General features: G+C 38.1%; 3 protein-coding genes across 3 annotated transcripts; 1 reads left to right on the forward strand and 2 right to left on the reverse strand.

Moving 5' to 3' along the window:
• Positions 1 to 11,042: 11,042 nt before the first annotated feature.
• abcc10 (ATP-binding cassette, sub-family C (CFTR/MRP), member 10) lies at positions 11,043 to 44,772 on the reverse strand. Its single transcript, XM_072463029.1, has 25 exons — positions 44,658 to 44,772; positions 35,307 to 35,492; positions 32,860 to 33,347; positions 31,687 to 32,192; positions 30,431 to 30,652; positions 29,833 to 29,958; positions 29,344 to 29,571; positions 28,543 to 28,699; positions 28,137 to 28,315; positions 27,917 to 27,996; positions 27,503 to 27,674; positions 26,615 to 26,713; positions 26,103 to 26,292; positions 25,033 to 25,110; positions 24,153 to 24,344; positions 22,900 to 23,038; positions 22,030 to 22,216; positions 20,489 to 20,832; positions 19,263 to 19,432; positions 18,166 to 18,326; positions 17,120 to 17,373; positions 16,459 to 16,604; positions 14,851 to 14,948; positions 13,526 to 13,638; positions 11,043 to 11,868 (listed from the first exon to the last, which is right to left on the reverse strand). Exons 2-25 carry the CDS (start codon positions 35,480 to 35,482, stop codon positions 11,721 to 11,723), a joined length of 4,653 nt encoding a protein of 1,550 aa, XP_072319130.1. The 5' UTR covers positions 35,483 to 35,492; positions 44,658 to 44,772; the 3' UTR covers positions 11,043 to 11,720.
• On the forward strand, positions 38,161 to 39,881 carry LOC140377581 (uncharacterized). Its single transcript, XM_072463041.1, has one exon. It carries the CDS (start codon positions 38,200 to 38,202, stop codon positions 39,574 to 39,576), a length of 1,377 nt encoding a protein of 458 aa, XP_072319142.1. The 5' UTR covers positions 38,161 to 38,199; the 3' UTR covers positions 39,577 to 39,881.
• On the reverse strand, positions 42,047 to 58,286 carry LOC140377579 (ectonucleoside triphosphate diphosphohydrolase 7-like). Its single transcript, XM_072463039.1, has 14 exons — positions 58,199 to 58,286; positions 57,835 to 57,922; positions 55,029 to 55,196; positions 53,656 to 53,861; positions 52,490 to 52,640; positions 51,560 to 51,663; positions 51,397 to 51,456; positions 50,307 to 50,455; positions 49,882 to 50,045; positions 49,147 to 49,351; positions 48,813 to 48,932; positions 48,653 to 48,738; positions 47,190 to 47,351; positions 42,047 to 45,008 (listed from the first exon to the last, which is right to left on the reverse strand). Exons 2-14 carry the CDS (start codon positions 57,840 to 57,842, stop codon positions 44,789 to 44,791), a joined length of 1,803 nt encoding a protein of 600 aa, XP_072319140.1. The 5' UTR covers positions 57,843 to 57,922; positions 58,199 to 58,286; the 3' UTR covers positions 42,047 to 44,788.
• Positions 58,287 to 72,089: the final 13,803 nt, after the last annotated feature.

A 72,089-nucleotide genomic window follows, 5' to 3' on the forward strand; every position in this document is an offset into this window, starting at 1 on the left:
TGAAGTAACACGTTTATGGTTTACTAGTGTCAAAGTTCACATGTTTTAAAGTGAAACAAAGCAATTGAAAGTTACATACCGTATGCTTGTCCTTTTAAAGTTTGACTACAGATATGGTGTATAATGCAGTACAGCATACTTTAAAAAGTATCTTACATGCATCGTAAAACCATCATTTTGGTTAAATGTCTTTGTAACTGCAGTTGAATACGTTTCAGAAATACATTATATCTGATTAGCCCCTAGCAAAACTTCACACTTGACTTTTGTGTATTTTTTCTTTCATGGGAAAATTAAATTAACTTCCAAAACCTCGTGGTGGTTTCATGTTTCTTTATTACTTGGAAATGAGAGATTTGAACTGGAGCAGGATTCAGCAAAATAAACAAGACATGACACTGATGATCTCTATTACTGCAACTACTACTGTTACTACTACTACAAGGGTTGACCCCCCCACTACCTTTAACAAATACATTCATTTGCACAGACAAGATATTTGACTTGGTGGTAATTTTAGAATGATATGAACAGGAAAAGTAATTATCCAAGTTAAACAACGTTGGAGAACTGCATTTTGAATCAGAAAAAGCAACACAATTTTATTCTTTGGAGTCTTAATTTTATGATATCATTCACCCACAAACTTTCACAGCACTTCTTTTGGCACTTCTTATTGCACCTCTTATTGCACGTCCTTTTGCTCGTCTTTGCAAACACACATGACCTTCTCGCCTTCACCACAACAAAACTCAATCTAATTAGTGTTCGGTTACAATCGGCTTCAGGCTGTGAATGGATGAATATAAGGCGTGTTTAAACTAAATATCTTCTGCATCACAGAAACCTGGTCCTGGTGTTGAATGTTTGGTGGAGATAAAGAAAACTGTGATATGGAGCGGAACGTGAGCCGTTTGGCCCAGCGATAGGAAATGAGGACAAGTGCGAGTGTCACAAATGTTCACTCAAATATCAAGTGCTGTTTTTCTTTGATAATCTAACTTTGTCATCGTGATCTTCTTCTCTCACATCATCCAAAACCCAGGTCCAAACTATGGCCCGGGGACAAATGCGGCCAACATTAACACAAGTACTTCTTTTCACAGCAAATTTATGAATCACTCTAACATTATGACCTCAAGCACAAAGACTGAGGTGCGAGAAAGACCTGATATCAAGGTCCCGAACAGAATAAACAGAGACGTTACGTATTACTCAAGTAGAAGTAAAAATGTGTGGTTCAAATATTGGTAAGAGTAAAAAAGTGTCTGGAGAGACAGTTAATAATAGTGATATTTCCAAAGAATACAAAAAAAGAACACAAAAAACAAATAAATCATATCCTAAGGTAAGATCCTGATGATTTCCTGATTTTTAAGCAATGTTTGGATTTTCATTGCACTTTTATGGCAGAGTCGTTTGAATTAGGGCTGTGCAATTAATCACATTTTAATCAAGATTGAGAGGTAATTTCTAGTCGTTAATGATCAGCTTGAGTCCTTTTAATAAAGAGAACCACAGTCGATCCTCTTTGACTGACAAAGTTCAGGTTTTGGAGAAAGAAACGGGGCTATTTGTGTTGTTATTGGACACTGATTAAGAGTCGGACTTGTTCATGTTTAAGAAATCAATACCGAAAGCGATTTTATTTTGTTTTTGAAAAGAAAATGTCAATAACAATTTGAAAATATAGCCGCAAGCGGCAATGATCGGCCCTCGCCACGCCGCCGCTGCCACGCCGCAAGAGGAGGGGGTGCTAACGCGCCCCAATTGTCCTTTTATTACGCCTACTGCTGAATCTGTGACGCTGTCACATCTTCTCCCCTTTGTTTTACCATCAAAAAGCAATTTTATTTTGAATTCTTGGCAAAATGTGCGGCTTTGCCGCACAGACACCGTGACTCTTTGAATAAAAATGTGGATAACTTTTGATGGTCCACCCCTGAAGATGAGTCTCACCAAATTTCAGGTTAATAGGGCTGACGCCCTAAGAGGAGTTTGTGAAAGTCTAAAGTGTAAACATGTTCTGGCGATTTCCCCATTGGAATAACATGGAAGGTTTCGGTCATCGTTACGGCAACGCCATAACAATTATGACATGGGTCTCATTGACTTTTTTGATGGGGATGCCAAAATTGAGTTGTGTGTCAAATTTCATATAATTTCGCAAAACTAAATATTTAACCTCCATATAAAATCTGTAGGGGGCGCTGTGGCTCCAAATTAATTTATTTCACTTCAAGTAGGTTTAGGGCAAAGAGTTTAACAACTGATTCTAATTTGATGCAATTCGGACTTAATCTGCGCAAACGGCAGAAATGTTAAATTTGGGAGATTTCTGAAATTCTTGCTACAGTTTGCGGCTTTGCCGCACAGAGACCGTGACAGGTATCAATGTAATTTGGATAACTTTTGATGTCCCACTCCTCAGTAGCATTTTCACCAAATTTCAGCTTTTTAGGGCCAACGCCCTGGGAAGAGTTCGTAAAAGTACGACGTTTGGAAAAACTCCGAAGTCATGTTTAGCCATTTTTGAAGCAATATGGCCGACATTTGGTTGGGCGGACGGCGTTGCCGTAATAATATTTTTTACTTCTCTTGTCACCATCTACCTCTGCGCCAAATTTCATGATTCTACGATCAGATTTTTTTTGGGTCATTTCCCATCTCTCAATGCATTTTTGGTACATTTGGGGGCGCTGACGCGCCAATTTTTTTTATTTTAGAAAAGGGAAATAGCCAGAATGTAGAGAGGCACGATTTTTAGAGGTGTGCAAATTTTTGTGACTTTTCGTCAATGTTCACTGGGTGAAAAATAGGGGGGTTGGTCCCGAGAAGAAGAAGAAGAAGAAGAAGAAGAAGAAGAAGAAGAAGAAGAAGAAGAAGAAGAAGAAGAAGAAGAAGAAGAAGAAGAAGAAGAAGAAGAAGAAGAAGAAGAAGAAGAAGAAGAAGAAGAAGAAGAAGAAGAAGAAGAAGAAGAAGAAGAAGAAGAAGAAGAAGAAGAAGAAGAAGAAGAAGAAGAAGAAGAAGAAGAAGAAGAAGAAGAAGAAGAAGAAGAAGAAGAAGAAGAAGAAGAAGAAAGAATAATATTCCGATGCGAAAACAATGTTTCCCATTTTCCAAATATCATAAACTATACATTTTCGGAAAGCGCTCGCGCTTTCCTACCTCATGGTGTGGGTCCCTCGTCACTGACGGGTACTTTCGTTAATTTTGAGTGGGCTCCGCCCACTTTGTGTTTTTGGCCCTCTATACAGTAATAATGTTCATTTTTTGCATTAAATGCTTATATGCACGGAACATGCAAGAGATGGGGAACGTATTCGTGAGGTACTTAGCGCAAATGAGTGCTTTATATGGGGATGACGACCGCTTCGCGGTCGTCATCTCAATGTAAAGTGCTCGTTTAGTGCGCACTTTTGCACGGGCTTCGCCCGTTTACAACGGTAATGTTCCATTTTCCTACTACTAATTAGTATGCACGGGGCGTGCATGAGTGAAGGAGTGCGTTAGTGAGTGTTTGGAAGTGGGCGAGCGCTTCGCGCTCGATTTCGTGCGCACTACGTGCGCACTTTCGCAGCCGTGCTTCGCACGGCCTTACGAGATTAATAGGCCTCTCGCCAGCTTGTGGCGCTCGGGCCTAATAAAAATAATAATATTTTTAGCAAAAACAATATAGCCGTTTCCACTATAACAACAAATTATACATCGTTTGAAAGCTCTAAGCCTTCCCCATGCCGCCATGGGGTGGAATCATCATTACGAGCGCTTACGTGCTCGTCACTCCCCATTCCGTCGGGATGCCCCGCCCACTCCCCATAGACTTCCATTGATTTGAGCAGATACAAGCATGGCCCATGCCTGCGGCATGGATTCTCGCGTACAGGACAATGCCAGGAGGGTTTTTGGAGGAATGCAGCGCTTCGCGCTGCTGTTGTCAACAATTTGTGAATGGGCTACGCCCATTCACAAATTGTTGACTATTTCTGTCATAGCAGGAGTAAGTATGCATGATCCATGCCTTCGGCATGGGCTAGTTCACTGTACTTGCGCCCGCATGTTTGGTCAGACAGTTGCAATAGGCCCTCCGCCCTGCTGGGGCTCGGGCCTAAATATTCCGATGCGAAAACAATGTTTCCCATTTTTCAAATATCATAAACTATACATTTTCGGAAAGCGCTCGCGCTTTCCTACCTCATGGTGTGGGTCCCTGGTCACTGACGGGTACTTTCGTTAATTTTGAGTGGGCTCCGCCCACTTTGTGTTTTTGGCCCTCTAAACAGTAATAATGTTCAATTTTTGCATTACATGCTTATATGCACGGAACATGCAAGAGATGGGGAACGTATTCGTGAGCTACTTAGCGCAAATGAGTGCTTTATATGGGGATGACGACCGCGAAGTGGTCGTCATCTCAATGTAAAGTGTAAAGTGTAAAGTGTAAAATGGAACATTACCGTTTACAACGGTAATGTTCCATTTTCCTACTACTAATTAGTATGCACGGGGCGTGCATGAGTGGAGGAGTGCGTTAGTGAGTGTTTGGAAGTGGGCGAGCGCTTCGCGCTCGATTTCGTGTGCACTACGTGCGCACTTTCGCAGCCGTGCTTCGCACGGCCTTACGAGATTAATAGGCCTCTCGCCAGCTTGTGGCGCTCGGGCCTAAAAATGGAGACTGATCAACATAAGGAAAACAAATATTTTTTTAAAACATTTTTTTTACCAAATTGCGCCCAGGGATGCTATTACTTTGCTTGGAAAGTTCCTCGGTTTGGCATTAAATCTCCATGGAGCAGGTGACACCACAAGGCCAAGTTACAGGTCAGATCTGTGGAGATGCGATCCCACTTACAGTAAGAATATTAGTTTTTTTTTCTCAAGGGATTTTTCAGCAACAAAACACCTGTAATCAAATAATCAAAAAAACAGACGGTCGACAAACCAACGGAAAAGCTACACAGTGGAACTTTAAAAAAAAGAACGTGTAAGCTTGTATTGCCCTGGGGTCAGTTCGACTATCACAGTTTAAAAGCCACGCAGTAAAACGACTAAACCATTTTGTCACTGTTTCCACTGCGTCTTGTATTTAAGTATTTATAAAGTACAACAGAGCAGTGACCGTGTGAAACTATGTGACTGAAACTGGCATCTGCGCCCTCACAACAGAGACATCTTTGTTTTGAAACCCGGTGCAACACTTTTGTGGCGTAATGGCACATTGTTGTTTCACCTGCACCTGTTGTAGTATTTTAATCAATGCTACTGCTATTTTTATCATAACTTGTGTGTAATTTTCTTGCATTCGTCAAATTGAAAATCTCACTCCAAACTGGGACTAAAGCAGGACATAAACCTGGCCTTCAAGAGGACTAAAGCTAAACAAAAAGAACAGGACTAGAACAGGACAAATCCAAGTCTACATCAGGACTAAACTGGGACTAAACTGGGACTAAACCCAGACTGTAACCTAAATATACTGTATATTATTATTACATGCATTTATTAAAGTTAAGTTTTAATTCAAATCTATTTAATTATATTTCTTCATGAAGCTTCCTCCCCATCTACAAAATAGTTCCTTGCACAAATGTACCTCTTATTTAATTAGTTTATAATATTCAGCATTTTGATGAAAATGTTAACAAAATGTTGTTATAGTTTTAGATTTCATTAATACATGTATATAAAAAAAGAAATTTGCCGACTTTGTTTCGTCAGCAAAAACATAATGTTGACCATAACAAAGAATATAAGTCATGCCAGAAAGTGCGATTATATTAATTGGATTAATTTCAGATACAGCTGCTGTTTTGTCACGCTATTTTTATTGTATTTTGTATGAAGTTAAGTTTGGTAAAGTTACGTTGTTTTGTTATTTGAAAATATAACACATGTAAATCTTAGTGAATCTAGAAAAATGTAGGGAACTATTATGAAAAGGATGTTATTATTTGTAGTTTGAAAAGGAAAAGGGGTGAGATTCAAGATGTTTATATTCTCCAGTCCTCTTGTTGAAATGCACCAATGGAAGAACTGTTAAAAACACTCTAATACATTAATTCATTTAAATTTGGTTAAGTTGTAAAGTTAAGTTTAGTCATTTTAAGCGTGTTAAAGTTTTAAATAGTACCACTAGCACTTTTTTTTGTTCGTTGAATGCAGGAATAAAAAAATCTACCTGTCAAAGCAAACTTTTGTTGTGTCCTTGGGCAAGACACTTTACCACATTTCCTGCTGGAAACCATACAAACAAGAAACTAAACATGGACTTGAACCAGGCTTAAACATTGGCATTGAACTTTGATAACTTTAAATAGTTAGACTTCACTGACACAAATACAGAACAATAAAGTGCACTGACCTGGTTCATGTGTGTGTTTCTTGCAGCAGAAGTAGTAGTTCTTGTAGTAGTTTTACTCCATGCTGTCCCTCGTGCAGGACGCGGTGTGACAGATCAGCAGAAGTTCACAGGACAGATACTGGGCTGAAGTTGACCAACAGGTTAAGCTCCGCCCGCCTGAGCGGTCAAAAGAAACACGCCTTGAAACAAACACGCCCCAAACGAGCCGTGTTGTCCCACTCACTGCAGCAGCACAGGCCAGACAAATATGTACAGAATGTCAAGGCAAGGACAGTTTTATTATGGAATTAATTAGGGCTTCAAATAAATCTGAAGGGTGTTTTTTATTCAAACATTAACTTCTTCAATAGCACAGTGCAATGAAAACTGAGTGAAAGACGATGAATTATCTATAAATATATAAAATTTGGAAACCTGCAGTATTTTGTACTTTGTTTGCATTATTTGATTGGAATGTTTGTAATTCGTCACAGTAGTTGTAATACATTGTATATTGTGTATTTTAAGGAAGATCCCAGGAATAGTAGCTGCTGTTAAACTCAGCAAATGGGGATTCAAGAAATAAACCAACAAAACGGCTTATTTTTGATTGTTTACACTAAATATATAAAATATGCTTAATTAGTAGGCAACAGGTCTTGAATTGATTGATCTTACTGGCCTATCGAGTGAACTTTCCTCAACTCCATTTTTTGTCTTAATATGAAAAAGAAATGCATCTGAAAAATGACTTGTCAATGTTAACCAAAAGTCATAAAACTAGATAAATATTGCGCATTCAAGCCTTTTCATCCCATGTAGATATTCCATAATTCAATGTTTATTGTTATATTGTAAATTTAGAAATACATTTTGTCTTTTCCGATTGCTGAAGAGTTAATGATGCATTTTGTTAATCTGAGGCAATCACTCGCCAATAAACCCAATTTAATAGAAAACGTAGCATAAATGTTGACTTTGAATAACTGTATTACGTAGTCTTTTTCAGCGTTATTCATTGTTGATTGAATGTCCCGCAATACAGCATTAATGTGATCCAACTTAATCAAATCCAACTTGCATTTATTTAATTACAGATGTTTTTATTGGTCAAAACACCTTGTAAAACGTGTAGCATTCGCTTCTCCACAGATCTGACCTGTTACTTGGCCTGGCGCTGCTCCCAGCTCGTCTCCATGGAGACTGACACATTTTCTGGAGCGTTTCAGACAGAGCAATAACTCCAAGAAGGTACAGGCAGCGGACTCAAGGAAAGTGCCTTAATTCATCTTTAAGTAGATCTACTTAAAATATACAAGTCGACATTTCAGTGCATAAATGTTTGTCTAATTAAAAACTATCATTGACTAAATAACAAATGAAGCCTGCGTAAATTCAGCCTGGAAGACCTAACTCCATCCATCTACGTCAAGGCCACCATGGAAGGACCCCTCTCCCCAGCTCCATCATCGCACTCAAGCAGGCGTGGCCTGTCCGTCTGTGAGAGTCAGATCCCTCACTTCACCATGGACTCTCCCAGGTTTCTGCGCTTATCCCAAAGAGGTTATGCAGTTTTTCCTGGCCAAAGAAGGAGGGTGAAAGGTCAGGGGGCGTCTGCACCATGGCCCTCGCACCTGCTCCTCATCCCCAATCAACGCTCTCAAGTGACTCCTCCCCGCTCCAATCAGCGCTCAGGCGGTCACATTTAAGCGCTCAGGCAGATGGCTCGGCCGCTCAAACCGTACTGCGACCCACCACCTCCCCAGCTCCTCCTCTGCATTCCCCTCATCCTCTACCTCCTCTTAACATCTACCACCACCAGTCTCCAGGCCCCGGGGGGAGACATCTAATACAAATAGATCATGGAGTGCCCATGATTGCAACGTCTTCCGCCAGGGTCTGAGCGCCAAATAACTCTCGAATAAAGCTTGCTCAACAGTCCATTCTCGTGGTCTCTTTGTCTCTCCAGGGTGAAATGGATTAAACAATTACTCTACTCGGGATCCAATAATAATGCACATCTTAAGGTGCAATATTATCACAATATTAATGTCACTATACAATGTTTGTAGCAACAGTATCTTACAAAATTTCTGTCAAAATCCAAATAATTAAGATTAAAATAGCTTAAAAACTGTCATTTTTCATCGGTATTGGAAATGTTGCAAAGGATCATGTTTTTTTTAGCTGCTGCTGCAACAAACAATGAATGTAAACAAAATAAATTATAAATCAATAGACTGAATATTTTTGTGTTAACTAGAGAATCTTGTTGAACTTTTTTGCAACACCAACACATTTACAGTCACATTTGATCAAATTTATGATGAATTGCAATCATATTGTTGTATTAAATTGCATTGTTGTGCAGTCCACATCCTTTAACAGTGTAGTCAGGGCTACAGATCTATTGTGTACAAACAGTGTTCTCCTTGTTATTTCCTCATTCTTCCACATCCAAAGTCCTCGAATGCGTTTTCACAGCAGCAGAAGTCCCGCCCTTCTCTCCGTGAACTCAACCATGGAAAGGACAAAGACAACGCAGTGAGTTTAGAACGTGATGACAAAGAGAAAAGTTGCGTAATCTTACACCTGGAAAGGGCTCTGAGCATGACAATCAGCTTTGAGGTCTGTGTGGAAAGTCAAAACTCTCACAACATGCAGGCTTTCATGTGGAAATAACATGTCCAATCTGTTCAGAATTCAGTATTTGATTTAATCCACTTCGTCCAAGGGTTAATATGGGACATTGTCATTTCAGGGACCGTTTTCTGACAATCCAATCCTCTACATAACAAGAGTTTGACAGAACGTACAGAAGGATTTGTTTATTACTAATTCCATCTCGAGTTATTAAAGTTTTAAGTAAAAAAATTAGGCGGAATCAGATTTTTTACTCAAATTTTTAGTCTAGTTTACTCAAAAACTAAATAATAAATCCAAAATCTCCTCACCACATTTTTTGTATTTAATATGTCCACAAAATTAACAAAGAAATCTAAATGTGGCGCTGGGACATTATTCGTCCAGGAGTGTTTGATGGTAGAAAAATATCAGTTGTATTCATCTGGACACTGTTTTTTAGAAAAAACAAGAGTCATTCTCAATCTGCTGACCTAGTCTGAGAACTCGGATATTTGGCTTCAAAACACTATTGTAAACCTTTGGTAAGTTAAACCTCCATCTCTGTTTAAAGAGAGATTTTCTCACAAAATGGCCACTTTAACTCCTATTTCAAACCACTCACCGTTTTCAAAAGAGCAACACTTTAAGACAAAGACTGGTTCACCCCAAGGACAAGATGCCGACACAAAAACAGAGCAATGTAGTTTATTCTATCTAATGCAGACTAAACAGACAGTGAGATTACCCTCAGATGAAATTTAAAACTGGACAAGTTTGTTAAGACTTTTGGACCAAATGAGACAACTATGCCGAACTACAAGTTTAGGACTAATTATATTGTTTGTTATCTTTCAGTGTCTTGTTCTGTGTTGTGTGGGTTTTGTAATTAAAACAAGTTTTTAAAAAAGTAAAGCAATGTACCGGTAGTTCTCTGAAATGGTCCTTGGTCAGTTGGCAATGCAGATGTAGCCCTCTTGCCTCACTGCCAGAAGATTTCCAGTTTGATTCCCAGAATGAACATGGCCTTTCTGAGTGGGGTTCACATGTTCCTCCTCTACAACTTTTTCATAGTTTTGTTAGTACAAGTTAATGCATTTACAAGTAAACATAAAAATATGAGAGTAAAAATGAAAACTGTACAAAACAAAATGGTTTATTGACCCTGTTGATTGACACAAAATATTCAGGTAAAATAAAAATGGCTTTAACCAACACAAATATCCCTTTCCAACGAATACAGAGTGATTGTTCAAGTATCAACATTAGTTGGTAGAAATAAACCTAACAGAGACAGTAGAGAAATAAGGTGCGATTCAAACAATGTACATAAAGGCCGTGGCTGCAGAGCCGCGGCACGGTCAAATAGCCCAGCGGTTTCAGGAGCCGCGGCAAGGCCATATAGCCACATGGCTAACCCTAACCTAACCTTAACCCTAACCTTAACCCTAACCCTGACCCTAACCCTAACCCTAACCCTAACCCTAACCCTAACCCGGCGCGGTCTAACCCGGCGCGGTCAAATAGCGCAGCAGTTTCAGGAGCCGCTGCACAAAATAACATGGCAGTTTCGGCCCTGCGCCGCGGCTCTGTAGACACTCCCGCACATAAAAAAAAAAAAGTGTCGGCAGTTTGGTTTATAATGTAGTATTAACATATTTTGCATGGAATTTTGTAATGGTTACTAATGATTCAGGAAACACTTAATTTTATGTCTTAAAACACCCAAATGGATGTGTATATCTTTTGAAGTGCTTCACAAACGTCCATTCATCCTTTTCACACACTTGTACTGCTGCCCCGGGCATAAATAAAATCTGATAAAAAACATTTTCAAGGCAAATATTAGGATTCACAAACGTGTCAGAAATTGGTCTTCTGAATTTCATAGCGACCTTCATAAAAAGCTGCATTGGAGCAACTTGTGGTCATTGTTTCCCACGTTAGTGTTCCGACTTCAGAGCGCTCCAGCTGAATCAACTGGTATGTAAACATGGTTAAAGCCGTTTTGTAAGAGCAACTTTGAAAAGAAATCTGACCTCCACATGCTGTCTTCATCTAATAATTAAACATTTTATCATTTAAAAAATAGCCATGTGAGTCACTACAGTGCATTCGGTAATGTACAGCCTTATTTCAAAAAGGATTAAATTCCTTATTTGCCTCAAGGGACATCGCCTGCGTCACCTTTGTGTCTGAAAAATCTGATCTAAAGTTGGACAAAATGAACCGATCAATGGGAAAACTAGTGACGTGCTGGAGGATTTGTTAGAGCGAGAAATGAGTTAGAAAGGTTTAAATACTTCCTTATTTTACAGTTTGAGAATGCGATATCCCAGCTTTAAGGCAAAACTGTAGGCTAAAGGAATGTTAACATCAACCAAATGCAACAAATGTCCACATTGTTTATGTGGAGGTTCTATTGTTGTAAAACGTCACAGTTTCTCTCTGATGTGAAGTTGAAGTCTCTCGACCATCTGCCTGGAACACTACCCACTTTAGCCAGTTTATGCATGTATAGTGAGGAATTTAGCATGATGGAGGAGTCTGAAATTTTGGGGGTTGAAGATCTAGAGAAGATCTGTGCTGTCCGTGCTGCAGATGTGTGCAAACCTGGACAGGAACCCATTTCAGAAGAACCAGCCAGAGTGTCCAGTGAGAGTTGACCTCAAGCCCAAGTGTTTTTCAGTTTACCTTCACAGTTTTCCCCTGTTTATTTACTGTAAATCCTTTAAATCCTCGTAAAACACATTGAGGTTTAGTCCTGTCCCTGAGCCGCTCCTCCCATCACCAGTCTGTGAAACATTGAGCTCTCGTTTTGACAAAGAACTGAAGGAGAATCAAACTCCAGCACCTGACCTGCGCCCATCACCAGCACGCGGTCACAGTCCAAAATAGTGTTTATCCTGCAAGAGAAGGAAAAAAGTTCAACAAAAAAATCTATCAACTTTTCTATTGTCCTGATGAACACAAACTCGTTTTGCTGTGTGAGGATGCCCATCGTGTTTTTTAAACTTCCTATAAGTTATCTGTCCTTTTCCTCTGTATCTACCTGCGTTGCAACAATGATTTCCCCATGTGTGGACAATAAAGGAATATCTTATCTTATCTTATCTTATCTTGTCTGTAGGGGACACTCACTTGAGAGTGATAGCGTTACATTTTCATAATTGTATTTTTGTAATCACTTACATAAATCTACTTGTATTGTAAATATTCTGTTTAAAATGTTTTCATATGTCAAACTTTAGAGGTGAAGCCGCAGGTCTCTCACTATAAAAAGGAGGCTTACGCACAAGTCGGCCTGTTTGCAGCCTGAGGAGGCCACGTCGTCCGACTGAAACACATTGGTGGGTATTTTAAGCTAAAAGCCATGCTACAATAACGGCTTTTTAATTATCTTTTTTATCAATCAACAGAGTGCACTGGTTTTTCTTGTCTATGAAAATACTCAACATCCAAATGATATCCATATCTAAATGAGCACCTGTTTCAACATGACAAACATTAATAAACTGCAATTATCTGTGCAGTTTTAAACACCTCATCCATTTTTTGAACAAGAATGTTGCCCCAGACCTTGAAACAGTCTGATAAATATGGCAGAATAAGTGAAGTGATTCGATGAGTTGAGCATGTTTCATTTCTTGGCCCATAATCTTTATTTAACACAGGACAGTGTAGCGTGAAATGAGGGCGAGAGACGGAAGGACATTCAGCAACTGGCTGGAGTCGGAACCAAACTCGCAACGCTGCTGCCAGCACAACAAACTATATTTATTTTCTGACACATATAAATGTAATGACTGTTCTGGCACATGGATTACCACCAGAAAGCATCAAGAGTGTTTTGAGGAAAGGGATTGCAGCTAATTTACACATATTTTTGTGTATTTTTAGCAGCCCGCATGTATTTTGGATGCAGCCGGTCTCCTGTCTGTGCTTATTTGACCAAACAGAGCAGGTTCACACTCACGCAATGACACAGAGAAGTACTCGTCTAATTACCTAGAAACAGCTCAAGAATGAGTCAATGATTCAATCTTTCCACAGAAAACAATGTGTGATGATGATTTGGATTTATGCAGGTCCCAAACTGCCCTTGACTTGAGTTTAATGTACAGTAATTACGCCATAAAAATATTTATTTAAAAAAAACATAGTGTGGCATAATGTAGAAGCTTTAACCATTAATTATTCCATTGCCATTCTGAAAAAAAGAAACAACAAAACTGTAAACGTTTGAAAGCTTGTCACGTGGTAACTTGAGATGACCAACATTTATAATAAAAATAATGATGATCTCTTTCTGATATGCTCTGTTTTTTTATCATGGATTATGAATTGTTGTTACTTAATCTCTGTCATGCCTTTAAACTCTTAATATTTCAATGTTCTAAAAGTCTTTGGGGATAATGAATGGGACTTTTACTTCTGGGACCACAAGGGGCTTCGAAGTGTTGACCTCCAGTAGTTTGAGCCTCTACGGAAAAGGATGATGTACCAAATCTCTTCTTGTACGTTTGTCTGTTTGCTGTTTGCTTTTGAAACGATAATATTCACCTGTGTGCGATGGTGAGCACAGTTTTGTCTCTGAACGTCTCTCTAATCGTCTGCTGGAGAAGTTTGTCAGTTTTCTGGTCCACGCTGGCTGTAGCTTCATCTATACACAGCACCTACAAAAGAAAAGAAAACATTTAATCTAGGAAGTAGTAATAGCTTTGGACTGAGAGGCAGCTCAGATTTACTCCAGTAAGTTTTTGAAGAAATTGTATGTCTTGTAGTAGTTTCAGGACTGCATACTACCACTAACACTTGAGTAATATTTAGTTTGAGTAAAATGTTTTCGTTCCTCTTCCCACTGCGAGTAATTCCAAAGTAAGCTTTACGTTATGAGTCAGAATTTTCAAGGGGAATAATATCTCAATTATATAAATGCATTCATAATCTGGATAACTTTTCTACTATATACCGGTACTTTGAAAAATAGATAGGAAAGAGAAGGTCATTTTATTTTGATGGACAAAGAATGGGAAAATATATGTACTTCACAGTCGAGAACCACAAAATTACATGTTTGGAGGAAATTCTGTCATGTCATGTGTCAATGTGTCATGTTTTTCATAACACCATGTCAAAGTGCCCATAATTCACAAGGAAATGTTAACTATTTAAGAAACTGTGGCAGTCAGGAGGCAAATCACTATTATGTGTTTTAGGACTGTCCTGTTGCTGAGAAATATTGGACTGAGGTCAATAAAGTGCTATATCATCATCACACTGGAATTCAGAACTATGTATTTGGGCTTCAAAACTCCTGCCATGGACGCAGTAAATGGATACATTTGGAGCAGACTCAAACTGCACCGACGATGAAGAACTGGACCCATATTATAACTGACATTAGAAACACCTTTTGACAGACTCTGGACCGGATGTGTGGCTCTTTGTTTTGCATTGTCTGCATTTAAAATTGAAAAAAAAAATAGAAGATAACAAAATTTGAAAAGAAAGTGATGTTGACGATATGAAATAATTTGAACATCTGTGTTTCTTGCCCCGCTACTTCAGATTTAATTTAGTTTTTCAAATTTTTGTGTTTATTCTTTGAAAATACCAGATTTTTGGAGAACTACGTTTACTTGAAGGATCTTGAAGTAAAGTTATCCTTACTGTACAAGTTTAGGCTGCTCCAGCACCTCTGCTGAAGTAGTAAGTACCAGTAATGTGCTGTACAAAAGTGTAGTCATAATAATCGGATTGAGGTTTCTTGTCTAATGAAGTGAAGTGGTGATTCTAATGGTCATCCTTGAAAAAGAGGTTTCGATCTCAAAAGCTTTTGCCTGGTTCAATAAAGGTTAATAAATAAATAAAGACATGAATTATACCTTGGCCTGAGTGAGAAGCGCTCTGGCTAAACACAGCAGCTGCCTCTGTCCCACTGAGAAAGACTTTCCTCTCTCTCCCACCTCTGCATCCAGACCTCCTGAACACAACAAACACACACTTACTTCAATTCATTAATTCATTAAAATCTGCTTCATCAGCTTCAAAAGGTTAGGTGTTCAAATAAAATAAATTATCTGGTGGCACAATTCACTTAAGTTTCATGTATGTTTAATTTTTGTTTGAATCTTTCTCCGTTTGAGCAGGTTTAGTTTAAAGTCTCATCTAATCCTGATTTAGGCCTGTTAAAGCCCTAGACAAGTCCTTTTTATTTGCCTCTTTAGTCCTTGTTTTGTCCAGTTTGAGCCCTGCATTTACATGTCCTCATTTGGTTTGCGACAAATCAGAGATGCTTAGAACTAGGTTACAGTTTATTTTTCTATTTTCTTCATCTTCGTCTTTTCAGTCACAATAATTTAACAGGTAAAGTTAGTTTGTGGATTAGGCCCATCCCAGTGGCTTTAGGCGGTTATTAATTCATTTAGTTCACCTAAACATGTCTGAACAAGGCATGATTGAAGTTCTGTCGTAACATTTGATTTTTCCATTAAAGTGAAAGACATTGTGAACTTGTTTTGTGGAGGGTGGAACACTAAAACTATAAAACGCAGTGAGTCAGTTTGTGTTTGAAGACACAGACACGCCTCATTCAAGACAACAACATTAAATACTATTAGAGATTATTGAAGAGAGATGAGCAGCAGAAATGTGACAGGAACGAAGAACAACCCAAAGAAAACATTACTCACACAAGAATGAGTAAATTACTATTTGGGAATTAGCCTGTATTCAGATACTTGTTCAAATATTATTAAACCATTTTGACTTACCGGTATTCTAAATATATACTCTGGGGACTGCAAGATAAACCGTACAATATCAAAATCACAATATCACAATTCATATGGGGGGTGTGTGTGTGTGTGTGTGTGTGTGTGTGTGTGTGTATATAAATTACATTTGAACAGAATGTTACACCGTTCATCCCTCGGAGAATCTAATTGGAATTCCTACAGGTGACTCAAATTTAACTTTGCAGAGTAATCGTTTACCTCGAGGGCACTGTAGTACGTAGCTACGCACGTTTTTGATATTTTTTATTATAGCATATACAAATACAGAAAGAAGTTCCAAGCCCCAGGTCTTTCTTGGCGACGTCATAGGAACGTCATCACACACGTCGATATCTAGGTGGAGCCCCAGTCACCAACACAACCCCTGAAGAAGCTTCCTGGTTGGGTTGGGAGCGAAACTCTTGGCTGTTTAAAACAAAGTAGGTCCAGTTGTGTTTGAATCAACTGCTTTCATTCTAATGATATGCCTGTATGTCTCAAAACTGTCATAAGTTTATAGCATATAACATTTTTCTCTCTTTTCCCTTTTCTCTCTTTTAAATTGTCTTCGCTATGGTGCATGTGTCTGCACTAGTGTCTATAATATAAAATGAAATGAATGAATTAAATTTTACAGACGTGTGTTAAAGATCATTTGTTATACTGTACCAATGGTCTGGTACAGGGGGTTAATTTATAGTGTACAGTGTTTCTCACCAATCCTGTGCACGGTGGCGCTGAGGTGGCACTGCTCCAGAACGTCCTGCAGCTGCTGCTCTGAGTGTCTGTCACAGGGGTCCAGGTTCTGCCGCACAGAGCCACTGAACAGGAACGGGTCCTGAGGGATGATGGCCAGCCTCGACCTGCAGGGTGCACCAACACTGTGTTCAATCATAATTCTTTGTCCGAGTTGTATTGTTTATCTAAAAGAAAATAATTATCTGAACTCTTTTTAATCATTTAAATCATGTTCAAGTGATGCTACCGCAATTCTCCAATTGGATAAATATGAAACAATATTTGATCTGCTAATAACAATTATTTTGTAGCAATTATTTTTCAATTAGTCGCCTAGTTAAATTATTACTTTTATTGTACATTGAGATTTAAAAAAACAACAACTTATCAACCAAATAAAGGTTTAAATTTGGATACTGGAGGCTTCTAGATAGAGAATATTTTCAAATAAATTGTACTGATGACATTTTGACAATTTTTTGATTTAATAATGTATTTTGGTGTGCGTCTTGTCGATTATTCATTGAAGCCCAAGCCATAAACATGCATAAAGATCTGCATTTTCCCCCGTAGCAACAGAGCAGACTCCTTATGTCCAGTGCTTCTCAGGAGGCTCTCATGACATTATGCCATTTCCCACCTGAGTTGATGAAGTCCGACGGTGCTGATGTCGAGTCCGTCCAGTAAAATCTGTCCCTGGGTCAGCTCCACCATCCGAAACAGAGCCAGGAACAAAGAGGACTTTCCCGAGCCGGTCCGGCCCACGATGCCCACCTTCTCCCCGGGCCGGACCACCAGGCTCACTGCCTCCAGGGCGTTTGGAAGCCCCTCCCTGTAACACAGCACCACCGAGCGAAACTCCACCCAGCCTTGCTCCGGCCAACCAGGAGGCAGCTGTGGAGAAATGAGCAAAATGATACAGAATAAATGTATTGACTTTTCAAACAGAAGCGTAAACTGTGACAAATGAGTGAGTTGCTAAGGATAAGATTTGGCACTTTGGACCCTGGCAGGTAGAGGTGAAGGGAATTATATCCTCACAGGGTCTAGATCAGGGGTTCCCAAACATTCAGGCCAGGACCCCCAAGATAACCAGGACCCCCACCACAAACTGCAGTAAAAATCTTAAAGTCTATATGACAGGTTAAACTACACATTTCATTTAAACGTAGTGAACACAATTATATTTCAGAAACTTCTAAACATTTTGCCTATTTGTCCCCACTTTGACCAAAATCCATATAAATTACACAAACAGTTATGATTTGACAAACAGTAATACCACACCTTTATTTTGTTGAATGATTGTTTGTCAACTGGCAACAGGATAACCTTCATATAGACTAAGTGGCAAATTATCAGGTTTAATTGTATTTGTTTGAGTAGTAATTGTGTTATTTCACTAACATGTACCGTTTTCAATAAAAACAAACTTACTTACAAAAAATTAACCTTTTAGACAAAAATTAAAACTAAAGCATGTTGTTGTTTTTTCAAATGTTTTATGGTTTTAATGTACTAAAGAAATATTTTTCAAAAACATGGAAGTTTTGGAAATGTTCCTTTAACTATAATATTACAGTCTGGCATAAACATATCACGTGGAAGATGAGGTAAGAGTGAAGGCGACAGGCAGTGGAAATGGCTTGATGATGGAGAGAGAGAGAGAGTGTAAAATGGTCTCACGTCAGAGGTGTGGTCCTGGGGCTCCGTGGGCAGGTCAGTGCAGTATTCCTCTGTCCGCTCCACACTCACCATCTGCATCTCCGTCTGAGTGAAGCTGGAGATGAGATCAGCCAAGAGCAGCGTGATGGAGAGAGCGTAGGACAGCGATAGACCTACCAGACCTGCAGGGGGAGACAAACTACTACAAAATCACTGCTGGACAATGGGAGTGTCTGAATATGTACTGTGTATTTATTGTTTAGGATAAAAATACACTAGTCAGACACGTTACTTTGCTACTAAATGTTACTATAGTTATATGTTATCAATATTAACATAACTCTTTTCATGTGATGAACTCTCCACTCAAGACTCAAGTCCACTAAATCCCACAAGATTTTTTATGCATTTCCTTCATCGATTCATTTTTGCTTGTGTTTTTGTGAAGACAAAGCTTTTAGCATCTGATAAGAGACATCACACAATCAGGTCACATCAATAATAAGATGCAAGGCTTATAGAGTTATGCACAAGTGGCTTATTATTAGAAGAAAATAACAAGCTGTGCCTTTACATTAAACATATATCAAACTATATATTTAGTGAAAGATGATTTGATTAATTGATAATCGTGATTATTCAGGTCACAATATAATCCTAAGAATAAAAAATATTAATTGGGACAATTTTAGAAGCAAAATTAAGTATTTTTAGTTCAATATATTATCCATAATTAGACTTAAATGTACAGAACTTTTTTATCTGACTGTTTTTGTTATATTTAACTTTATTTTGTTTTTCAGACAGATCAGTATTGTAAAACTGCTCATAAACTGGAGGAACAGTAACATGTTAAACCACGTGAATGATAGAAGATTTATTTCACTGTTGTTTGGTCACAGTCTCAATAATCGTGAATAAACATTAAATTGTGATTTTTTTTTCAAACATTTTATATCATGACATCCCCAAGTGAAACCTGTAGAGATTTAAGAAGAAATCGACACATATTTCTCTTCACACAGGCGTCTTACATGATATGTAGGTAATGTGATTATTCCATGAATCTTTTACAATGTTTTGTTTCAAGGAATATTTCTGTGAGTTGTGTTTCTCACCGGGGTCGACTGACTTGTACTGATGTTGAACCACAGCAATGGCGGCGAGGCCCGTCACTACGGCAACGCCAATGAACTGCAGTCGGATGTAAAGCCACTGCGTCGCCGCGTTGGAGACGAACAGACAGCGCTGGTTCTGCTCCAGACGCCGCACACTCTCCTCCTGAAACCTGCAGCAAGTACAACTCAGATCAAGGACTGAAACCAGGGTGGAAAAGTATCTAATCGTCATTTCTCTGACAAGCAATGCAAGTAGATTAAAATGTGAACTTTGAAAAGAATACTACCATAAAATCATAAATTGCTAAACACGTCCAAGTACATTAACATTTGAGAGAAGACAGAAATATGAACTTCTAATAAAAGATCCATATGCATTTGAGAACATGTTTAGAACTCTAAACAACAGGGTAATCAGTTTATCAGGTAAATCAGGTAAACAAGATACAGACAGGAGTTTTACAAGTTGACTAGTCAAATATTTCTATTTTACACTTTTAAAGACATTATCAAGCAAATTAAGGTTTAAATATGGTATACCTGGTATTCCAGGTGGAAAATATTTACAAATAAAATGTATTATTTATGGAAAATCTGAAATAGTTTATTCTATTTTGACATTTTGTATTATTATTCGATTCATTGTTCAAAACTATAAACTTAGTGAAACAAACGTTCTGAGACTGCTTTAAAATTGCTACTGGTTCAGCAAATAACAAGCAACAATGTTCAAATCCAAGCGGAATATTTAACAAATTAATGAATCAAAAGTAAAATAAATAAATAATTCAATATAAGTAATAAACATAGGAAGTCCGACAGCTTAATACACTTAATTCCAGACATGACAAGTTAAGATCTATTTATTTGACATGTTTTAATTGAATATTTAATGTTTTGACCTGCCTTAGGACAATAAATTAACTTTCAGCAAAACGCATATGCTGCTGACACATTGATAAATATAAAAATGAATATAAACTGACCTAATCAAAATAAATAAAATACAATATTTTAATCTCTCTCTTGGCTTCTTTCAAAACATACTCTTTATTTAAAGTCAATTTATTTGTCACTATGTTGAGAAAAATGTTCTTACCCAATTTGTTTTTGTTTGTGTGTGTGTGTGTGCTTTCTTTTCCTTTAAGCTAAAGAAAAAAATTATAATTGTGGCCTTTTATTCATTTACTTGGGACAAAAAGTGCAAAGAAACTGTGAATTCGTACCTGGCAGAGCTGCGGCTGGCCCGGATCGTTGCCAGCCCGGTGATGGTTTCGGAGAAGTGCGAGTAAAGCGGGGAGAGCGTGAGACTGCAGAGGCGTTTGAGCTCCCGCGACGTGTGTCTGTAAAACGACTGCACTCTGTAGTAGAGCAGAGCCAGGGGGACCAGCGGCACGAGGATCCAGGGCAGGCCGGCGCTCATCACCGCCAGGATCCCCAGCAGCCCGAACACGTTGGCCAGGAGGATGTTGAGGATGAAGGGGAGGCTGTCGTCGATGCTGTAGACGTCCGAGGAAAAGCGGTTCAGGATGCGGCCGAGGGGAGTCGTGTCGAAGAAACTCACCGTGGCCTGGGGAGAAATTATTTTACTGAGAAAAAAGAGAAAATGTTCAACAGCAGCAACTACAGCTGAGCGATATTGACAAAAAATAATATTCTAATATGTTTTTTGAGTGTCCTAAAGACAATATTCAGACAATATTATGTCAATCCAACTGTAAATGTGTTAAAACATGGCTTTAAACGTGTTAGTTGAGGTTTAAATATCACTTTATATCCTTATTTTAAAGTTTCCAATATAACTTTTTACTTTTTTATTTTTAATCAGCTTTTTGTAGCATTTTTTTCTTACTATAAACGATATACTTGACATTCAACTTTTGCATCATTTCAAAACAACTCATGATAGTATTTAACCCTCTAAATATGACACTATCAGATTGTAATTATACCAAAGTGAACCGATGCATTTTAAAAAATAGACTTAAAACAGCTATAGAAAAGGTAGAACGTTCCACAGCTCCTTCCACTATTGTACAACCGTCACAATATATTAATTTATAACGTCTAATCCAGTAGTACTCATACGTTTCACACCAAGTACAACCTAGGAAAATATTTGGCCCTGCCAGAATCACCAAATCTAAACCGGGTCTAAACCAGCACTGTTCTCGGTCTAAACTATGGCTAAAAGAGGTCTAAAAGGACTACAGAATTGTTTTACTAGTTCTAAACCAGTCCGAACTCAAAAGAAGAAAAAGTGTGGATTAAATTGACTTTATCTTCAGCAAATATTTGAACTGCTGAGTAATTTGCGTAGCACCTGAAGCAGCCCACGTTTGAGAAGGACTGAACTCTAATCTAAAGGTTGAGAGTTGATTCAAGCTCCAAACAGTGCATAGTATTGTTGTATCCTTGGACGAGACACTATTAGTGGTGGCTTGAGAGAATTAATAGTACATTTTATTTATTCGGCAGTAAAAGCACTCAAGAAGTATGATAAGTAGGAGTTTAAAGTGAGGGAATAATGCAATTTAAAATGATAGTCCAAAAAAGTGCTATACGAGACAAACATTTACAATTAGCAGCAGTAGTGACAAATAGTTATAGGAAGTATAGCGATTTGCTTCTCATTTACAGGTTACATAAGATCAATGTATTATTATTATTATTATTTGTTTGACAGAGAGAGACAGGTAAGAGTTTAGAGTTTTCTTTCTCAGTTACAGTTCAAAAGAGTTCAGAGTTCAGACTGTTTTGTCGTTACCTTCAGCACTCGGTCCAGGAGCCTGCTGTGGACGGTGGTCGCGGCGCGGATGGCTCCGTAAGCGAACAGAAATGCTCTCAGTGCAGTGAAGACGGTGTTTGCCACAGCGATCCCTCCGTAAACCGTCAGGTAAAACTTCACGTCTGAGCTCAGGTTATTGAGAGACTGAAGTGACAACAGAGGAGACCTGGAGGAGCAAGAGTTTAAATAATTACAATAAGACACGTAACGATGTAAACAAACATATTTATTTGGCGTTATTGTGAATTGTTATTCTGGACAGAAGTCTATTTTCTGCTCTGGGAATACTAAAAATGATGCATAATCAGCAATTATATAATGACATTTTGTCTCTTTTATTCATATTTTTCATAGAAGTTAACCGATAAATGCAGCATTTTGGCACGTTTTTTTGTTATACATATACTAAAATACTACCAATTACAACATTTACATGAAAAAAGTGTGACTATTTTCATTGCCCCTGTGCCTGGTTCTGTTTGGCAATGATTGTTTTTCTTTCTCAACTGGTTCAGAAGTGTCAGGAAACTTTAAATCAGTGAGTTATTCACTCAAACGCATGTGCACTGACATTTAACTGCACAATTGGCACCTCAAGGCACACTCACGTTTCCCCGTCAATATGGTTGAAAATCAATTTATTATGGATAGCAGAAAAACTTCCCTTTTCTGACCCAAAATAACATGGTAAATACTGTAAAATTAACGGTCTTAACTTTCCACTACAATGCCATTTCCAACATTCGAAGGGATTTTTTTGATGGTCACTCACTGTAATGTTTGTCTGTAATTTGTGGGTTATATTTAAACGGTGTACTTATTCCTGAACTGTGTGTTGAAGGTACGTACACAAGTTGGTGGTGAGAGAAGAGCAGCAGCTGAGGAGAGATGAAGACCGCTGAAGAGGAATCATTGAAACTGCGGGAACCGTTGTTTCTGAGCTGTGAGATCCAGTAGGACAACCACCAGTCGGACACGTTCTTAGTGGCTGAAAAAGGTGAGGAAAGACATTATAAAACACTGAAACAGGAAACATGAGGTCTAGAGGGAAAACCAAAAGGAGATTATGGTTGTAGTAAAAGTGTATTTGAAGTTAAATAGTGTGAAAGAAAATAGTTTGAAGAATTTACTGAAGACAGAAAACAATTATAGTCACAACAATGGCTTTCTGTAGATCACACTTGTTGTTATTGAGGCCAAATTTAGGCCTGATGTGAACTTGGTTTGATGATGTTCAAATCCATGTTTAGTTTCAAGTTTAGCACTGGTTTAGTCCCAATTTCCCAATGGGGAATGTGAGAAAAAGAGGTGGGTATATATTGACAAAATGTAGAGAATATTGTGAATTCTGTTTTGAAGATATGCACAATGTGATTATTGAGTGAAATATTGAATATAATGTCTACACTAAAACGCTACAAAAAGAGCTAAATAAAAACAAAAAATAAAAAAGCTCTGTTGTAAATAGTAGAAAAAGCTTCAGTTGTAGTCATCTGGACTCAGTTTGAAAAATTAGACGTTTCGACTCTCATCCAAGAGTCATTGTCAATAAAAGAATTTAGATCGAGAACTCCGATATTAATACTGTTCTGTGGTAAGACCCACCCATTGGGCGGAGCCTTCCTGAAGTAGAAAGAGTTGTTTGTTTCAACAGAAACTCCCCCCTTGTATCTACCGAGGTAGCCTATTCAGAATCTTAATGACTACATGACTACAACTGAAGCTTTTTCTACTATGGAACACGCCTGGACGAATGAGGGATTACACCGACATATCTCTGTTGTAAACTTTCAATTAATGTTATAATGTGATATTTCTGCACTTTTGTGATTAACTTAACAGAAATTTCACCTTTGTCTGAAAATTAAACCACAACTAATATGTTTAAAGACATGTTTTAACATATTTCTGTTGGATTGACATATCACGTGTGAAACTTCATGTACAGCAAACAAACCAAACCACAATCATACAAAACTACTGAACAAACTCTTCCCAGCTCAATGCAAATAGTTAATAATTGCCTATATCTACTATAGGGATGTGTAAATTATTTAACTCATGTATTCATAAATCATTGAGATGTAAAAGAAAATCCAAACCTTGCATGAGGAGCAGAGACAGAAGCACGGAGGAGGCCAGCGTCGCCCCCACAGACCTCCAGTACGACCGGTACACGCTCCAGGCCAGGCCCCCGACAACCTTCTGCTCTGCCCCCGACGAGTCACTGTCCCTGGGCACAGAGAGCGGCGACAGGGACCCCTCCTCCCCCTCCTCCTCTGGATCTGCATCATCTGGAAATGTACAATAATTACACATTTTATTTGGAAGATAAAGGAATTCATTATGAACCGAATTGGTCCATTAGGTTTCAAGCTGAATCAATGACTGTGATAATTGATTATAACATTTAGCGCAATCATTGCAACATTAGCAACTATTCAAATGTTCTGTAATAATGATTCAGTTTCATGCAGCTAAAATCTGAAACGGTCTTCCTGAAGATGTGAGACAGGTTTTTACTCTGACAGTGTTCAAGTCTAGTCTGTTTAGCTGCGCATATTATTTTATCTGCACTGCTCTCTGTTTTAAAGGAAATTTTATGATAATTATTTACGTTCTTTTTTGTTTTAGTTTCCCGTTTAAGTATTAAAAAAGCATCTATATATTTATCTAACTGTTAGTATCTGTTAGCGACAATTGACTAACTATTTTATAATTCATTCTTTCTCTCTTTCTTTCTATAATTTGCAACTGCTCCCGTCCAAACTAAAATTAGGCTTCATCACATTCTTACAACTCAAGTATACGGTTTATTTTAACGGCCTATTGGAGAATCTGTATTTGACCCATCCTTTATAGTCTCTAATGCAATTCTGGGCCGTTCTGGAGCTAGAATCTTGGCCAGGAGTAAAAGCTGGAGGTCCAAGAGGAAACCCACCAATACACCGGCAGAACTCTTCACCCTTATCACATATTTACCATTTTCATTCTTGCGATTCTCATTTTTCCGAGTCTTTGGTGCAACTTCCACCAAAGGAACAATTTCTGATGGAGGCCCTATGAAACAAAAATTACACAAAATTATAAATACCACACAACATCACGACAGCAGTTACAAAATGTTGATTTAACCTACGGAAAGTGAGAAAATCAAATCAAACAAATAAACTCCCTAGTTCCTAAACCCATGCTTGTACAGAGAGTGAAAGATTGTGTAGGGATGCAGGAGCTGAATGGTCATGAAAACTGACCTTCACCATTTTGTATAAAACCTGCTAATCTTGCAGTTAAATCATATTGTAAACTGGTTGTCTTTTTCAACCAGATTTATATTTCAGTGTCAATTCCCCTGAATGGATACATGCACAGTCTTGATGTTTACATGAATTGCTAATCTATTCACAATACTCAGGCCTTGTCTTCTGTCAGTGTGTCTCTTTAGGTTAAAGGTGGTTAAAGGTGCACTCTGAAACAGTCAGCCACTTGCTTTTCCTAATGGATATCTTGCTGTTTTGCGTTGCTTTAAAATCTCTAATTCTGTATTGTAAATATAATGGTTTGCTCAATTTGTGTTGTGCATTGATAAACAGGAAACGACTGTAGCTAACGGGCGCTATTTGTTTGGTTCATCAAAAGACCACGTTTGGTGAGAAATTCAGAATTATTATTTATATCTGTTTTTTCTCGCCTCGTTTGTTTCCCGAGTCTGTGTTCTCTCTTATCCAGTTATTGAAACGCATATCTCCACTTTAGCTAAAGCGGGCATGGAGAACATTAGACACATCAAAAGATAAGATAAAATAACTTGTATTTGTCCCACAATGGGGAAAATCCAGTGTTGCAACACAGATTAGGTACAGAACCAGATTAGGCACAGAAGTAAATAATTAAAAAAAAAAAGATAGCTGTTAAAAGAGCCTGAAGGGTTCACTTTGTGACACTCTGCACCGACAAACTGACTTAGTTGTACCGCATGCAGGTTAAATATGTAGTTACTTCAACAACCCGTTACAAAAACAAAAATTAATATATAAAAAGCCATTTCTAACCTGTGTTTATGATTTTCCCATCCTCCATCAGGATGACTAGATCAGCTTTATCCACAAACTCGATACGGTGCGTGCAGAGGATCCTGGTCTTTTCTTTCAGAAGGTCCATAACGCACCTCTTCATCAGGTGTTCTGCCACATCCGCGTCCACAGCAGCGAGCGGGTCGTCCAAGAGGTAGATCTCTTTGTCCTGGACAGAAATAATACATACAACAACAAAAAACACACAAATCAAACAGTGGCATAAATAAGCAGTTTTAAATTCTCAAACCTTGATATGTGAGATTTAATTGCACATCTTTGTTTAAATGTTTTAGTATAATTTATACATTTTACAATCAATTAAATATTTAGGGATTAATCAAGACACAGAACAGGCTGGTGTACTTTTTATGCCTTTCCCAATTCCAGAAATATCAGAATAACCCTCACAACAGATCCAGATTTGCTGTATAATATCAACAACATAAGTGTACATGGTTGGTGTTTATTTTACATGTGTGTGTACTGACCATGTAAACAGCTCGGGCCAAAGCGAGTCGGGCTTTCTGTCCTCCGCTCAGAGTCACTCCATTCTCTCCCACCTCTGTCCTGTCACCATTCGGCAAAACCTGCAAGAACAGAATAATACAAAATCAGTACAGAAATACACACAGAACACTTTCATCGACATCATTTCTACATCTTAGAAGAATGGGTTATTCTTCTTCTAGGCAGGAAATCAGTTAGTTTGTAACTTCACTTTTACATTGTCAATGTTCATTTCAATTAAGATTTTTTTTTATATGATTTTGTATAATATTTTCAATTATATACGGTTAATATAGTTATCTATACAAAGTACTTCTGCTGTATTACATAAATATGTGCAACACACATTCAATTTAGCCCTGCACGATTTGGGAAAAATATTGTGATTTATGCTTTAGAATTCTGTTCAAAGTTCCCTTTTTATTTCGTCCGGGAGATCTGACAAAAAGACAAAAATGGGATGAGAAACTAATAAAACAATCCAAAGATATAAACAGATAAAAACATTATTTGTACAGGCCTGCAACATCTCCTTTGTAGGATTGTCAAAAGTATCGAAATTCAGATACTAAGCGATACTAAAACTAATACCGTAACAAGATACTAGATCATTTGCGCAAGTATCGACAAAAAAAAAAAAATCTAAAACTTAATTTAAAAAACTATAATTGTGATATCAAAATTGGTATCGAGAATAGAGAATTATCAAAATTGGTATCGAGAATTATCAAATTGAGTTTAACGTTTTTATATGGCAACAGCACTACTCTGCATTCTCTTCTCTCACATCAACTTACTTCTAAAGCCATAAATGTCTTTAGTCTTCCTGTTTGGTGTAACCATGGCTACACACAGTTTAAACTTCTTACATTGAGATCATCACTGAGCGCACAGGCCTCGACGACCCTCTGATAAAATTCTGGATCGTAGTCTTTCCCGAACAGAACATTGTCCCGGACTGAAGCGTGCTGAATCCAGGACTCCTGAGAGGCCAGGCCAAATCCCAGGTCCCGACCGGCAACAAACAGGATCCCGCTCAATCTGGGACAAGAAGAGCAACGAGGATTCAAACAAAATGAACAGGCACAATTTGCAAGACCATTATGTTCTCGGATAAATTACAACATTAAGAACCAATAATCAGTAATTACAGAGATATTAACCAAAAATCTGCATTAAACTCGTATTGTAATGACATCTCTCTTTTCCATGTAAAAAACAAAATTTATAAAAATGAATTAAGTTTATTAACTAAGTTCATTCCTATTTGAATTCTGTTGTACCTGTTGAGTTCTCCAGCGAGAGCAGCCAATAAAGAGCTTTTTCCAGAGCCAACTTTTCCCACAATAACAATCAGAGAGCCCTGAAAATGAAAAGACAAGTTGGCAACAAAAAAAGACGAACATTTTCTTACGTCTCGCAAAATCTAAAAAGCTTCTTACATATTAATCTACATAATTTGGAAGGGTGTTTGGTTTAATAGCTCCGTAAAGTCTCTCTTACCTTGGTAACATGGAGGTCGAGTCCCTGCAGGAGTAAACTGCCCTTTGCCTCTCTCTCTGGACTCTCAGATCCATAGTCCTGGTCCAGATCCTGGTTCAGAGCCTGGGTTTGGTCTGGACTCTGCCATGAAAAAGTTCCCTGATTCAACAGAATACAGGTCTGGTCGTCTTCAGGACAAACTGTGGGAAGAGCAGAAGTTAGTTTTGGATCCATGTCACAAAAAAGAAGATAACAAGTGTTAATTTGGTGTTAGGATCTGAAACAATTGAGGACTGTGCTTTCCCCAAATTTAATAAGTTAATAGTTAATAGTTTCAGGAGAAGCATTTGAGCTCAGGGCACATGAAAAACAACTCTAAGTATGATTTTGAACATTTTGATGATAAAACGGAGAACATTGCAATTACTCAGAGCGTAGTGAGATTGCAGATCCTGGTTTTTGAGTTTGAAGAACTTCTGGATCCGGTCCAAAGACACTTTGGCCTCCAGGACCCCATTCACGACCCACGCAAAGGCATTGAGAGGAACGATCAGCTGTCCCACAAGAGCCAGAGTAGTGAAGACCTGGAACAAGAAAAAACATTGAGATGAAGGAGCATTTACCTATAATGCTACCTGTAGAATCTGCTCTCATGATATCAGACAATCCACATATTTCAGAAACATTATAAATAAAATATTCTATCTTATGACTGGGGATGAAGTCCTCAAAATGGTTCACATCACAGTAAAATTAATAGAAATACAATTCTTCTGACACTGAACTTCAGAATCAGTTGTTTTCTGATTTCAGCATTTGTTTTTTAATATTGTTCAAACCTGCTCAGTTCTTCTTTGATAAGAGCACAAAAAAGTTGCAATGAGACAAGATTTTGCGCTTTTGATTAATCTATTAGTTGTTTGGAACAGAGGATTTGATTTTTTTTTACTAATTTTGAGATAGAGAGAAGATAAGGTAGATCTGCTTGAGAACATCTTGATTGAGTATATTTATACAAGTTTTCCAAGTTTTCCAATTTGTTTTGATGTTATAACTGCTTTGTTTTGAGTCATAAAACCTCATCTCTGTCATCTATTCCAGTAGATAAGGATCAAAGCCCATAACTTGTCTTCGGAGAGGCAGCTGCGTGTGGCGACGTCTTCAAAATGGCGGCGAAAACAAATAAGTCACGTGACAGAAACCCATAAATAACCGCACAGATACAAACCTTGGCAGCAGTGAGCGCGTGCCCCATTAGCGTGTACGTGACGAAGGTGAGGATGGAGATGACCACAGGCAGCGCGGCCCAGGTGTACACACACAGAGCGTCCAGGTACTTCAGCTTCTTCAGGTGAGACAGCTCCTTCGCTCTGCACTCACACACTCGCGCTGTGAAGTGAGGCTCCCAGTGGTAAAACTTTATCACCCGGATCCCAAACAAGATCTCCGTCATCAGCTGAGAACGAGACACACAACCAAAGAGTTTTATAACTTAATTTACCTCGTAAATTATCTCATAAATCTGTTTCTTCAGAGAATTCACACTTTGCAGATATTTTTTTAATCTGGGGCTGTAAATCAATTTTTTTTCAAGATTCCTTCAACTCTGCTTTTGTCAGTTCTTGAATCGCATTCACGGTTGTGGTTACAAAGTGTTTGTATTGTACAGTAATAAAAAGTGATGTTGCTAAAACTCAAACATTCAAGACATCCTCACCTTGACTCTGCTGTCCTTGTATTTAAGCATTTCTTTATTGTTGCTGATGATTTGTGAAGCCAGGAATTTATTGAAGGGAACCAGTAACAGCGCCACAATGAGGCCACCAAGAAATGCCATGCCCACCTGCCGGTGAAGGAGGAACAAGATGGAGAAGGTTAGAATGACTCATTTTAGCCTATTACTGCCATTTATGCCAATTCATAATCATAATCATAATGCATCACAATATGACAGGCTGCTGTATTATATTGTGTGCTTTCATTATATTTTTCACAAAAACTAACCAACACTATAATGTAGTTGTTTATTTAGAGACCTGAATGCAGCTTTTTTTAAACGAACACAAGTGTATAAGAAAATGTATGAAGTTGTTTTAATAAACGCTCTGCCGAGAGGCTAATTAGATGCTATTATTTTCTATGAGCACGACGCACACACCAGGCCCTCGACAACGCACCACGAGTGGAACTTGTTGAATTCGGAGACAGCGCCGCATCTGAAAACATACTTTTGGCTCTTCTGCAGTGAGAACAGACAGATAACTGCTATGTGACATCTGGATAGAGTTATGTCCTTAGTGTTTCTCTGCCCTCACCTGCAGGTAGAGGAGGTAGAGGGAGATGGCAAAGCGGAAGGGCAGGCTCCAGAGTTCATGGAAGCTGTTGAAGAAGTTGACGACGCGGTCCGTGTCTGTGCTCATGAGGTTCACCACTTCCCCCAGAGAGAGGCCGCCGAGGCCACTGCCGCACACACGCAACGCTTTACTGTAGAGGGACGAGACCAGAGCCGCCCGGGCCGACAGCGACACTTTAGAGATCTGACACAACAGAGCACAGAAGAATTACACCAGTACAGTGGTAATGCTGTATGAGTTTGGGATTAAATCTAAATGCACTTTTTCTCCCAAGTTTTGTGACTGGAGTGGCAATTCTTCAGGAAAATCATGATTGAATTTACAGGAGCATTTACATTTGAAGAGGGACATTTAAACTTGAAATGCTACACTAAAGCAATAGTTTGATTAGAGTAATACATAATTATCATGATCATTTTTATTGTAATGAGAGAAATTGGCAGTTTATTAATGTATTATTTCTAAATAGAACGTTCTTCTTCCCTTGGGTGTAATAATAATTAGTTGATTTATTGCACAGCTCTAATACCATATATTTCAGAGCCTTTTTGAAGCATAAAAATACATGAAATTGTATTGTTTTGTATTTCTGTTTTTCTATTGTACTGTGATGTCGAATTGTGCTCGAATAAATTAAACTAGATTAAATTCAAGAGTTGGACCAGATAATATTTAGATCTAGAGACATAATCAAATGGTGAGGCAATTTAATTTAAAGCAGTACATTCCTCAGGGCTGTCGGCCTTTAGTTGTTTAGTCGAATTGATCAATGGTGTTTTAGTTGGTATTTTAGTCATTTTATGTAGATTATAAGGACTTTTATGTAAAAACAGCAGAAAGAAGAATGCGTGATGTGATTTGGTAGTGAATCACAAGTTTGATTTTTTTTTTTTTTTACAGTTAATTATAGTTTCCTAATAGTTTTTGTGCAAATAGTAATTTTCGTTATGTCATTGTGAGTGCAGTTTGGCTCATATTCATGGTCAAATCATAGATACTGAAAGGTATTGAGCACTTTTGCCAGTCACTGTCCCCTTTAGTTGACTAATCGACCAACAAGTCTTTAGTCAACCAAGAATATCAGCAGATTTTATTTATATTTTACCAAGAAAAGAATTCCAGTATTAATGTCCCCCTCCATTCAACAGCTGTGCCAGACAAATTGCATCAAAGGTTAATGGTAATGGAATTCAATTCAGAGGTATGTTTCCGCTTACCTGAAACACGTAAACGTTCCTGAGCAGTGACGTCAGCAGAGTGGAGGCGAAGAGTCCAAAGACACACCACGCCCCTGTGCTGACGGGCGCATCCTTTTCCTCGATAAAATTCACCAAACTGCTCAGAAGAAGTGGCCCGCAAAACGTCAAGACATTCACGGTCACCTGCAACAACCCCAGCATATAATATTTCAACCCAAACGCTTTGTGCAACGCGTTCACGAGCGAAACCTCTCCCTCCAACTCCACGGTGTCCCGAGCATATTCAGAGCTACCGACTGGACTTGGCCAGTCGTTAGCCCGGTTGAGCGCGGTTTGGCCTCGACACTGGTCCCAGCTTTTTTGGAAACGTCGGCAGATGACGCTAGTCCGGAGAGCCCAGGGTAAGTGGTAGACATCCTCCGCTCGGTTTAAATCGCCCTTTTGGCCTCGGAGCAGCAAAGGAGTCAGCCACAAGTAAAAGAGTTGAGAAAAACAGGTGCTCCCGTCTTCTGCGACCATCTCACCTACAGAACAAAACAAAAGATGGACAATGGAGATTGGGATTTGAAAGACTTTCCATTGTAATCCATGCAAAGAAATTCAGTCTGGTATTGTTCTGATTAGGTTTGATTACTACCATTTTCCAAAGAGTTTAAAGTTTAAAGTTTTTATTTGCGTGAGGTGTAGTTTTCGGTACATAGGGCAGGATTCAATGGTAACAGTCAGTGCCTTAAGGGATTGTTCAAATGTTGTTATTCTGTGCAAAAACCTCATGCAGATGTAAATACGTGCATTGCTTTTTCTTTGGAACATGTGCTGTGACTTCTGAGGAATTAAATAAGTATTTGTGAATGAATGTCGTATGTTCTAAAGTGTCTTTTTCACTACACCCTCACGATGAAATAAAGGACAGGATTTAGAAGGAAATCGATCTTTTTCAGCTGTCTATCTGACAACAGCATCCAGATTTGCCTATGCGCTAAATAATTAACAAGCTGTCTCCAAAACTTTCTCTGACACTGCTTTATCTGAATGTAATTTCAAAGTATGGTTGAATTTCTAAATGAAAGCTACAAACAGTAAGTCATTAGCCAGGGGAGAAAAAATGTACAAGTTTGCTCAGTTGTAAATGTCCAAAAAGGGATTTTCGAGTTTTAAAGAATGTATATCATAATAGTAATAACTTCTTACCTGTGTCCAACTCTTGATCAGGAATAAGCGGTGATCCATCCACTGCGTTCACGTATAGAGTATATCCAGCATCTCTTACACATGGAAACAAACAGGCCCCAAGATAAAGCAGTAAAGCAAATGCTCGGGTTGAAGCTAAAGCCAATTGTGTCACTTTCAGAGGCTCGCCCAAGTTTAAATAATCATCAAATTCAATGAAGTCCAATAAAACAAAAATTATATTTGGTACAGACAAGACGACGAGTATAAAAAGTAGCGCGGGTCCTCTGCCTCTTCTGTGGATTGAATTTTGGAGAAAAAAAATAGCTCCGGAGTGAATTGTCCAGCCCAAAAGTCCACAGCTGGTGGTGAGGATAGAGAGGTACATGTCACCCTGGTGTAGAATGGACACTATTATGAGGTCCGCAGTGAAGAGGAGAGACAGGAGGAGCGAGGACAGGAGTCTGAGGGTCCAACCGCACGGAGGAGACGACTGCAGAGTGCCGATCCTAAGGAAAGAGAAAAGGAATGACTAAGAATGAAAATAAAAAAAATAAACCAACAATAGGAGTGGTTACATGTTCGAAAATGCTGGATAGAATAGAGAATAATGTTTTTTATAACAATTTGGAATTGTTCTTGTCTCAGGACAAATCTTTTGCTAAAGAGCGTAAACATGGTACTAATGTGTTGTGTGTCAAAATTATTGTTGCCAATATACAGAGCCAAAACAGCAGAGTAATACATTTTAGTAAGAAGAAGAAGAACTACACAGCAACATGTCCCTGCAACATCAAAAGACCCCTAAAATCAAGACAATTAAGTCCTATGGTTTGCCGTTGTTCACCAACTTTCAGCCTTTTTTCACAATATTTATGGGATTGTGCAACATTTGAAACCATAACAATGTGTAACTTTAAATTGCTGCACAGTAGATACAAAACATGTGTGTGTGAATATATATATATATATATATATATATATATATATATATATATATATATATATATTAACTCCACTCGTCAAAACCATACAACTAGTAAAATCAAATATGATACCTAAAAAAAATAAAAATAAATGTGTTTATTATCCATCTGGTGCTCATTCTTTCACATGGACAATGCAGGACAATGACCGAGAGAGAAGTGTGACTATTTTTATTCCTTCTTCTTATATGAGGTGATTTTTATTTATTTTTTGGCTTACAATTTGTTCATTAATTCTTTCCGTTTTAAGTTGGGTACATTTGTCTTATAATAGCTATTTGTGTTATTGAGAACAGATCTTTTTCTTTAACTATTTCTGGAGTTTTTCCCCCCTTAAAGTAGCATTAATAATTTCAGAATTTTTTTCCAACTTTAATGTGATCTATAACCTATACGATTTTTTAAAAATCCTTTTCAAACTCATCAAGTTCAGCTGTTCTAGTAGGCTTTTCCTGACATTTTCTCACTCACAGTGAAGCATGGTGGAGGCAGCATCATGTTTGAACCTGTTTTTCTGGGGCATTAGTCAAGGTGGAGGAAATTATGAACCGTTTATTTTTACCCCCCCCTCCCCAAAAGATAATTTTTCCAACTGAATCATACAAGTATAAGTCACATTAAAGGTAGAAAAGGTTCTGAAGTGACTTGTCTTTGTCTCATTTTTTTACATCACAAAACCTGAGTGTCAGAACATAGTGTGTAGACTTTTTATATCCACTGCATAACATATTTGGTAGCGATTTGTTTGAAGGATTTTATTTCTAAGTCTAAAAGTAATTGACAAAATATTGATAAGCCTTTGCAACTCCATCTTTTAAAGGTCTGATCTATTCTAGATCCCTGTTCATTTGTCTGAGGAGTCACAGGAGGGAAAACAGATGGGCAGTGCTGTGAGTAGAAATCAAAATCTTGATAATAATGATTTTGTGGTCTGTATTTAACAAGCTGATGGGTCTATAGGATATACAATCTGTTGTTTTTTTTTAGTTTTATGAATAACTGTTAAGATTCTCCAGTTCCAGGTGGTTGCCCAGGTGTTATAGGAGATATCTCTTGTTTAAATTCCTTGTAAAACTCATTTGTAAAGCCATCGCAACCTGGTGAAGTATTGTTTGTTGATGTGTATGGATTTCGTGTTCCAAATTTGCTTTGGGAAGGTGTACTTTCAGAAAAAAAAACTTTTACATTATCGTCATAAAGAGTTTCATAGAATTTTGCAGCATTTTTGCATTTGTACTGATTTGTTAAAACAATGCTCTTGTTAAAATGTATATGCTAGAATCTTTGCAGCACTAGGTGAGTTTATGCCATTTATGAATTCATAGCACTAGAAATGACATACTATGCCAGTACTCTTGCTTTGTATAAATTTATCAAATTTCTGGAGCCACAACTGCCTTTGTTCGTAAGAATTGTGTATTGTGGCTCTCAATCTGCACCTACAGCCTCTGCCCATTCCTCCACTTTGTAGGTGAGTCTTACCTGTGCACACTGAGGTACCCAGCGCTGCCCACGGCCAGAGCAGCGTGAGGCAGTGCTCCCAAGACCAGAGCATTGAAGCAGATCCCGATGTGTCCATTCTCCCAAACAGGAAACAAACTCTCCCCATTGCTGTTACATAAAGCAGACAGCAGCGCAGACGGGCCTGAGTCCAACATGCTTCACTGCCTGGGAAAAGTAGACAAGAGATTTGTATTGAATTACTGTACTTTTCATATTTTTAGTTTGGTGTGCAGGTTTTAGTCCTGTTCAGCACTGGTTCAATTCTGGTCAACGCCTAATCTGTGTTTGGACCAGGTTTAAGTCAGGTTTACTTCAAGTCTAGACCTACTGTAGTCTAAATTCAATTTAATTATTATTTCATCTGAGTGGTTGATACTTTTAATGAACATCACATCGTGGAAAATGTCAGGAGAACAAAACCAAACAAAGCTATTTATGCAAAACAAGAGCTATTAATATGAAATCTGACTCTTTAGCAATAACAATGTTTTAAAAGGTGACTTGTCTGAGATTTTGTTTCGGGTTAAGATACATGTTTACGTCTGCGACTCATGCTTTTCAACGATGACAACTTCCGATAAAATTGAGTATGATCATTTCAACAATTGTAATTTGAACATATTGAACAAGAACCTCGACATAAAACTAATACAATCTTACAAAAATCTTAGTAACTGCCGGGTGATGATTGTAGTAGTAAACATCGCAGCGGCGCACACTGATGATGTCATAGAAAATGTGCTGCTTCTTCTTCTGTTTTTTTGGGCCGGTGGCAACCATAGGAACTAAACCTGTTTCAGTTCCACCACTGTCAGCTGGTAATGTTAGCTGTAGTCCCGTGAGAATAGTCCACGCTGCAGAGTTTGGATGCCTTCCATAAAGGTATGTGCCTAATATTAAGCATAAGTTCTCTATCGTAAACGTGTAAGCTCATGCCACTGGTGATCACCAGATCACCAGTGGCATGAGCCAATCAATTCATCATAGGCTCTTTCTCTCTCTGGCTTTTTTTTTTTTTAACGTTATAGCGTAAAACACGTACTTTAAAGACACACTTTGCTAAGACTGTGACGAGCTGGCCCCTGTCCAGGGTGTACCCCGCTTAAGGCCCTAAGTCACTGGGATAGGCTCCAGTCTCCCGCGACCCCGAAAGGGAACAAGCTGTAGAACGTTCAACAGCCAGCCTTAACCTTTAAAGATTAAACATGGTTACTTTATTATTATTGTTATTTTAGAAGTCCTGGTTATGTCGTTTCATACTGGTATATTTAAAAAAAAAATACACTTCGATCTGATCGATTTCTTTAGATGATTAAATCACCTTATCGTCACTTGAAAGAGTTGATTTGCAAAAACAGGACAGATCTTTCCAAGAAAATAAATCTTTCTGTGGCCCCCTGTGGATGTTATCAATAACATTCGATTGATTAATAACTCACGTACTGCTGTGATATGTATTAGACTATAGTCATTTAGTCTTTTATTATTTAGAAAGTATAAAAATAAAAGTGTTTAAAGGCTGAACTCTAATAAACTGTAATATTGAACATTTTCTGTGGGCAGATTCTTAGTCTAATAAATAAATATTTAGATAATGAGGCAGACAGCGAGTACTGTCTCTACAGTACCTTCTCTGCTGGCCTAAACATATTGGGAATATAATTTAAAAATATATATTCCCCAGAGTAAGAGTTATACTCTTCATTTCATGGCTTTCCTCTTGGTTGCACTGCTTCCAGCCCCAGGTTGAGATTTGGAGGCTGGTCTTTATGTTAGATCTTTTATCCAATCATATTCAGCCATCATGTGTTGCCAGGGATCTAAATTCTGCCCTCAGGCCTTCAGACTCAACAGTGAGGGTGCTTGTAGCTTAAAGGAATGGAAAGGAAAATGATGTGTCGAGCTTTAGAGTTGGCTCTTGAGGCAGGTCCTATGGGCGGGGCTATGCAGAACCTGAGAACGAGGAAACTGAAATTGATAAACAAATTAATTTGCGTACTACTAAGCTGTTTTTTTAAACCAACAATGGTGGAAGGAGGAAAAGATATCGATTTGGTCGATAATTATAACACCTTTCTCAAGACGCTGCAAGACAGGCAATGTAGTGTCTGGGCTCCAGAATGGTGATGACGCCCTGTCTCTAACCCAAGCCCAAGCCCCACGGCCCGCCACTGCTATTACTTCTAGTGCTAGTTTTATGGGTTCTTCCTGAAGATGTGAGACAGGCTTCTACTCTGACAATGTTCAAATCTAAGCTAAAAACAGTTTTGTTTAGCTGCGCATATGACTGAAAGGATTTTTCTTTGCGCTCTTCTCTTTTCTCTCGTTTTGTGATTTCATTAGTTGAGATAATCAGTTGGACTGATTTAAAAAGGAGTTGCACCCCGAAAACACTTTAACCTCTGTGGCTAGGCGCTTTTTATTTTTTTTATTTAATTAATTTTATTCTATTTTTGTTTGTGTAATTTCTTTGTGATTTTAATGCATTTTTCCTGTTGTGTGAAGCACTTTGAATTGTGTATGAAATGTGCTCTACAATTAAACTTGCCTTGCCTTATCACAAAGGTCAAAAGTATAAAAATACAATTAAAGACGAGCAATTTTTTTAACGCTGATTATGGTGCCATTTTGATAATTGTTCAATTAAATAAATGTTAGAATCTAGAAACTGCTTCCTTTATTATAACTCATATAACGTTTGTATGTGTGAACTACTTGATCGTACAGCAATTTTTAACATAAGACTGGATGATTAAAGCTGGATAATATTTCTCAATTTGAATAAAAGACATCAGACCAAGTGTCAAATATATTGTTTATGTTTCACAGGAAGAAGATTACAACGTCCTCAAAGTGCCAAAGAATTGAAGACATGAGCTCCGACCCGTTGAGCCACTCCACAGAGACGGCACGACACACGTGTGACCAGTGTGGAAAGTCCTGTAAGACTGAGCTGAGTCTGTGCGCACACATGAAGTCGCACAGCGGCCTGGAGCACAAGTGTGCCGACTGTGTAAAAACATTCACCACCTTCAAGGGAATGCAAATCCACAAAGGCATGGACAAATGTGAGCAGAGAGTCTTCACCTGCGAGCACTGCGGAAAAGTGTTCCGCAAATCAAATGAGCTACAAAGGCACGCACCAGTGCATTCCACCACTCGGCCTTTTCCCTGTGACCGATGCGGCAAAGCCTACAAGACCAAGAGGGCTCTTCAAACCCATAAAAAGGTGCATCTCGGAGTCCGACACAAATGCAAGGACTGTGACAAAACATACAGTAAAAAAGATCATCTAAAGCTGCACCAGAAGATTCACACTGGTGTAGGGTTGTTCAGCTGCGATCATTGCGACAAGAAATACATAAGTTCATCTCAGTTCAAAATTCACATGCGCACTCACACAGGAGAGCGGCCCTATTCATGTGACCAGTGTGACAAGGCATTTGTCAGCTCAGTGTGTTTGTTGCAACATAAAAGGAACCACAGCGATAACAGGCCATATGAATGTGAACTGTGTGGGAGTGCATTCAAGAAGAAATCAGCTCTCAAAGGACACAAGCTAATACACACAAGTGAGAAACAACATGAATGTGACCTGTGTGGGACAACCTTCAAGCAGAGGGGTAATTTACTTTCACACCAGCGTTCTGTTCATAGCAGAGACAGAAACTTTAGCTGTGACTCGTGTGGAAAGTCATTTAAAACTAAATCTCAGTTGAAAAGTCACAAACTCTGTCACAAAAAACCTTCCTTTTGCTGCGATGAATGTGGAAAATGTCTTTCCACAGAAGCTACTTTACGTTTACATAAACAGCGACATACTGGGAATAATTTAATCTATTGTGTGACTTGTGGTAAAGGTTTCCCAAATCTGTCTTCTCTGGCTCTTCACGAAAGTTTTCACTCAGACGTGAAACGGTTCAAATGCAGTCAGTGCGAGAAGTCGTACAAATGTAGCACGGGACTGAGCGCGCATGTGGCGGTCTTCCACGACAAGATCTGCTACGAATGTGAGGAATGTGGAAAGTCCTTCACCAGCCGTCAAACTTTCAAACACCACCAGTTGTTTCACAGAGGGGAGAGGGACTTCACTTGTGACCAATGTGGCCAGTCCAGAAGGTCTGAAGTATCACTTAAGCATTCACTCCGGAGTGAGGCCATTCGACTGCGATCTTTGTGGGAAAAACTTCGTAACAAAACATCATTTGAAACAGCACCTGTTGTTTCATGTAGAAGAGAAGCGCCATGAATGTGAAGAATGTAGAAACTTTTTCTGACAAGAGGCGAGTTATATCATCACAAAAGACGAACACATGGGAAACAAACACACAAGTGTGCTCAGTGCGGAAAAACTTTTAACGAGGCTTGTAAACTGAAGCGACACCATGTGACGCACGCTCAACAGAGACGGCCGTTTGTGTGTGACCAGTGTGAGAAGTCATTCCCAACCATTAGCCAGTACAAACTTCACTACAATGTCCACACAAAGCACGTCTTGTACCCCTGCGAGCACTGCAACGAGGTTTACAACAGCAAAGATACTCGTGCCACACATCAACAGAAGTGTCAGAAGGCAAGCAAAGAGTTTGAGCAAAGCAAGAATCAAACAAGTCAGACTGAAACAGTAAGAGATACGACTACATAGAGTACAAGTATAAGATTCTAAACTTGATCGAAATCAGATTTACGATTGGATTAAATCAGGGCTAAATCAGAACCAATACAATATTGGTGTCCAGTTATGTTACATTTTAGTACCAGGACAAAAATAACTAAGGCAAAATGAGTCTTGGCGTTCGATGGGTGTGATGTCTTAGGGTTCATGTCTCGGGTCCCGTACTGATGGAAATAAACGTCTCCTGGGTGAGAACTCTAGCCTCACGTCTCGTCTTTCACCTCTCGTGCTACTTCCATTTATTCTACTACAACAATGAGAAAGTTCATCATAATTCTTTTCTCTAAAGAGAAGACAACTAAGTCATTATTATGTTATATCTCCTTTGTGTTTTCAACATGTTCCTTTATAGAGCAGAGGTGTCCCGTATATTCTCATCAAATAATATTAAAAATGGTTAACCCTTATTGATTTGACCTATACTTGCTAAAGTACTGGTAAAAATTGTCTACAACATTCTTAGTGAATATCTAAATAAACTAAATATACCATCACAGTTTTAGGAAGAGGAGTACCTCTTATATGGCTGTCTTGAAACTCATCTGTAAGTGAAAAAAGTGAGTGTGGAATTGGTGTTAATTCCTTGACTTATTAAAAGCCTTTGATAGCATTGATTATAATAGAATTATGTGCCAATTGTGATATTGTTTTAGAGGTTCAACACTCAATTGGTACAGAAGCGATATATGTACATAACCAATCTAACTGTAAAACCATTAAATACGCCGTCCCTCAGGGCCCAATTCTTGGCCTACTCATTTTTTATTGTATATTAGCTGATCATACGTGTTTATTTATCCACAATATCTTCAAAGGCTAGTAAATAGTGAGTTGGTGAAAGTGGTACAAATTCAATAAATTATCTTTGAACAGAACTAAATTAAGAGTTTTGAAGACCTACAGATACAATAGACCGCAGAGCTATCAGAGTCAGGACACGCAACAGATGTTCATTTTTGTTGTTCTTTTGGGACCGTCAACAAATGACTTGACCATGAAAATTGAGTGATCAAATGCATAGTAAAAATAAATACATATACAATCAGCAAATGACTGTTCATTTAGGGACTGTCAACAAATTACATCACAGTGAGGAGAAAAAACGTTTAGGGCATTTGACCCATGATGGTCCCTCCTCCAGCACCTCTTCCTCTGTTCCCCATTGTCTGAGACATACAGAGCAGGTCCTCTGTAGGAGCCTGGTCCTCTGTAGGAGCCTTGTCCTTAATGTACTTGTGGCTCTTGGACATTTCATCCTGGATCGTGGCTCTCAAGCTCACTAGTCCTTGGCCTCCTTCCTTACGGCTAGTGTACAGTCTCAGGGTTCTGGATTGTGAGTGGACCCTCCTTGCATGGTGAGGAGCTGTCTTAACATCTGCGGTCTGTATCTCTTCCTTTGGCCATCTTATTATTCCTATAGGGCAGGGGTGTCCAAACTGTTTTCACCAGGGCCGTATTTTAAAACTTATACGGAGCAGAGGGCCACAAACAACCTGACAATGTCGAATTTGTCGAATGACAAAGTGACTCAAACTTTTGTATTTTATATTATTTCAATGAGCATCCACACCTTTAATAAGACTTTAAACATTAATATTAAGTTGGTATGAGATCAAAATGCTTTAATTTTTCCAATTTTACTGTAAAAAGTACTACTTTTTGTTTGGACCAACTAAGCAGGAAGCTGGAGGGCCACCAAAAAATAATTTGAGGGCCGCATTTGGCCCCGGGGCCGTAGTTTGTACCTGCCTGTTGTAGGGCATCTGATCACTGGCAGGGTGTAGCTGTTTATTGCCTGGGACTTTGTTCTTGCCCTTGAGTTGGCTTCTTAGGACTCTATGTCTGCTATTGATCCTTCTGGGAGTGAGACCCCTTATGTGTGGACTAACTTCTCTCACTTTGTCACCATCCGACTGCATTCGAATAAACATGCACTTTCCCCACCAAATAAACAAATAAAACAAATCTGGCTTTAGTATTTTACATTCATAAGACTAATTCGAAATGTATTTATTTTTTAAATAAGAAGCAAAAACACCACGCATTTTTAAAAGCCTTTATTTTCATTGGAATGAGATTTTATATTTCACATTGAGTTCATTTGTTTCTACAGTAAATTGCACACGGCCCACTTCGGATTGGTCCCACGAGCAAACAAATAATTTAAAACGCAAACAATAAAAGGCAATTACAAAAGGATATTTCAAAGAATTATGTTAAGAACATTTTATGAGCTTTTTATTGAAGCAACACTTCAATAACTTATCAAAACACTTTACGATCATACAGAAGGTGAGTGTTAAATCCTGGAGTGGTTTGAAACATTTTCATATTGTGAAACATTTCAGGCAAAGCAGCAACATCTCAAAGGAGACAAGCTGGTGGGAAAGTTATAGTGCACCTTTAAATAACACAGTAATAACAGTTTTCATTCAAAACACTCTCAACCCTCAAAGATGATTGACATTCAAGTCAAATTCTGATACTTTACTTTCTTTACAAAAAAGGGTTCATCATCTTTAATTATGAGTCATGACCCTAGCTTAGAAAACTATTTACAATTATTACAAATTATTTAAAGAATTAAAATCTCCCACTGTGGGAAAAATAGATTTTTAGAAGAAATGCAGAATTATCTCAAAAAATAAAAGTAAACATTAAAACTTTCCACAATCTATAACACAACCTTAAAGAAGACATATTATGCTTTAATTATGTTATATATGCATTATAATATAATTTATGGTGATAAAAATCCAATTGTGATATAATTCCTGACAATCTGCCGTTTGGTCAGATCGAAGTATTGTGATCGGTAATTTTCTTTGAAATGTGCAAAAATTTGCCTGTAAGTTTCGCATAAAATGTGAATGGACCATAAAATTAACCACAACAGTGTGCAGAAATATCACTTTTTATTGTCACAGTGATAATATCACTGCATCGTCACAGGCGCAGCTGAATCCCAAGTGTTTCACAGATTTAGAAAACAAAACTGTGAAAACGGGAATGTTGGGCAGGAGAATAAAGCTTCTCAAACATGAAAGAATAATTCTAAACACAACTTAAGAGTCGGTAAATGAGAAGGAAAACTATTAGAATGTGGTTAGAATCTCATGTCGATTCAGCATGATACGTCTCCTTTCATAGATGGCCTACGTCAGACCTTTCTCCTAAAAACATTCACAAGTTCTCTTTCATAGCATTCGTTCGATGCGTATCCCACAGTGAGACATCTCACGCATGCTACTCAGAGAACCGGGGTTACGAAAGTAACCTAAAGATTCCCATCGGTTTACAAACACATGATCCTTTAGACGGAGCGCCCCCTGCAGTACAACCACTGAGTTGCAGTGCTGACATAGAAAATAATTAAATAAAGTTAATTACGTAAAAGTCTTTTTACTCGTTTGGTCGGAGGCACAAAGTAAGATTCCCTTTTGAAACAACAGTCTTCACAAGTATGATGAGCAGATTCAGAAGTTGATCCAGTAGCTTAGTGTTTTAACAGTAGAAAACAAACAGCGACGAGCTGACCCCTGTCCAGGGTGCACCCCGTCTAAAGCCCAAAGTCACTAGGATAGGCTTGAGTCACTCACGACCACGAACGGGAACAAGCGGTAGAAAATGAATGAAAACAAACGGTCTGGTATAGTCTATAAACATCTCGACTGGATTGAAGTCATGTCCTCTGGTCTGTGCTACAAAACTGGATTAGACAGGACTTCAAATAAATACATTTACAGAGGTTTCAGTTTTATGTGTGAATAAAATCTGTGAACACCACTGAACGGATTTTAGTTTAGTTTAAAAGTCAATTTGAATAATGATTTTATAATGTTTTTATTTGTATTGTTTTCACAATACTAGAATTATCAAACTATTTGGACACTGCCTGGAATGTCCTGAATGATCTCTTTGTATTTTTACACAGATTAGGCGTGTTCGGGATAAGACAGACCTGAGCAGATCCGATCTGTGTCGATCAATGTTCCGGTTCAGCTGCGCCTCCAGATGAGGCCTATCGCTATCAGTCTGGTGATTGACAGGTGGATTAGCCAATCAGAGACATGAATGGTCCGTTATAATCAAAATAAACATGGCTGCTTATGAAGGAAAAAAGAAAATATCACAAACTCAAACACATCTGTTTGAGTTTGACTCATAGCGATGGAGTAACCAGACTCACACTGACGACAGAAGTGTCTCTTCTGGACGCATCAACTGCAGGAAAGGTTCCATTTTCTCCTGTTTTTGTGATTTTTATTAGTCTTGATACTTTTTCAAATTAGTATCTAGTTTTGATACTAGTTTTAGTATTGTATTTTTTTTTAAAAAGTATATATTTTTGTACTTCTGTCCTGGTTTCAGGGCAGTTTAAGTTCCTTGAGCAGCACAAATGATCTGATTTGTGATGTCAGGGAAGATAGATTGCAAGATTTGCATCTAGTGAACATTTGGCTTGGGAAAACTCCTGTAGGCAATTTCTGAAATATTCTGCTCAAAATATAGACCCTACAGACGTGTTTAGAACAGCCTCAAAAACAGCCTGGTGCTGAAATAAATGTACAATCAGCAGCAAAATAAAAATATGACTGTCGCCTGTAGCAGCTGCACGAGGTAATGTGTTCCAACTCTGCTCTGGTGTTACTCACATGTGCTCGAGTGGTTTTCAGTCTCCAAAACTGCCCTGTTTTTTCATAGTTTGGATGCTAACGCTAACTCCCCCATTGAAAGTGCATTTGAAGTTAATGTCTCGGCCTCGATCTCTGTCCTGGTCCTGGTCTCAGGGCAGCAGAGCTTCTCCCTCCTCCACCCACAGCAGGTTGAGCACCTCGTTCTGTCTCGTCTCTCTCTGGTGGATTCTCCGCAGTCGCAGCACGTACAACAGGATGGACAGCGCCACCACTAGGATGCACACTGACAGCACATGGTGGTTGTAGACGAACGACGAGCGCAGCCAACTCGAGTTCGGGTTCGGACGCAAAGACTCCTGCTGCAAGTCCCTGGAAGAGGACAGAACAGGACAACGTGTAAATGTCACTCCTAGTCATCAAGTACTTTTCAATTTCCTTATTTATTCATCAAGATTAAAGAGATTTCCCAGGTTGTTTTACTAAACTATAGGAGGAAACTCTTTTTTTTAAATTTGCTTTCTCAACATGGACACAACAACATTGTTCAATCTGCACCGGAAGATGTTATTTTATTTTGTTCAAACGAATCACATCTATAGATTTATACGAGACATTGTGACTTCAAAATTTGTTCCAATACATTTTTGTCCCACAGAGACATAAAGATCAACCCTTAAAGTAGCTCCTACACACACACACACACACACACACACACCAAACTTTAAAATCTTGGACCAAACAAGATTTTGACAGATTGAACAGAAGGATTTGATCGTATCTAATTTAAAGCCAGTTTTATTTTTTACTGAAACAATTGTGAAAATTTTATCTAAATAAATCTGGTTCATTCAAATAATAATAATTCAATTTATTATTAAATAATAATTAAATTAAATAATATCGGAACCGTTGACAATTCCTTGAAATTGGTCAATGTTCATAATTAACTTGCCAGCAAGAATTCTCACAATATTTGTTCACAAAACTCAATTCAGTCATGAGCCAGGTTAATGGAGTGGCATTAAAGGACATATTGTTCCCTTGTTAAAAACATACTCCGAGTTGCATTAGTTTGTCTCGGTCTTTAAACCTTTGTAACTTTTAATTTGACTTCTCATGTTTAGAACTTGAGCCAAGTTCACTTTATCTCATCACTGGCAGCAGAGGAAATGCCCAGTGTGAAATAAACCTAAGCTAAGTTGCCCCCAACATGCTAATGTAATGTTTAGTCTGAAATGTTTACAAGTAGCACTTGTTATAGCACAATATAGCATAAGAGACCTCCAGATCCCTCCCAGATTTGTGACATCAAAGGTAAACCTGAAACTGGGTGTTTTTTGAGGCTCAGAAGGTAGAGAAGACGAGCTCATAAACAGGATTAATAAAACAAGTGTGAATGAAGCTAAATACAACTTAATCTGTGTTTTTGACACGCAAATGATGTTATAAGCTCAAGTATATTTTACACAAAATATTTTTTTTCTAGGCTACTAAGAAGATGATCTAAATTGGCAGTAGTGGGCAATCAAGGCAGTTAGTGGCCAATAAAATCTAAGATTACAATGTGTGTCACAACTATATATGAATTTTTCTAAAATATATTCAAATACACCCGTTTTCCCCTCACTTCTGCTGCTGAAGCTTGGCTGAACTCACGGCGTCTTTTAGTGGCCGCAACAGATCGCTGGGCAGTACTGCAGGAAGCTTGGTGGTTCTTTCCCTGCAGCTGCTCAGTCTGTGTCCGTGTTCAGAGGCCCGTTCATGCTCCGCTCTCTAACATGAGCGTTTAGAACCAGAGCGGACAGCAGCTTCTGTTAGAGCTCTGCACATGCTCTGAGGACCACACAGCCTCAAACCCATGGATCTGTCCTCAAACCACGCTGAATAAACCTGTGTGGGAATCAAGGATGTTTGCAGGTTCTCTCCTAACTGAGCATTGTTTGGTTAATAAGAGTTTTTGTTTTTGTTCATAAGAGTTCTTCTATTAAGAGTGTTTTTAAGTTATCTGTCCTTTCCCTCTGTATCTACTGCATTGTAACACCAAAATTTCCCCATGTGTGGACATTAAAGGCATATCTTATCTTATCTTATGTGCAGAGGAGAAGCTAAGCAACAGCAGCGCCAAGTTTCAACAAACTGTCTTAAAAACTATCTTTTAGAGATAAATCTTTGTTTGTAGCTAAGGCTCTGTTCATGTTTACAATTACTAGATGTTAGTTGGATACAGTCAATCATTTAACAACATAGAATGCCAATTTGTGTAATGAACTGGTTGGTGAAGTCAGGTTATTTAATTAATTTAGCACATTGATAAGTATCGGAGTTTAGCTCAGTATGATAGGCGTTCTCGCTTCACGCGGGAGAGTTTAAAGCCCACCCTCCCATTTTATTTATTTATTTGCACATTTCTATTATCCACTAAATATTGATGAACACGCCAGGTCTGCTTGCCCATCCATAAAAGTCACCGCATGCTACTGTAACTTAGTGAACATTTAGAACAAAATAAGCAAATATAGAAAAATATGGAAATAGAATCTGCGTGTTCACCTGAGTGGGAGGAAGCGTGTTTTGTAGAGGATCGCTCCCAGAGTCCACTGCACCTCTTTGTCCTGGACGAGCTGAGCCGTTTTCAGACTCAAGTAAGACAAAGGGAAACGAAACCCCGAGTGAAGAACCTCGAACATCCACGCAGACTTAAAACACTGGTATCTACAACAGAAATAAGGGAAAATAGTGAGTGTTCAAAAAGATATGCTCTCATGCCAGGACAACAGCGCTCTTAAGTGGGGTTGTAGAACTTTGCACATGTTCTGGTTTATGCCAGTGTTTATGCGTCAGTCACTAATATAGTTTTGTCCATGAACAAACCACTTTAATTGGATTGAGTAGAAACACAGCTACTTTAATATTACGATTTGATTGTTGAGATAAGATAAGATAAGATAATCCTTTATTGTCCCACATAAGAAATCTATAGAAGAAACAATTATATTTAAACTGTAATCAACACCTTTTTGATCAGTATAAGTGACATTTATACTTTATACATTATACTATGGTTAACACTGATGTTTGCATCCAAATGGATGACACCACTAATTACCACAGAACACTTTGTTTTTTAATAAACAAACCAGTGTCGTCAGTGTCAAACATAAGAACAGCAGATTGCAAAATGGTTAGAGAAAACATATTATGCTTTTATTGCTGGTGTATAGTTACGATTTACGTAGATTGTGATTTTACATTTTGTTCTTTTTTAAACACAATGATGATCTAAAGTGACTTACTAAAAATATAATCAGTCTAAATACAAATGTGAAGTTATTGATTCGGGAAAACTCTTTTAACATGGTTAAAAGAGTATGATACAAGAAATGTTGTGATATTGTGATATGGCTGTTACAATATTAATATTACTGCAATAATTAAATATTGAACTTTTGACACAATCATTTAATTTATATTGAAACAAATAAGTTCATGCCTTCAACCTTTAATGTTTGTGCAACAAACAATTTATGACCATGGGGAAACTATTGAGTCGACGCTCAAAATCATTGGTTGCAGGTCTCAGAGTGAAACAGAGACAGAGACAAAGATTAAACTTAGAACCTCGTACGACCAAAGACAAGCTGCGATTTAGATTTAACCTGTATATTTTACAATCTTGATTGCAGAGTGAGGCCTCCTGTCACTGCGTCAATGATCAATCTCGGCCAAACATAAACACAAGAGCTCCTCGAAGCGAGTAACTTACGGTAGTATCACTACAAACACAAAAACACTGCTAGCATGTCGCGTTAGCCTCAGCTAATCGATAAAACTCTGGTGACTTCATCACACCGCCCAGAGCCTGATATTCAGACAAACTTTGGTCGTACTATGCTGGTCGTACGTATTACTTGAGCCTATATTGAGATATTGATATATTTGTGATTAACTGTGAAACACTAGTCAAATGTTCTTAAAAGCATAATAAGTCTACAGTAAAGTGTAAATGTTCTCACTTGAGTCTGTTGAGGTCAGCCTGTTGTGAGAAGAGCTTGTTGTCCAGTCGCTGTTTCAGAATAGACCACTGGGTGACGCAGTAATCCTGGACGGCACAAACGTTTATCCATCACTGAACACTTATAAAAAGACATGTACTTTTGTGATAATGGATTTTACCGATGCGGCGCGTGAGTATTTGCGGCTGTCGTAGGTGCCACGCATCCGCAGCACGTCCTCCATACAGTAATAAAACTCTGAGAAACCGTAGAACTCACTGTTACTGAAGTTTATCGGAGCCTGGAAACAGCAAAACATTAATTTTAATGACAGTCAATGGGGGAAGGGCAAGTGAGAGAAAAAGTGTTTTTGCACAAAAACTAAAAACACATGAAAATCAATGTTTTTACTCATCTTTGACAGCCAAGACTGTAATAAAATGCTAAATTAAAATAACATGGGGCCTTTTGTGTGACATTGTTTTAGTTTATAGTTTTATTTTCTTGTCTCTCACCTGGTAGACTCCTCCAGGCGACATTGTGCCGTTGTGCAAACCCAGAAAGGGCCGTACCGCCTCCTGACAGCGCGACCACTCGCCTTGGCCGCGGAGGTAAAGGGTTCGATTCCCCCGCACCACAGAGTCCGACAAACCCACGGGCAAACACGGGTCGAACAGCGGCTGGTCTGAGGACAGGCCCAGAGTGGACGGAGAACGGACACTGAGACCGAACCGAACAGTAGAAGATAATTAAATACATTACTTGTGGTTAAAACTACAATATAGACACTAGAGGTGTTATGATGCAGCGCAATGCTTAAAATGTGACCATTTCCACATCATCATATGCATCATACACGTGTGACAATGAACAACGAGAGATTTGCACCTAAAACAATATTAGGTGCACCTAAAACAATATAAAAACAGCACCGCTCCCACATGTTCGTGCGAATGTCACATGCTCAAGTGTGTGAATCTTATTTCTCTTTTCTCACTGAAGCTTGTGTGAATGTGACCTGCTCCGATGCTTTGACAGTCAGAAACTATCTTCATGATTTAGGAAAAATATACAATTGTGATTGTTCAAACAAATATTGCAATTAGATTTGTGTTTTAATAAATATGTTCATATTTCACATTTTTAACACATACAGGGGAAATATGTCAGAAGTCAAATCATTTTTAGCTTAAATTTAGTTTTAATAGACAAAAATGTATCAATACATGCAATAAAACACAGATTTGTACCTGCTGCTGAAGGTGCTGTTGAAGAGTTGGTTCTCGTAGCTCTGTCGGGCCATGTTTCCTCCAAACCCCAGAAACGTAGTGACGTAAACTCTGTAAACGTGCTCCGTGTGCTCCACGTCACAGCCGAGGTTAAACTCAGCCAGGACGCTCTTCCCCGCCTCCTCCTGGAACAAACACCTGCTTTAGTCCTGCTTTAGTCCTGCTTTAGTCCTGCTTTTGTCCTGCTTTTGTCCTGCTTTTGTCCTGCTTTTGTCCTGCTTTTGTCCTGCTTTTGTCCTGCTTTTGTCCTGCTTTTGTCCTGCTTTTGTCCTGGTTCGGTCCTGGTTTAGACCTGGTTTAGACCTGGTTTAGACCTGGTTTAGACCTGGTTTAGACCTGGTTCAGACCTGGTTCAGACCTGGTTTAGTCAGTGTCTCAGCGCTGACCTCTTGTGGCGAGCTGAAGTGAACGACTCCGGGAACCTCGTAAGCGATCTGCAGTGAAGCTCCGCCCATGTCCATGATGCCCACTGTGCGCCGCCGGCTGATTGGCTTACGGCTCTGTGAACTCGTTGTGACCTCCACTATCGCGTCGTCTGAAAGAGTCAGTAATTTGGGGTTCATTTCATGGTCCATTTACAGAAACATTTTAGCACATTCTGATGCTTTGTGAAAATATCATCAGAATATAGTAGGAGATATTTATGAAAAATATATATAGATATTTACTTTACTTATATTTTATTAATTACATTTTCTAACGCACTTGTGTAATAGCCTTTAGCTTAGAAGCGCTCTTGTTTTTCACTTTTTTTTGAAAATGAATAGAGAAATATTTGATTTGATTGCACATCCTAGAAGTACAAAAAGCAGTCTAATATATTTTTTGTCTCAATGTATGTAACTAAATGTAAGACTGCAACTAACGATTATTTTAGTAGTTGACAGTCTAACTATTATTTCTAGTTTGTACTTGGAGCTTTTTTTTAAACACATTGTAACCAAAAAAGGTTGAAATACGGTGACTGAAGGCTTTTAGAAAGTGAATATTTATGAATAAAGTGCATTATAGATGACTATCAGAAATTGTTGACATTTTTATTTAATAATGGTTTGTCTTTTTAGCATCTGTACAGTTCAGATAACGAATAGGATGATCAAACTAGAACTATTATAGACGATTGATCATTGCAGCTCAAGCTAATTATAAAACTTATGGCCAATTCATATTCATATTCAAGAGGTTTGTTTGGCAGTTCTCGCAGCTGGTTCTTAACACATCAGATGAGCAGAACTTTTATCGGCAGAGCTGTTCGTCAACTAGGCTCTGATTAGCCAAATGATATCCACTGAGCTATCTGTAATAATAATCTCCATAGAAACAGCGTGAAAACAGTTGTTGGGGATCACAGGGGATGGGCCTATGAAATATTAACATTTGTCGCAAACCCTGCATTCACGTAACTCTGAAGTAATTTCAGTTTGTGTTAAGCTCCTGCACAAGATGATTTATTTAAAATATACATCACTCACTCACCCGCAACAGCGTGATCAAAACGACCCAAAACAAAGTTGATACCAATCCATGCGTACACTCCTGATGAAAGAGTCAAGAATAATCCACTGTAAATATTATACCAGGGTGTAAAAACATCATTGTCATTTATTTGTTAGTTTTAGCTCTGGTTTATTTAAGTTACCTTCTTGTTTGCCAGAGATGACCTCAGCGTGAGACTCTGAAAACAGGAAGTCAAACTCCAGAGGAACATCGCTCACAATGTCCTCCAAGATGGCCGCCTGCTCGCTAGAGACAAAACAGGACAAACGTTTAGTTGTAGACAGAGGTTCAGTTCAGGACAAAGGTTCAGTAATGACACAACTGTAGAAAAACCTAAAACATACACCACCGTCTATAGTCAATACATATAGAAGCCTAATCTAATTTTGGGCTATGTCTCAAGTTTGAAAATAATTTACACTTTTGATGTTAAAAATAATTGTATTTAGTACTATTTATTGTTAATTGTATTCATGCACATTTATGGTATACATAATTTAAATAATATATAAAAATCCACTAACTATTAATATTAATATTTTTTATTAATTCACATTTTCCCCTTTTTCTAAAACAAGATACAGCAAAACCAGATGGAACAAATTGTGGTTTAGACAACTGGTTTTGCAGTAACATGATACAATGCAGCTAAAATCTGGAACAGTCTTCCTGAAGATGTGAGACAGGTTCTACTCTGACAATGTTCAAATCTAAGCTAAAAACAGTTTTGTTTAGCTGCGCATATGACTGAAATGATTTTTTCTTTGCACTCTTCTCTTTTGTTTGTGATTTTATTAGTTTAGACAATCAGTTGGATTGATCATTTTTAATTTAGTTAATTTTATTGTATTTCTGTTTCTGTAATTTCTTTGTGATTTGAATGCATTTTTCCTGCTGTGAAGCACTTTGAATTGCCTTGTGTATGAAATGTGCTCTACAAATAAACTTGCCTTGCCTTGCCTACAATGAGACTGAATGAGATTCTTAGATTAAAGCAAGTTCCTTTACCTATGCACTCCAGATGACGCCTCAGTATAATATTTTTTTAATGTACAAACATGATAATTATTACGTTTCTGGTAGCAGCCTCATGCCGGCCGTGCAGAGGATGTACAGCGGAGTTTCTTTGTGTTTATTTTTGGGGACGTGAGCCGCAGCGAAGCTCAGCAACGGCTGCAGATAGTCACTGGACGCGGTCGGAGTTTTGGCCAGAGTTGAGATCCCTGTAAACAGCAGATAAAAAACAAATATAATTTCACAAAATCAATGATGTAACTGTGTGTATTATCTGTTTTAACAAAACAAAGTCACAAAACACTAAAATCAATGAAGATCTGTATCTTTTGAGTTCTAAAAGAAATGACTTATTCTGTCTCAACAGATCAACTACACTATATTACAAATAACTAAACATGTTATACTGCTGCAAATAAAATGCGCACACAATAAATATTAAGCAAAATATTGAACATTTATGAAGGTGTAATAGTGATATAATTTTATAAAGTAATGCCCTAGCTCAGACGTGGGCAAAAATAACCCCTACTAGCCATTAATAAAATAATATTAAAACTGTTTAAAACTGAGGGTTAAGTGTTATATTGGTAGAAGACAGATGGATCCGTTTTCTCTCGCAGCCGCGCGCTACAGCCCGTCGGCTACACCCAGTCGGCTACACCCAGTCGGCTACACCCAGTCGGCTACACCCAGTCGGCTACACCCAGTCGGCTACACCCAGTCGGCTACACCCAGTCGGCTACACCCAGTCGGCTACACCCAGTCGGCTACACTCAGTCGGCTACACCCAGTCGGCTACACCCAGTCGGCTACACTCAGTCGGCTACACTCAGTCGGCTACACTCAGTCGGCTACACTCAGTCGGCTACGCTCCTGGCCTGGCCTCCCCCTCAGAGCACCTCATCCCACCATAAGTGAAACTCCACTCTCATTTGTGTTTTCAAACACTTGTTGGAACATGACACCGCTGCATCGCTTTTCTTTTCGCCTCACTTGCATCGCTCTTGTCTGTATCATGTAGGCCATAAAACTGAGACCGCGTTCACTTTATTCCCAACAAAAACAAAAACTCGTCTGAGTGGGCTGCAAGTACAGGTCTAATTTGTTGCTGGTTCCATTGGTAAAGATGCAGTTCTCAAATCATGGGCCGGAGCGTCACTATTTGTAGTCAGAAAAGTAAACAAAAAGAGGGTAAGGTTAGGCACTAGACAAACTCGTGACCTGGTTTAATCTTGAGCACGACTGGTTTCCTCTCCTTGTCTCTCATCTGTCGTATGTCCAGCAGCGTGTGAGGGTTCCCGTTGTGAGGAGGCCAATAGTAAACGAACACCCGAGAGCCGCTGCTGCCACAGTCCACCACCACGCCATAGTTTAGAGACGGGTTTTCAACATCTGTGGACTCCAACAACTCGGCGATGGACAGATATCTGAGAGAGACGACGGGGAAACGGTCAAAAAACATGGTTTAGGGGTGGAGGGGGAAAAATACAATTTCTGGTACTACAATTGGATTTCATTTTATGGTAAACTACAATAAATACAAAAGCTGAATTCCAAATAAATAGGACGTTTAAGGACTTGCATCTGCAGTACATTGCATAGTTTATACAGTGCGGTGTTCAAGGACACGTTAAACAGCTGTGATCCTTCTCATTCTGTGTCAGTTATCAGTTCTGTTTGTATTTTTAGCTGAAGCCGGTCTGTGTGGGCTGTGCATGAAGCGTTACATAACAACTCAGAGAAATACACAGTGTACTTCACTCTGATTTATACTTCAAAAAGGCTTAAATAATCTTTATAATTATATCAGTGACAAGGTCCATTATCCACACCACAACATCTGCTGATTAACTGGGGACATTTTACCTCCTCCATCTGCAGAACATTGTGTCTCATAGATAACAAAACAGGTGTGTTATTGTAGAAGGTAGAAGTGCAACTCACTACTTTGTGCATAATCCAAGGCAGTTACAAAGCCCTTTTGTGTTGACAATAACCCTGGCTCTGGACAGAAATATACCGGTACACAGATGTTGGACTGTCATTATTACTTTTGATATTAACTTGGGCTTTAATTGTTTGTGAAAAACAAATAGCGGAAGCATACTATAAACGAATGGTGATAATTGACCGGAAAGGAGTTTTCTTCAGTTAAATTGTGTTGATCGGACCGCACCACACCGCCATCACTGCCACGCCGCCACTGCCACGGCGTCACCCCGTAACGCAAGAGGTATGGGCGCTAACACTGAACGCAGCTCCAGAGTAACGCTCCTTTTTGTGTGCGCTCTGACCATTAATCGCTCTGACCATTAATCGCTCTGACCATTAATCGCTCTGACCATTAATCGCTCTGACCATTAATCGCTGGATATAAAATTCTCTGAACTCAGTTACAAACTCAAGAATAATAGTAAACTTCAGAACAGATGACACCAGTGACAACATAGGACTTAGTTTTAAGTGTCAGTAGAGAAGAGTCATCAAAGACAGAGCACAACATACTGTGAATTCAAACTATAATATGTAAAGACCATCGTTTCGAGTCAGCATTAGAATAGTAAATGGTCTGCCTAGAGCACTGTATTTCTCACTTGTTTGGCTGTGCGTTGGGTCTTCGTTGGGGGCTCCACATCAGCAGCAGCAGCAGAGTGGAGCAGAGGAACAGCAACAGAAACACCAGCCTCTGACGGGGAACACAGCCCAGAGAGAGCAGCGAAACGGAGCAGTACCAGGAGGCTGGCACGCACGACAACGTGATCCTGGAAACACGACAAACATGACAATGTGATCCTGGAATCACGACAAACACGACAAGGTGATCCGGAATCACTTCAAACACGACAATGTGATCCTGGAATCACTTCAAACACGACAATGTGATCCTGGAATCACTTCAAACACGACAATGTGATCCTGGAATCACTTCAAAACACAACTGCGTGACAGTGTCGAGAGGAAGCCTGAACAACACTTGAAATATACAGTATGTAACTGCAGTTTACTTATCAAGTATTTGGATAAGTTCAGTCAAGAAATCCAGATTCTGTTTTCATTCTAAACATTTCCAGGAGCATTAACATTGGAGAAAACTGATTTCTGAACTGCAAAACAACAACTCCCTGCATTTACAGAACCGCGATATCTGCAGAATTTGTTATCTGTATTATCTAAAAGTTTTGGTAATACTGCTCGACTATTTTGTCTTGTGTGTTGTCAATAGATGTTTTCACAAAGTACCTCTGATAGTCTGATAACGCACTTGTTTTAGGCAATGTGATAAATATAACTAATTTATCGATCAATTATTACTTCTTAAGTTCATTCATTCATTTTCATAAATTTATTTATACAGGGAAACCCCAATGAGAAAGGTTATTTTTCATGGGTACCCTGTTAAAACAAAGATTATATATATATATGATTATATATATATATATATAAAATCATATATATATATATATATATATATATATATATATATATATATATATATATATATATATAAAAAATCATATATATATATATATATATATATATACACATACATATATATATATATACATATATATATACACATACATATATATATATATATATATATATATATGTATGTGTGTGTATATATATATATATATATATATATATATATATATATATATATATGTATGTGTGTATATATATATATATATATATATATATATATATATGTATGTGTGTATATATATATATATATATATATATATATATATATATATATATATATCACACATACATATATATATATACACACATACATATATATATATATATATATATATATATATATATATATATATATATATATATATATATATATATATGTATGTGTGTATATATATATATATATATATATATGTATGTGTGTATATATATATATATATATATATATATATATATATATATATATATATATATATATATATATATATATATATATGTATGTGTGTATATATATATATATATATATATATGTATGTGTGTATATATATATATATATATATATATATATATATATATATATATATATATATATATATATATATATATATATATATATATATATATATATATATATATATATATATATATATATATATATATATATATATATATACACACATACATATATATATATATATATATATGTATGTGTGTATATATATATATATATATATATATATATACACACATACATATATATATATATATATATATATATGTATGTGTGTATATATATATGTATGTGTGTATATATATATGTATGTGTGTATATATATATGTATGTGTGAGATATATATATATATATATATACATATATATATATATATATACACATATATATATACACATATATATATATATATATATATATATATATATATATATATATACACATATATATATATATATATATATATATATATATATATATATATATATATATATATATATATATATATATATATATATATATATATATATATATATATATATGGGCCAAACTCTGTCAAAAAAGAAATTATTAACAGAGATAAGGACAACACTACCACAAAATCTACTCTAACATAGACTGAAAAGGCAAATCATTAATGAAAATCTCCCTTTTTTAAAACGTTTTTATTTTTAAAAACAGTGGGGCTGCAACGATTAATTGTCTAATTGTGACTAGTTGACTATAAAAAAAATGTTAAAGGCGTAGTCATATGTTGATAATCGTAATTGTTATCTGGACCATCGTACATTTGGCATTGTTAAATCAAAATGTAAAAAATAGGGGACGTATTTGACCAAATTTACATTTACCATAATCTTCCTCAGTCTCAATTTGCACACAAAAGATCATAAGATTTTGTAAGTTCACACGCAATAACCACTTATAGAAAAGAAACTGAATAAATGGATCAGTGACTCTAAAATCTCAACATTCTGCATTCTCCAGTGGTCCAAATCATTATAACGCCAATAAAACATTTAGGCAGCTAAGGCACCATCGAACAATTAAGAGAAAAATTAAATCAACCAAGCAACCAGCTCTTCCAAAAATAAGTAAGTCTGATTTTCAAAAATAATTCACTTATAATTCACAATATTCTCTGTCTAGATGCCCTCAGTCGCCATATTTCAACCTTTGTTCGATTCAAAAAGTCTCAATGTGCATTAGAAATAAAACTGTGGCAAGTAGACAACTGAAATAAACATTAGAGACAATCTTAATAAACAGTACATTTCTGTCAGATGAATGCAGGACAGTTCATGTGCACGAAAACCAAAAAGAGGTAAAGGTGGTCACTCTAATTGTACCTGTTTTAGTGTGTAATTGTGAGTAAGTCCTGTCTGCTTTTCCAAACACAACATTACCTGGCCATAAGTCCTCTTCAGGTAAATGTCCCAGATGTCACCTCATGTTGTCAGTAAAAGCTCCAATTATCCAGCAGACTTTATCTCACTGTAGGAAAAAGCAGATACACAGTTTACACGTGGACAGTCTTAAATACCAGGGTTATTTTGGATGGTTTTAAAACATATGTTGTGTTAGTTACAGGAGCTAATTCCGTTGTCAATTCACGTTATAAAACAATAACACAATTTAAACACATCAGAAAGCGAATGTTCCGCGTTAAAGTCAGAATGCCACGCTATTTTAAATGAAAGAAAGGGTTTGTACGGTGTAGTTAAAACACACCGGCTGGTCCCGTTAGCTTTACGGGACAATAACACTCACGTAAAACACGTCTTTTTATCGCCATCGCCGAGAAATCCGTGAGGGAACAAACGGGCGGACACAGAATGAGCTGCAATATGTGCGTTAGTTATAGAAATCCACGGTTAAAAGACAAGGGAAAGCCGACTGTGGCAGGACGGAGGAGGAAACGGAGGCAAGATCATGGAAAAAAAATACTTCCGGTTTTGTTACGGATGTGGTGTACGTCATTCTTACGTATCCGGCGAGGCGTCACTCGGGCCGCTCCTTCCGCATCCAAAACAAACGGACTGAAAACAAACAAACAAACGGACTGAAAACAAACAAACAAACAAACAAACAAACAAACGGACTGAGCCTTCAGCACCTCTTTCGGATCTGTTCTTACTCCACTGCAGGACTCCAGCAGATTTATTATATAGACACAAGAACTTCACTTTCAAAGGGGGAAATATTGTATTTTGTTTTTTCAGAAGGCAAAGGATGTTATTATATGTTATTGTAACTATAACTTAATTGCGTAAATGTATATATATATATATATATATATATATATACCCATGGGCATATTGTATGTTCTTTTGTTCTGTGTACGGTTTGTATACTTGAACTTTTGCACAATTAAAAAAACATTATTTGAAATTTGGCAAATTTTACATACTCAAAACTCCCAAAAAGCTGTTAAAACTAGAATATTTGTTTTAAAAATGTTTTTATCAGTATCAGTAGATATACAGATATGATTCAACTGGATGCGTACAGCAGTTTACTACCTACTTAAAAATATATATATATATATTATTAGATTACAAAAAATCAGGTATGGTACAAAATATGCAATAGAAAACATGGGTTCAATCACAGTAACAGACAAATTAAAACAAATTAAATTAAATCACAACGTGGGATGTATTTCCTCACAAAATAAATACACGGGACAATTCGATATCCAGACTATTCATAAATGAGATAAGTTTAAATGCACTTTTGGACTTTACAAAAGAAAGAGATTGATGAATGAATAAAGTTTGATGCAGACTTAAATATCTGATCTTTATGTATGCTTTGCTGACAAAATAATTGTATTAATACCATATTCAAAGAGGCTGTCAACGTTCAAATATTCCTGCACTTCGTTTGTTCTTACAGTTCGTCCCTTTAGCGTCCAGTAGAGAGCACAAAAATCCTAATTATAGTCCTGGCCCACTCTCATCATGCTTCAATGGTCCACGGTCACCTGATCTGTCTCATTGAGGGTTTATCTGGCTCTAATGTCATTTATATACCAAAAAACAAAAAACAAGGCTCAATCTTTCTTTATGATCACAGGTAAGATTGTTTGCAGAAGCAGTCCAGTAACATTGAAATGAATATCTAGACTTTCTGTACAAACATTTTAAATAATTTCAAAAGGATTATGAAAAAGACCCCCAGTACTTTATAAATACTTTTTTAACTTGTATTGGTGAAACGTTTCTCAGTCGTCCAGATAAGTTATAGCAAGATAAAGTTTGAAGGGTGAACATGTTTCTTGTTGATGTTTTCTCACTCAGTTCATCTGACAAAAAACTGTGATATGGTTGGAGATGAATAGTGGCACCATTTTGTGAGATTATTCCTCTTTTTTTGTGCTGACAGAGAAAATGTTGAACTTCAGGCATTTTTTTCTCACATGAATTGGTCCTGTAATTACAAAGACATGAACCATAAACCAGGTCAACAAATATGTAATCCGACAGTTAACCAACTATTATACAATTCTCACCCGTTTCCGCTCAGAATTAAACAGGAGTTTTTAAATGATAATGTCACGTGAACACAACCTCAAGTCAGTGACTCAGTGACTAAAACAGTGGGACCAAAGAGCTTTACTCAATGGTGGTGCAGGGTTTAGTGCTTTTGCTTTTTACGGCAAGAAGGTCCTGGGTTCTCCCCGTGTCTGCGATGGTTCCTCCAGGTACTCCGGTTTCCTCTACCACTAAAAACATGTAAAATAGGTTCCTCCCCTCAGTGGGACTTAATAACATCAGCTGCCCGGGGACTAAAGGTGGAAATTAGCACTTGAGCTACAACCTGTACAATGCTGATAAGGTTAATGTATATTGTGCACCGTCCCTGTCACTGACTTAACTGCTTGGACAGAGTTTTTTCCTCCTTTTTTCCTTCTTGTGTGTTTAGCCTTTTTTCAGCTGTTTAGTCAGAAGCAGAATCACAGTCAAGGCTGCAAAAATAAATGAATAAAAACTTATAGAAGGTAAGGTAAGGTTTTTTTGTAGAGTACAATTCACACAAGACAATTCAAAGCGCTTCACACAACAGAGACATGACAGACGTTATAAAACAGTGCTGCCTGGTGGTCCAGTGGTTAAGGCACAGCACACGTATGCCAGGCTCCAGCTGCAGTGTAGTGAGTCTGATCCCTGATTCTGAATATTTACTGCATGTCTTCCCTTTTCTCTCACCCCCCATTTCACACTACTTTCCTGTCAATGGCAACAAAATCTTAAGATAAAAAATAATTCACAAAACAGTTCAACAGACATAAAAGAGAAGAGTACAAATAGAATCCTACAGTCATATGCACAGCTAAACATGATGATTTCCTTACGGTAATAAGTGTATTTCATTTAGACACTTGCAGGGGCGCGGTTTTTGCACTTGAGATACGATACCATTGGATGTGGATCAAACAGAAATATCAATGATGTCGTTGTAGGTGTGAGGACATGTATTTGTATGTGCTGTACATATAAATGTTTTGGACCAATCAAGCAGGTATTTGAGGAAAAAACATTGAAAAATCTGTAGAAAATGACAGGAAGTGATGTGACATTACATCCAAAGTTCATTCAAAACTTACAGAAACACATTTCTGACTCTCTAAACATTAGTTCAACAAAATAAATTCGCTCTCATATATTTTCATTTGTCAAAAGAAAACAATTGTGACATTAGATTAGTTTTTGCCCAGTGTTTGCTGGGTAATTTCCTAGTGTGATGCTATGATTTACAAACAGGAAGTGAAATAAAAAATAAAAAAAAATGTGCTATTCTGTGATCTGTGAACATTTTTATGATTTTTAGCAAAATTCAAAATACATTTATCTTAACTGCATTTTAGTTCGTCCAAAATGTCAAGAGGCACTTTAATGTACCGTAGTGGTGGTGTGGCGCAGACGTGAGACCCTGCAGGTAACTTGCATCTTTTCCAAAGCGAGTTTTATTTAATTAATTATTAGTTAAGTCCAGGAGCTGTCTTTTACTCAAAAATGTGGATGTGTTGATTTTCTTTTCCTCCAACTTATGAAAGGGGGATTAAACCCACAGCCCCGGGCCATGTACGTAGCAAAAGGACTTATTTGCTGGTATTAAATTTTATTCAAATGTCCATAAAATGCTAATTGTTTTATGCTGATATTTGTGTGTTGTTTCTTTATTTGTTCATTTTAAAACAGCACCGGTAAAGTAGGAATCCACAATAATTTAGACTATAACAGATGCAGAAAGTAAAAGCAAACAAAAACTGATTACTGAACAACTTCTACTACTACTACTACTACTACTACTACTACTACTACTACTACTACTACCACTACTACCACTACTACTACTACTACTGTAACCCTTATTTCTTGTGGCTCACCAGTCTCTGAGGCAGTGGGTATTGCGGGTTACAGTTGAGTTTATAATGTTGTGGGTTTTCTGTTATTTTCCTGTGCTAAAATAGACCAACACGGCAGGACAGTGTTTGAGCAGCCGTCTCTTTATTTCACGTGCTCTCAACTCTCAACTCGACTTTCTGTGCGTCAACAAAAAGGGTTGTACTGAAACAATATACAGAATAAATGTTCCCAAAATAAAATAAGTGCAACACACTATAATCAAATAATAAATTCCCCAAGTAAATCAAACAGAAATTAATATTAAATAAAATCATATGTTACAGTCTTCCCCTGCCACAAAATGAAATGTCCCCATTTCAAATAGGACACTCATAACCTTGAGCACACAGTAGAATAATCAACAAAACACAATACGAACAGTACAATATGTGTAAAATTAGGCCGCACACATACAGCACTAGAAACATCAGGGAGTAACATATCAAGTGACAAAGTCCCTGTATCTATTTGGCTTGCAAACCCTGCGACCAGAACGGGACAAAACAGGGCGTGCCATGGGGGAGGATGGAGGGGACACACTGGGCTGGGAAACAGGGGAGAATGGAGGAGAAACAGAGGGAATAGAAGAACAAGGAGAAGGCGGAGCACCTGGAGTAGCCTCTCCTGCAGGTGCAACTTCAGGCTGCCTACACCGAGCAGGCACATGTGGTGGAGTAGGAGGCAGAAAGGGTAGAGCCCCAGACAAAGCTGTAAGGTGAGGAGCTACTAAGGGTGTAATAGTCAGTCCGGATGAAAATGTCCTGTCCATATTCTCAACAGGCTGCAAAGCTCCTTTGAATGCTTTGAGTCTATTGTGGTGTACAATCCATGTCCGTGAATGTGCTTTCTTAGGATCCGTTACCTCATAAGTCACACCTGGACGACCGACTTGTGTCACATGTTTCAAAATGACAAATGGTCCTTTCCACCTGGGAGCCAGTTTATTCATTTTGTTAGCAGGGTCATCAAGAAGAACAAGGTCCCCCGGCTTATGCGGATGAAACACAACTTTCTTGTCATAGTGGAATTTTTGACGCAACTTACTGAGTGTGGAATTGTGAGTCGCATCCACAAACGCGTGTGTCAAACGTGACGTCAGGTAAGAGGCATAAGCTGCAGGCGTACCTGGCGTAGGTGAGGTCACAGAGGGACTACAGTTCAAGATAACGTCCAGTGGCAAGTTTGGTTCCCTGCCGTGCACAAGAAAGAATGGGGAAAACCCTGTGCCCAAATGTACACTGGAGTTGTATGCGAGTTCCACTTGTGGGAGAAACTGGTCCCACTCACCCCCAGTTTGAGCAATGTACTTAGAAAGTTGGTCCTTCAGAGTCCTGTTCAGTCTCTCCACCATGCCATCCGACTGGGCGTGGTACGGGGTGGTGCGTGTTTTGGTTATCCCCAGTAACCTGCACAAGTGTTTCACAAGGTCAGATTCAAACTGTCTACCCTGATCTGTGTGAATTGACTCGGGCAACCCGTGTTGTCTGACATAGTCCTCAAAAATGCATTTTGCTACCATAACGGCACGTTGGTCTTTCAGTGGAAATAGATTTGCATAACGTGTAAAATAGTCTGTGACAACCAAAACATACCTATTGCCCTGAGATGTAATAGGTAGTTCAGTGATATCAGCAGCTACTTTTTGAAAAGGTCTGTCAGCCTGAATAGACTGCAGTGGAGCGCGTTCATGTGGTACTGGAGAACCTCGTTTTTGACAAGGGAGGCACTGAGAACAAAAAGCGTGCACATCACGTGTCATAAAAGGCCAATAACAGACACGCCTAGCTCTCTGTAGTGTGCGTTCTGCGTTCAAATGTCCACTTAACTGATTACCATGTGAAGCTGACAAGGCTTTGGGGAGAAGTACTTTTGGTAAAACCACTTGAAAGTTTACAGATGAGTGAGGACTTCGTTTTGACTTTCTGCAAAGAATCCCTTGTCTCATAGTAAGGTTAGGAAACTCATGCCATAGTTTTCTCAACAAAGGGGAGGAGTACCTCAGCCTACCAATAGGGGGCCTACATGTTCTATCATTCACCCATGAAATAACTGTACTGAGACATTCATCACTCTGTTGTTGTTGTTGTTTCAATTGTTCAGAGTCAATAGATAATGTGTCGCCAATGTCCTGAGTAATGTTGTAAGTGTTGGTGTCTGTGGCAGCCACCGCGGTGGTTGTGTCAGTGACAGCCACAGTAACACACTGCTCCGCTTGGTCAAGTCTTTCTGTACTGGGGTGTCTGGACAAAGCATCAGCATTTGCGTGCTGTTTACCTTGCCGGTGCACGATAGAATAGTCATAAACGTCCAACTCAAGTATCCATCGGCTACGTCTGCCTGTGGGATCATTGTCAACGGCAGTTTTCTTTAGGCTCAGCAGAGGCTTATGGTCTGTGATCACAACAAAGGAACTGCCAGAAAGAAAATGTTTAAAATGTCTCACAGACCAGACAATTGCAAACAGTTCACGATCAAAAGTAGACCATTTCCTTTCTGAGTGACTCAAGGTGTGGCTTGCATAGGCAATAACATGTTCTTTACGGTCCTGTCTCTGGGCTAACACTGACCCAATGCCCTCTAGTGATGCATCAGTGTACAGCAAGAAAGGTTGAGAAAATACAGGATGTGCCACAACCGGTGGTTTAGTAAGAGCATTCTTAAGTGACTGAAATGCCTCCTCACACTCAACTGTCCATCTAAAAATAGTACCTTTGTGAGTAAGCGAGTGCAGTGGGGCAGCAGTGACAGAGAAGTTCCCAACAAACCTACGGTAGTAGGAGCATAGTCCGACAAAAGCCCTAACTTCTGTAGCCGTCCTGGGCATTGGCCACTTGCGCACCTTTTCCAGGTTCTTCTCGTCGGGCTGAAGTCCTTGGTTGGAGGCAACATGACCCAGAAATGTCACTTCTGTCTGGGCAAAGTGACATTTCTTTGCTTTCAATTTAAGACCAGCTGATCTGAACCGGTCAAAAACTTCACCTAGGCTCTTAAGGTGGTCAGTGAATGTTTGGCTAAAGACAAGTACATCATCTAAATAGATTAAGCACTCCTTCCAATGCAAACCATGAAGGACTAGTTCCATCAGTCGTTGGAATGTCGGGGGAGCATTTGTCAGTCCCATCGGCATAACCTTAAACTGGAAAAGACCAGTCCCACTGTTAAATGCCGTTTTCTCTCTGTCTTGTGACTCAAGTTCAACCTGCCAATATCCACTTGAGAGGTCAATGGTGCTAAACCAACAGGAACCTGACAAGCTGTCAAGCGCCTCTGCTGGACGAGGAAGGGGATAAGAGTCTTTGATAGTGACTGCATTGAGTTTTCTGTAATCTATACAAAATTTGTAAGTACCGTCCTTTTTCCGTACCAAAACAACTGGGGAGGACCAAGGGCTGTAGCTTTCCTCAATAATGTCCTGTTTGAGGAGCTGCTGGACCTATCTGTCAATTTCAGCTCTGATGTTAGGGGAAGCCCGGTGCGCTCGCTGCTTGATAGGAGGGTTGTCACCGGTCCTGATGCTATGTTTAACCAGGTCAGTCCGTCCATAGTCCTGGTCATGGGCACTGAACAATAAGACATAAGTAAAGCCTGAAGCTGTTGTTTCTGATCAGCAGTAAGAGCAGAGTCATCAATGTTAACATCTGGCATTAACTGCTCAGTGGTGTCAATCTGGGTAGTGACTGCATCTACATTTCCCTCAACAATGCAGTAGTCGTCATCACTATCTTGGCCTATAGGATAAAAATCACCTAGTTTAGTGTCACTGGGCACCTGTAAGTCAGAGGTAGTTGGATTCATGACTCTAACATAAGTCAACCCAGCCTGAACTGGAGCAACTGTGCTTGCAGCCAAGTAACACATGTGGAATTATATACTTTAAAAAAAGTGTGAAACAACAAAATATGTCTTATATTCTAGGTTCTTTAAAGTAGCCACCTTTAGCTTAGATTACTACTTCGCACACTCTTGATGAGCTTCAAGAGGTCGTCACCTGAAATGGTCTTCCATCAGTCATATATATATATATATATATATATATATATATATATATATATATATATATATATATATAAATAATATGTTATCATTTTAACATCAACACTGCACTGCAGCAAAATACAGAAAAATAGTCAGAAAGTCTTCATTTAGACCCTGGAAAGTGCTTAATGTTGCAATAGAAGAAGTTGACATCACCACCTTGGCTTGGTAATTTCACTTGTTCAATGCCTTTATTATCTCAATGTGCTCACACTGTGAAGTGCATCGCCACTGGGATTTTTGTATCGTGTTTCTAGATATTTGATCTGTGTTCTGAAATGTGTTTTTTGTCACGGTCGAGTGATCTTGCCTACACAGACAAGGCTGCATGGACATTTCAGCATGTAGATTACATTGTTAGTGTTGCCTCTCTTTGAAAGATCTTTGAAACTGCATTGTGTGCAATGGCCACACCTTGTTTCTACAACATTTTAATTTAACTTGTGGACACAAAGTGTATACAGTATACGTAATTATGAAATGTAAATATTATATATTATATACCACATCATCAGTAGCCGGGTCCATAACATGTGTTTTTTACATGTACACAGAGTTGTGATAAAATGTAAAATACAAAATGAGCACTACTTTTTTTCTACATAAAATATGATCATGTGACCACTCATCTCAGGGTGAGAATTAAATAAATACCTCTTTGGAACTAATAAGACAAATAATTGACAAAGGCGCCGGTCCAGCTGGCAGCCCGGTGCAACGCTCCGCTCTTTTTTCACACTTTTTTCACACTTATGTGCTTTATCTTTTGTATTTTGTAAATATTTTTTCTACTTTAGTTGTACGATCGGGACACGCGCTGGAATCGCTTAATTCAACTTGTTTCGACTTTGTTCGGCTGGATTATTGAGTGTTTTTCGTTGTGTCGTCGTGATGTGCGCTAGCTCTGAGCTAGCCCCCCCGGCCCCACCGCGCTCCTCGGCCACAGCCGCCGTATGGATCGGCGCTGGTGCGTTTATACAAACGAGGAACTCATGAAACTGCGGAAAACCATCGTCTTACCCGGAGATCGTCACGTTATCCCGGCGGACATCCTCATTTTTCCCCTCCATCCCTTGTTGGGAAATGGGAGGTTTTGTCTATAGGAGTTTTTGTTTATAAGAGTTCTTCTATTGAGAGTGTTTTTTAAACTTCCTATATTCTGTGATCTGTCCTTTTCCTCTGTATCTACTGCGTTGTATCAATGAAATCTCCCCATGTGTGGACAATAAAGGATTATCTTATCTTATCTTATAAAGTTGTGCGGATCAACTTGCTTCATCTTGCTCTTAATTGTATCAATGTGCGACGTGCCATTGAAAACACATGGACAATTTACACTTAACTGACCATGTCCAACCAGTACTTGTACAATTATAAACTTGAAAAAAATGGTCAAACTGGAAACAAAAACTATGTTTTTTTGAGATGTGTAGTCTGACCTGTCACATGGACATAAGGACTGGGCACTATAATAGATTACATTTGGACTAAATTTGAAAAAGGATGTATGTATGTATGTATGTATGTATGTATGTATGTATGTATGTATGTATGTATGTATATATATATATATATATATATATATATATATATATATATATATATATATATATATATATATATAGGGAAACAGCGGCTTTGTGAGCTGAAAAGATATCCACATCTGAGTAAAAGGTACTTACCCAATATTCCTGGCTTCAGAACTGCAAGAAAAGAGACATAATTGATGTTTTGGTACAGTATATTGTACAAATGTCAAGATGAAGAATGTTACTTACTTGGACCACACTTTGCCCACAACCTCAGACAATTGATCCACTGGAAACAAAATAATATTGTTTTGATTAAGTTTAGAATTTAGTATCAATAAACAATTAACAGTACAAAAGTGATTTTATTTCCTTCCATTTCAAGTATCTAAATCAAGTTAAATATTTTCCACTTACATGGGATTAGAGGTTCCACAGCTGCAACACTTCGAGCAGCTGAGAACAAAGCCAGGGCCAGGGTCCAGCACACACAAGCCATCCTCTTCAGACTAAAGACGAGTGAAGGAGCACCTGTGCTGCTGGCCTTATATAGGTTGTACTGCACCAGTGATTAGCAAATGACAGGATATTTGGACGTTTGAAACCATCTAATAAAAAAAGAAAATTCCCATTGTTTCAAATATGGTTTGTATGTTTGTATTTTTTTAATGTAAATCTCTCTTCTACACATTTTTTTTGCATGCCCTAATTTTTTTTTATCTTATTTTGATCAGCACAGTCTGTACTATTTTACTATTATTATTAGTATTATACTTTTTGTGAATTTTTCAATGGCATTGGCACCGATTCTGATTGAGTGCATTTTATGCACTGCTTTAGAAAAGAATCCAATGGAATTTTATTTGTTCGCTCCAAGATGAAAAAAATAAATGTGTGTTCAACGAGGCTAAATCAGCCAAACTTCATCCATCATCTATATTACCCCCACATACAGTAGAATCAGTAATGCAAAACTGAAAATGAAACAGTGCTACTTGGTGCTATTTAGGACAATTATTGCAGTTTGGGGTGAATCTGTCTAATGCAGTCATAGTTTAGAGCCAGAACAGTCCTGTTTTAGACCTGGTTTAGATGTGATGGTACTCATAGGGACAAATAGTTATTACTTTATGTGAAAAGTTAGGGTTAGATTCTTGGTTTTAATATAACTATTTTTTTCCCCCCATGCACATTTAGAAGTGAAATGGTCTCTAATATCTACTACAGTGCTTAATCTTTGTTACGTCATAGGTTTGATGCAAATATATGAGCTTCTACAATGCCTAAATCACAGGAAATAGAGTATATGTTTTTATTGGAAATCAAGATGCATAATGATACATTTTAGAGTTATAAACCTCTGAGAATGCGTAGCCTAAGTTGGATATATGTAAGATTTGTAAATAATTTAGAATGCTGTACTTATCATTTCTAAAAAGGTTCACACAGTATTTAATGTGTGGAGTTTTGAGACGGCAAATCAATATCAATTACCTTCTTTTATTTTGAAGTTTGCTCAAATCTGCTCAAAGACTTGATGTACAGCATGCTCAGCTTCTCTTTCTCCTATTTCTCCTTTTCCTTGAGATTCACGCAGTTCTTGCCTTTCAGATCTATGTTCTCACATTTTGGGATAAATTGGAGCATTTGTCCTTCACTTGACGGGACACAAACTCATTTGGACATTCTTTCACAACGTCGGCGTATTTCAGGACTGCTGCTGCCACCAGATGATTGGAGGCGGTGAACACTTGACATCTCTTATAATGCTCCTCAACAAATGCAACACTTCAAGCAGTATTTTCTCCTTATATTCCTTGTCATTGTTGCCTGCAGTGACGTGGCATGTTCCGTTCCAAAACCTCAGTAACGGCCAAGAAAGAGACTTAAAATATTCAAACACTGAACAAACATGAGCACACGTTATCTGTACTTCAGTCAAGTCAATGGGTAATAAAACTTTGCATGTAAAGAGTACAAATGTAGACAACACTAGGTAAAGTGGCGCTACGTGTTAACAGAAAATAGATTTCTTTCAAATCAAATCTATTGTGTTCAGTAAGTTATTTTTTTACGGTTACATGTTAAAAATTTGAATTTGGAAGAAGAACTAAATATAAAAAAGAAAGTGAAAACAACAACACTTTTTTAACTGCTTTTTTATTTCATTGTGTTGGGAGGTTAAAGTCTCACACAGGCTTTAGGTTTGTAATTGTGTCATTCTCATTGTATTTTATAGTGAAAGTAATCTTATGCAACTTCTTGGTTTTAAAGTAACTTCAGTTCTTGACCAGGAAGCGCAGAGTAATCCAACTGGAAAAACAAGTGAAATACAAGTTAAGTCTATTAGATCAGGACCTACTTCTTCCATACAATAGAAATCAAACCTTTAAGGGGCAATACCAGACAGACGTTGTGCACTCGGAGTTTGTTTTTTGTGTAGATTACGTGTATATAACTCTCTTGAGGTGGAAGGTCTTTGAAACTGCATGGTGTGCAATGGCCACACCTTGTGTCTACAAGACTTGTGGACACAAGGTATATATATATATATATATATATATATATATATATATATATATATATATATATATATATATATATATATATATATATATTTGGAGCTAATGCTTGTATCAATATGCGACGTGCCATTGAAAACACAGACAATTTACACTTAACTGACCAACCATGTCCAACCAGTACAAGTATTTTATAAACTTGACAAAAATGGTCAATACTGGGGACAAAAAGGCAAAATGTGACTTGAACTGTGATCACTACATTTTCGTGAAATGTGTGTCATATGGACATAAGGACTGGGCACTATAATTGATTACATTTGGACTAAATTTGAAAATGGACAAATTTGTTGGACTTTCGACCAAATGGAACAATGACACCGGACTGCAAGTTGTCTGTCTTCTTACCCTTGTTATATTTAAAATGGGTTAGGGTTATATATATACCTCCCACACTTTGAGAAGCTCTGCTTTACGTGTTACCCGCGAACACGTTATCCCCAACTCTGGTTTAGAACCACTGTTCTAAAGGCTCATACCATTCCATACATCCCCTCCAATGCATTTTCATCGCGAGATAGCGTTAGCCTCCAAACGCAGTCTGTTTTTGTTGCCTGAAAACAACCCCAAACCCTCGTTAGTTCAACATTACTGCCTGGTTTTGTACAAATTATTAACATAAGCCCTGTGACGAGTCGGCCACTGTCCAGGATGTACCCCGCCTAAGGCCCGAAGTCACTGGGATAGGCTCCAGTCACCCGCGACCCCGAAAGGGAACAAGCGGTAGAAAATGGATGGATGGATGAATTAACATAAGCATAATAGTAAAAAATTGGCCGTCGGCTTTATTTGACAGGACACTGTAGCAAACTTAAAGGTTGAATGGACGATTTTTTTGGCCCAAGTCTCATTTCCTCGTGGCGTGGACTGCCAATTAGTCCTGCCACGTATCAATCATGAAACACACCTACCGCTCACCTGCAGCCGCGTGTGGCTCGTCTCCCGAGAGCAGCTCGGTTCCACGTGTCTAAGCGCATTCATTGATCTATCATAATATAGTTCCCTCAGTGTACGGGACAAAATGAAGACGGAGAAAGACAGTTCGAGTTGACTCATAAAAGACGAAAATCTACGGGAGACGAGAGATGCGATGCGCTCCGTCGCGCTAATAAACAAACGCACGTGTGTGTTGTATGAGTGCGCATGCGCACTTCCGCCTGCGTTCTCAAATCGACGAAAAAATCGTCCATTGCGCCTTTAAGATTTAGGATACATGGAGCCCTGCCATCTAGCGGCACTTCATTTCTTGAAGGACAAATATTATGCATTATTTCTGTATTTATTACCCTTTAAACATGCTCTTGGGTACCTTTAGTTTGGCACCTCATGTTTTTGAACTAAAACATATATAATTTTGATTCTCTGCTGTTTAGTTTAGCATTCTACTGGCTGCAGAGGGAATTACTCACAATTTAAGATTGTTCTGAAATTCACAGAACGAGTGTGGTGATGTTTTATGGAATTCTCAGAGCCGCTTCACAGATCGAGAAAACGTCAGTTATCAAGGAGATTCCGATTGAGTGTTTTTGATGCTCGGAGGGAGAGAACTTTTTAACCAGGATTAATCAAATTAGCGTGAATGAAGCTAAATGCTGCACCAGATATGATTTTAATGAGGGAACAATGTTAGAACAGGGTTAAACACTCAACAAAGTAAATCTAGCATAAAATGTGTCCCTTAAATCTAACACAACAAAAATATAGCAATTTCACAGTAGAAGTTTTGTTTAATTTCATCAAGCACAACAAATCCACCCTATAGCCTGGTGGTGAACTTTAGTAACTGGAGCTTGATGGTAGCTATTTAGTATTACCGGTCCTTGTGGGCAAATGTAACAAACATTTAAGCAACATTTGTCTACGCTGTCAACAAACTTCAAAATGTATGTTTTTATTTTGCTGCCTGATTACAATGAATGGGATAGAATGTTTATATGAGTACCAAGCTGACTCTTGGAAAGGTCTATTTTACATATATACTATACATATTAAATTGTAAATAGCATGGTACTCCTCACACTTAACAGCCTTTTATCATTTTTCCCGTAATCTTGTCTTATGAGTTTTTAAACACTGTTGTAAATGTATTAAATTTAACCGCAAT

Source organism: Eucyclogobius newberryi, unplaced genomic scaffold (genome assembly GCF_026437365.1).
Source record: "Eucyclogobius newberryi isolate DKJ021-1_F unplaced genomic scaffold, fEucNew1.0.hap1 SCAF_4, whole genome shotgun sequence".
NCBI classification, from domain to species: domain Eukaryota; kingdom Metazoa; phylum Chordata; class Actinopteri; order Gobiiformes; family Gobiidae; genus Eucyclogobius; species Eucyclogobius newberryi.

Excerpts from the sequence above, each read along its gene's own strand:
- abcc10 (XM_072463029.1), bottom strand. The coding sequence starts at position 35,482 with ATGTTGGACTCAGGCCCGTCTGCGCTGCTGTCTGCTTTATGTAACAGC. Across the intron at positions 27,997-28,136 it reads TCGACCTCCATGTTACCAAG|GGCTCTCTGATTGTTATTGT; the intron begins GTAAGAGAGACT and ends TTTCATTTTCAG. Across the intron at positions 11,869-13,525 it reads GTGCTCACCATCGCACACAG|GATAAACACTATTTTGGACT; the intron begins GTGAATATTATC and ends CTTCTCTTGCAG.
- LOC140377579 (XM_072463039.1), bottom strand. Across the intron at positions 52,641-53,655 it reads CGTGCTCAAGATTAAACCAG|GGATCTCAACTCTGGCCAAA; the intron begins GTCACGAGTTTG and ends TGCTGTTTACAG. Across the intron at positions 48,739-48,812 it reads AATACTCACGCGCCGCATCG|GATTACTGCGTCACCCAGTG; the intron begins GTAAAATCCATT and ends TGTGCCGTCCAG.
- LOC140377581 (XM_072463041.1), top strand. The coding sequence starts at position 38,200 with ATGAGCTCCGACCCGTTGAGCCACTCCACAGAGACGGCACGACACACG.